This window comes from Mauremys reevesii, linkage group 26, assembly GCF_016161935.1.
Source record: "Mauremys reevesii isolate NIE-2019 linkage group 26, ASM1616193v1, whole genome shotgun sequence".
Lineage (NCBI taxonomy): Eukaryota > Metazoa > Chordata > Testudines > Geoemydidae > Mauremys > Mauremys reevesii.
The window spans coordinates 5295933-5355220 of NC_052648.1; the positions used below are offsets into that span (position 1 = coordinate 5295933).

At 51.1% G+C, this 59288-nt stretch overlaps 2 protein-coding genes and 1 non-coding gene across 11 annotated transcripts; 2 read left to right on the plus strand and 1 right to left on the minus strand.

Annotated features, from left to right (window-relative positions):
- The first annotated feature begins 694 nt into the window (after positions 1-694).
- Positions 695-29465, plus strand: R3HDM4 (R3H domain containing 4). 4 transcript variants are annotated; one of them, XM_039515762.1, is made up of 8 exons: positions 695-834; positions 11362-11516; positions 12612-12730; positions 20361-20484; positions 21066-21178; positions 24042-24127; positions 25189-25244; positions 27350-29465. In XM_039515762.1, exons 1-8 carry the CDS (start codon positions 776-778, stop codon positions 27451-27453), a joined length of 816 nt encoding a protein of 271 aa, XP_039371696.1. In that variant the 5' UTR covers positions 695-775; the 3' UTR covers positions 27454-29465. The 4 variants fall into 4 exon arrangements, with proteins under 4 accessions (XP_039371696.1, XP_039371697.1, XP_039371698.1 ...); XM_039515763.1 differs by having other exon boundaries at positions 21066-21151; positions 27350-27453; XM_039515764.1 differs by lacking the exon at positions 25189-25244.
- A 3939-nt stretch (positions 29466-33404) lies between these two features.
- Positions 33405-52329, plus strand: MED16 (mediator complex subunit 16). 6 transcript variants are annotated; one of them, XM_039516092.1, is made up of 15 exons: positions 33405-33514; positions 38087-38286; positions 38588-38695; positions 39357-39526; positions 40768-41199; positions 42524-42629; positions 42994-43149; positions 44445-44656; positions 45274-45480; positions 46112-46322; positions 47025-47158; positions 47858-48050; positions 48329-48545; positions 49496-49579; positions 51500-52329. In XM_039516092.1, the coding sequence occupies exons 2-15, from the start codon at positions 38151-38153 to the stop codon at positions 51624-51626; spliced, it is 2493 nt and encodes an 830-aa protein (XP_039372026.1). In that variant the 5' UTR covers positions 33405-33514; positions 38087-38150; the 3' UTR covers positions 51627-52329. The 6 variants fall into 6 exon arrangements, with proteins under 6 accessions (XP_039372026.1, XP_039372024.1, XP_039372025.1 ...); XM_039516090.1 differs by lacking the exon at positions 33405-33514 and adding an exon at positions 36460-36668; XM_039516091.1 differs by lacking the exon at positions 33405-33514 and adding an exon at positions 36460-36664.
- Positions 36045-36151, minus strand: LOC120391967. The gene has a single exon (XR_005591540.1). It is a non-coding gene; the product is annotated as a U6 spliceosomal RNA (small nuclear RNA).
- Positions 52330-59288: the final 6959 nt, after the last annotated feature.

Consider the following 59288-nt stretch of genomic DNA (forward strand, 5'->3'; position numbering starts at 1 on the left):
TCTGCCCACAAGCTGCGCCCCTCTTCCATGCTACCCTCCCTCCTGCCATCCTGCCCCCCATCCTCTGCTGCACCCCCAGGCCCTGCTGCTACCTGTCTCTATTGCCCCCTCCCCTGCTGCCCCCCCATCCCATCCTGCCCCTGTCTCTTTTGCCCAATGCCCTCCTGCCCCCATCCCCTGCTGCCCCCATCCCCTGCTGCCCCCATCCCCTGCTGCCTCCCAGGCCCTGCTGCCCCCATCCCTTCCTGCCCCCAGGCCCTGCTGCCTCCCAGGCCCTGCTGCCCCCATCCCTTCCTGCCCCCAGACCCTGCTGCCTCCCCATCCCATCCTGCCCCCAGGCCCTGCTGCCCCCATCCCATCCTGCCCCCAGGCCCTGCTGCCCCCAGGCCCTGCTGCTCCCCATCCCATCCTGCCCCCATCCCTTCCTGCCCCCAGGCCCTGCTGCCCCCATCCCATCCTGCCCCATCCCTTCCTGCCCCCAGGCCCTGCTGCCCCCATCCCATCCTGCCCCCCAGGCCCTGCTGCCCCCTCTCTATGGCCCAATCCCCTGCTGCCCCCCCATCCCATCCTGCCCCCCTGTCTCCAGTGCCCATCCCTTGCTCCCCCCCCCCCCCGAGCGGCGCCTCTCTCCCGGCCCGGCCCCGCAGGGGTTAACCCCCGGGCCCGCCCCGTGCCTGACGCTGCTTCCGGCGGAGCTGCGGGGAGCCGGGGCTGGCACCGCGGCCCCTTTATCCGGAGCGGAGCCGCCCGGCCGCCTCCCTCGGCCGGCCCCGCCATGGTGGTGCTGACGGGCCGGGAGGCCGGAGGCGGGCAGGCCCCGGAGGAGCCCTACCTGTGAGTGGGGCGGGGATCCCCGGGGTTCCCCCGCCCGCCCCTGGGGGGCCCCTGCCGGGGGGGGGTCAGCCTGGGGGTTCCCCCGCCCGCCCCTGGGGAGAGTGGGGGCAGCCCGCGGGTTCCCTGCCCTGGTCCACACCTGGGGATCCCCGTCCGTCCCAGGGTGTCCCTGTCTAGGCACAGGGGTTCCCCGTCCGCCCTTCCCTCAGGGTGGAGCTGGGGGTTCCGCCCTGGGGGCCCCTGCCAGGAGTCAGCCCTCTCCCCGCCCGCCCCTGGGGGGCCCCTGCCGGGGGGGGTCAGCCTGGGGGGATCCCCCGTCCGTCCCTGGGGGGGGCAGCCCGGGGGTTCCCCTGTCTGCCCCTGGGGGCCCTCTGCTGGGGGGGTCAGCCTGAGGGGATCCCCCATCCATACAGAGGGGATCCCCCTTCACCAGGGGTCCCTACACAGAAGGACTCTTCCATTTCTCGGGAGCAGCCAGAGTGGGGTTCTCCTTGTTTCTCCCTTCAGGTAGGAGATCCTGAGCCCCCTTCCCTGGGAGAGTGGGGGCAGCCCGGGGGGTTCCCTTTCCACACAGGGGAGATTTCCTTTTCCCAGGGTGTCCCTGTCTACACAGGGGAGATCCACCCTCCCTTTCAGGGTGGAGATTCTGGGGGTTGTTCTCTGCTTCATTTCCCCCTAGAATGAGACCTTGGTCCCATATGAGTCTAGGGCATCTGCTTCACCAGGCACAGGTGCTAAGGTCACTCCTCCCCCCCTCCCCTGCACACACACCCTTCTGCCTTGGTGACACATAAGGTCATCACTCTGCTTCCTCCTCCCTTCTGATCAGCCGCCCAGGGAATGCAAATACCTTTCACCTTACTCTGGGTTGGGCTCTTTGAACCTCCAAAGCCCTGAAAGTACAGTATAAGGCCTTGTTTAAATGTAGAAGTTGCTCCAGTTGAAGTTAATTTGAAGCAAATTCCTATGGAGAAGCTTTTGTTGTTCAGTTCAGTTCAATTGATATTAAGCTAAACTGAAACAAGCTGCCTGGCTTAAACTGGGATAAGTGTTCACACAGCCTTTTGCACGGGTTTAACTACATTGGTTTCAAGTAACACCTGGAATAAAACCAGTGCACCCATCTCATATAGGCAACCCTGAGGCCTTCTGCCTGTGGGATTCCCCAGCCCAGTTCTTCCCTGCTTTGCATCTAATGTAGCTGTCCTAGGTGGGTATTATGTCCCCAACCAGAATGGTTGCATAACATGCTCATTTGGAAAGGGTGTAAATGACACCACAGTCTGGCCAATTTAGGGCTGGTATGCACTATGGGGGTTATAGGACCACAGCTATGATCTGGTGAGGTCAGCATAGTTGTGGCACTCGGGTGTGGATACTTATTTCTGTGGCCCCCATTCCCATAGTATCGAAGACTTAATGTATTTACCCTGGCAACACCCCTGTGCAGTAAAGAAGGCGCCTCATCTCCATGTTAGAGGGGAAACTGAGGCTCATACCAACCAAGTGACTTGCCTGAGGTGTGTCAGAGCTGGGAATTGAACGCAGGTCTCCTGAGTTCCAGAGTTTAGTGCTCTAATCACTAAATGATCCTTCCTCTCCGGTGTCTAAGGCGAAGGAGAATCAGACCTCCAGCTGTCCACCAGAGCTGGTGTTAGATCCTGGGGTTTCAACCTGAGAGTCGGAAATGGACTTTGGGTGTTGTAACTACCCCGTGATTTGTCGGGGCTAGATTGCGGGGAAGGTTCCAGAAAGCTCCTGTTGTAAAGGGCGATCACAAGTATGGAAAAGGCTGAAACCAGCTGAGTTAGGTGAACTTCAGAAAATGGTAACACAATTTGTACCATGAAACCTTTTGTTTTCTATTCTTCATGAACCGCAGGCTGGAAGCATTGTGTGGATAAGGGGCAGGGTTATTACTCAGACAATTAACTAATTATTGTTTACACTCTGCAGTTATAGCACCTTTCATCCAAGGTCACCAAATACTTTATGGAGTTAAGTTAGCAGCGTCGTCTTACATGTGAGCAAAACTGGGCGTAGAGAGAGGGCGTGAGTTGGCCCTGGAGGGGGTCACACGGAGTCCCTGTGCTCTGCCCTAACAGCTGGGTAGCCATAGCACTTAACAACAAGGCAGAAGGGCTGATAGAAGTCTGTATAGAAATCATGGAAGAGGAAGATCTTGACAAGCACCTGGTTTTGGTTGATTACCTAAACTTTTTTGCTTTGTAAAGGTGGGTGCGAACAGAAACCCTCGAGGGGCATATTCTCCTTGTTCTGCCTGTTGGGTGTCTGGGGCTCAGACCTGCCTACAGGGGCATGGTGGGGAAACAGAGTCTGCCACTGTCATCTGCTGAAATGACCCATTTCATGTTGGATGCTTTTGTCAGAAATGGTCCCGAGACTGGACCGTCCCTATGGCCCTTGCCATGGTGGCTACGGGGATCGGCCACAGTTAGCAGGTGCTAGCTAAAATGGGTAAAACCCTGGTAGCCAGCAGGGCCCTAGAGTTCCTAACCAGGGTATCTGTCTGGAAGCCATGCTGTACTCGGGGGTTATAGTCTGTGCAGGACAGCTTTCTAGAAGGAGGATGCTGTCCATACTGGATAGGGAAACCCTGCTCCCATGCCTGTTGTCCTAGCATGATCAGTGATCTTCCTTGGGACTAATGCATGAGGCTCAATTCTGCAAAGCCAGTTTCTAACGTGCGGGACCATTCCCAGTGTATCCTATTCATAAAGTAGTAAAGGCCAGAAACTGTTTGTTTACAGCTCTCCTGTAATGAAATCTGCTGATTCCTTTGATTGCCTCTAAACCTGGGGGGGGAACCATTAAGGAACTGGTTTTGAGCAGCAATGCGGAAATCTGCCAGGTGTGTGTCATTGTGAGGTTTGCGGCTTGCTTTAGCACTGGCTCAAAAACTATTTTAAATGGCTGGAAGTTTGTGCTGTTTGCTGCTAGAGAACTAGCAGTGACTTCAGGGTTGCGCAAGTGTTCTGAGTGCTCTGCTCCCCACCCCCATTTTTAATCCAAACCCGGGCGGGGGGTTGGCGAAAGGGTGAGAAATGAGAACGCGTTCACTCGTAGAGTATCAAGCAGTGACGGGTGAAGATTTTACACTCTCTAGCAGCAGCGCTGTCCGTGCTGTGATGCTGAAGGAACAGCGGCATATAGCGTCTCTGGGGGAAGCTGATGTGTGGAGAAGGGCTCTTCAGGGTGGAGGAGAGTGGTAACAAGAGCTAGTCCCCTTTCTAAGCCACTGGTTGTGTAAGTGGAGAAAAGGATTGGAAGGAGCCGGCCAAGCAAGTGGTGGTGGTGGAACACTAGGAAAAAGCAGTTTGGCTTCACGCTGCTGCCAGAAAAATGTTGCCTTCTTCCTAAGAGATTGTGAACAGGCCTTGGCATGATGCTGAGCCTGGTCTGCCTGTAGGAGTATCTGGGCAACCTGCTATGACTGTCATGGGTTGAAAATTAAGCCGGTCTTGGACTGGCTATTCGCTCCTGGACCGGGGCCCGTTACCGAGGGGCCTGCGTGGGTTGTAAGGTCACCGTGCCTTGTGAGTCTCCAAGGCTGAAGATGAATGTGTTCCCATTTAAATCTGGCAGGGAGGACAAAGATCGGAGATTCCCGGGTAGTATTAAACCAGTTGTCTGTCGCTCTGACAGGACCTGCGAAAGGCGTGCCAGTCACCTGGTGTGGATTTTTTCCTGCTTGGACTGTTCGGTAGCTGCTGCTAACACGTAGTTCATGTATCGTGCTTTCCAGTCATCCCTGTCAAAAGTAGGTCATTGTCGCCATTGGACCGGAGGGTGGGGTGGGGGGGAACTAAGGCACAGGTGAAATGACTTGCCTAAGGTCAGCTGGCAAACCAGTGACAGACCTGTGCCTTGAACCTTTGTCTCCTGAGTCCTAGTCCAGTTACCTGTCTAGGTGACGCTGTCTTCATAGCGACTGTGAGCTTAAGAACAGCTGGAGCTAGCAAGTTGTGCATTGTCAGGCAGGAATAGCATCCTTCCAGTGGGATAAAGCATTCACCCCAGCTCTGCTGCTTCTTGAAATCTGCCACTAAAGTCATGTGGGAAAGACTTGGACGAGGGCTGAATTGGCAGACTGGAGCGAATGCTTTCAGGTACATTAAACCCTTCCAAGTGCCAGTCCGGAAGCAGAGGTCAGAAGAAAGTGTTGATTCCTGACAGACAAGGTGAACTGCAAAACCGTAACTTCCAGCAGAACAACCTCGGGGTAGATTTTCCACACGAATATTCTTCTAAGGAACGGGGTTAAGCAGTGACAGTGCAAAAGTGCTCTCCTTGCATGGAAGTAGTCTCAGAGGAGGATGAAAGGCCTTTTTGCCAAGATACCAGATAGGACGGCAAGAGCTAACCTGCTAGCACAAGGCAAATTAAACTTGGCACCAAAGTCTTGGAACACACCCTCTGTGGTGAAACTTGCTTGTTTATTTCTAAAAACTTTTTTCCAGCTGAGGCCAGAGGGAAACATCCTCTTTATTTTTTTTTTCTTTGCCCTGCTGTGGTGAGCTGGGACTGCCTTAAGGTGCCATTAAAATTGGGTATTTCAGAACGTGCATTGCCTTGGATTTTTCCTCTTCTGCAAAATCCTTTTAAAGTCAAACAAATCTTCTGTAGCTCCAGCACTGCGCAAGGTTCTCCATCTCCTTCTGTTCGTTGTCACCCCAGTGCCATGCCTCTGTTTTGCAAGATCATCTCTGACCCTCTGTCCCTGCCCCAGTGGGAAGGGGTGAGAGATTTTACAATAGAGATTCTCTCCCTGCTTTGGCCCCACTTAAGAAAAAATCAGGACATGGAGGCAAATTAAAAACCTTGCCTTCCTCCCATCCCTGTGTGCCGTTTGCAATTGGTAACCTGCCGGCACAGCCCTCCCATCTTCCAGGTGGTGAGAGGAGCTGTGCCAATGCCCCTGTTCATGTAATGCACGTTTCACTAGGGGGGACGTGTAATGGGGCTCCAGATTGGCAGAATTAGGGTATTCAGGCAATATTCTTGTAGCTATAGCTGAGGGGCATTTTCCTCTTTATGAATAAGTCCATGTGGAGCGTTAAACCATCCACCTGTGGTATTGACCTCACGCTGCCACTAAGCATGACTGATAGCTAAAGTACCAGACCTCCACAATAGAAGCGATTTCTGCGGAAGGTTCCCAGTGTTCCCCTTGCCTGGTCTTTCCCAGTGAATGATACGCTGGTCACTGGGAAGTGTGACTGATCAAACCCACCCGTTTGTGGCCGTCTTAGCCAGTCTTAGTTACAGTAGCTTGGTGCATCCAGACACAGTGAGAGACAGCCCATGTCCCAAGGAGTTTACAATCTAAACAGGAAACATGAAGGATTCTAATCCCTCTTTTACAGATGGGGAAATTGAGGCACAGAGAGACTAAGTGTCTTGTCCAGGACTACACAGGAAATCGGTGGCAGAGCCAGGCCTTTAGCCTAGATCTCCTGAATCCCAATCCGATGCCTTAAATGTGAGGCCACTCTTCCTTATGCACTATGGAATTAGCATGATTCACACAGCAGTTGCTTTGATTGAAAGACCCAGTGGTGTCTCTTCCTTCTGTGTAGTCAGACTTCAGGAGTCAGATAGGACGTTCTCAGTATGAAACCTGCATTACAATTTCTTGTGCTCTTTTTAAAGAATACCTGGGATTATTAGAAACTTAATTTGTTTGGGGGTTTTTTTGGTTGTCATTTATGCTGTTTACTCTTTACACCAAACTTAGTCTGCAGTGACAGTCGCAGGGAGTCTCTGGCGTGGTCTCATATACTAGCACAATGCTGCTTGTGTTTGGATTCTCAGGCTGGCTGGAGCAGGTTTAAATCTTAAATAAAATTGAGTCATGAATTGTAAATTGCTCTTTACAACCTGTGCACAGTTGGGCTGTGATTTACTCATCAAATCCCATCTCCAAGTACAATAAGACCTTGGAGTTACGAACACCTCAAGGATGGAGGTTGTTCGTAACTCAACAAAACGTTCTGGTGCTTTCAAAGGTTACAGCTCAACACTGACTGACTACGGCTTTGAAACTGTACTATGCAGAAGAAAAATGCTGCTTTTAACCAGCGGTTCTGCACTGCAAGTCTGTGGCCCCTGGGGTGCCAGGGGTTGTGGCTGCTCCTCAGCTCCCAGCCCCCTTTGACTGCTCACGCAGCCAGTCAGAGCTACCCAGGCAGGGACCTGGCTCCGGGGCTGGCAGAGCCCTCGGGGAGCAGCCACCAGCACACAGCCCCTGATAGGTGGATGCCACCTGCTGAGGTGAGTCACGGGGTGGGGGTGGCGCTCCCTCCCTGGACCCTGCGGTTCGGAGCTGGGCCCCCCCACCCCGGCAAAAAAAAAAATAGAAGTCAAACTACACCTATGCCCAAGGGTCCCTGGCCTGGAGCCCCAAATTTCTCCCCCCTCCAGCCCTGCTGGGCACTGGAGTTTTTAATAGCATGTTAAGAGAGGCCTCAGAATGAAAAGGGTTGAGAACCCCTGCTTTTAACCTTCTTAATTTAAATGAAAAACAGAAACAGTTTCCTTAACTTGTCATTTCTTTTTTTTTTAACTCCCCCCTCCCCCCCCTTTTTTTTTAGGAGTTTACGTTTAACACTGTGTTGTATTTGCTTTTTTTGGTCTCTGCTGCTGCGTGATTGCGTACGTCCGGTTCCAAATGAGGTGTGTGGTTGACCGGTCAGTTCCTAACACTGGGTGTTTGTAACTCTGAGGTTCTGCTGTACCTGGGAGGTTATAAATAATCCGAATAAAGTGAAACCATTTGCCAGAAGCCCCAGCGTACAGAAAAAATAGTCCCAGAAAGGGATCGTCAGGAAGAGATCTCAGTGGGTCAAAGCTGGGTTAGTTGGAGTACAGTAACACCCAAACAAGGTCAGGGCCCTATCGGCCGTGCTCGGCGCTGTACATAGTGAGAGACCGTCACTGCCCAAAGAGTTTAGGATGGAATCCTGGATCCACTGATGTCCATAGCAAAACTCCTGTTGACTTCAATGGGCGCGGCATTTTCACCGTCTAAATAGACAAGACAGGCGAAGGGTGGGAGGGGACGGGGACCAGGATGGTGGCTTGCCCAAGGTCACATAGTGAGTCAGTGGCAGAGCCAGGAATAGAATAATAATCCCCGTTTTTATGCATTGCTTTACATCAGTAGATCTCAAAGCGCCATACACAGGAAGGTCACCATCATTATCACCATTTTACAGGTGGAGGAACTGAGGCACATATCTGACGTGACTCCTGCAGCAGGCCAGTGGCAGAGCCCAGGTGTAAAACCCAGGTCTCCTGACTCCCAGTCCAGTGCTCTATCCACTGGTTCAGAGATGGGGTGAATAGGCTTCAAAGGCAGTTTCAGCGGGACTCCCCTGGCTCGACTGCAGGAAGGGAGCCCTAGAGCCAAGGGGGTTCCTGCCCGTGGCCTGACCCAGATGAGGATGGGTAAAAAGATGACCGCTGGCTGCCTGGAGGGACGTGGGGGAGAGACGGTCTCTGATCTGCAGTACTCCAGGCCTAGGAGATAGATGTAAAGTGAGCATAAGCTTTGGCCCCCAGCACCATAACATTGTGACTCACCTGGCTGATGCGGCGTGGCTCCCCTTGTGATCATCACCAGGTGTGCTTGCAAGGAAGGCCCCCATTGCTCTGAAGAGCAGGACCTCCGATGACACAAAGCTGGGTGTTGTCCCTGGAGGAAGCAGCATTGCGGGGTTGGGGTGGTACGGGCGGTCCTCTGTTCCCCTAAGCTTGCAAACTAGCCTCTGTTTAAAGAGACAACTGAAATGTCGTTAGTTTCAAACAGTTTAAAAAAAAAGTTTCAGATGCTAGATCTGCCCCCCCCCATCCTTCTGCCAATGTTTTTTTACAGCTGCAGGGTTGTTTTTTTTTTAATGTTTGTCTCCTGTTGCTATGTGGAAACCCACACAAACAAAAGGGGAAACAAACAGTGAAACTGATTGCACGCAGCGTGCTGCCGAATGCACACAGCGTGCTGCCGAATGCACAAAGATATTGGGGGGGGGAATAGGGAAACATGTTAAATTATGTTGATCTTGGGTGTTAATTGTAACAGTTGCAGGTTTAAAAAAAATCAGATGACTGTTTTTTCTTTACGAGCACAAAACTTTCCAACTTAGATCTTCAGTGAACTCCTCTGAAATTCATGCTTGGGTTTAATATTTACCAGGAGGTTTTGCTAGACCAGGGGTGGTCAATAGATGGACTGTGGGCCAAGTCTGGACTGCCAGATGCTTTAGAACGGACCCAGAAATCTTTTTATTTGCTTATTATGATCATTATTTTGTTGTTCTCTCTGGGGTCTGGACCTTGACAAAAAATAACGACCTCAGAGCTAGGCCGTCTCTGTGCATAATATAAAAACCCTGGTCTTGAAAATGGATTTATATGATCAATAAAAACAAAGCAGCTTGGGGTCTTTTTCTTTAGCTGATTGTTGGCAAACAGCCCAGGTAGATTTGGTGGAATAATTTTGCTCTGCATCACAGAGGGCAGTAGCAAGCGAGTATCTGATTCGTTTATCAGTTGTGTTCACTTCGAAGGTCAAGTAGTTCTGTCTCCCTGCTCAGCCTTTTTTACGCTAATTTCAGGTTGCTCTACAGGCAAGGTATTCAGCTTGTAGCTTTATTGCTAAATGGGTTTCCTGTACTTTCCAGCTGTGCATGCTTTCTCCCGTGACTTTTCTATAGGGATCAGGGTAATGTTACCACCAACAGAATCTCAGAGTTACGAACACCAGAGTTACAAATTGACCAGTCAACCACACACCTCATTTGGAACCAGAAGTATGCAATCAGGCAGCAGCAGAGACACACACACAAAGCAAATACAGTACAGTACAGTGTTAAATGGAAACTACTAAAAAAAGAGAAAGTTTAAAAAAATAGACAAGGTAAGGAAACTTTCTGTGCTTGTTTCATTTAAATTAAGATGGTTAAAAGCAGCATTTTTCTTCTACAGAGTAAAGTTTCGAAGCTGTATTAAGTCAGTGTTCAGTTGTAAGCTTTTGAAAGAACAACCATGATGTTTTGTTCAGCGTTATGAACATTTCAGAGTTACTAACCACCTCCATTCCCGGGGTGCTCCTAACGCTGAGGTTCTACTGTATCATTTTAGATCAGGGGAGAGAATCTGGGATCTTGGGTTCTGTTCCTAGCTCTGCCTCGTGACCTTGGACAAATCACTTACAACTTGTGTGTTGAGACAAGGACTACCGCTTTAATTACAGCGATACAGTTCAAACAGCACAGCCTTGGTGTGGATGCAGTTATACCAGTATAAAGGTGCCTTATCCCAGCATAGTTTATTCCCCTTCCCTGACAGGAATAACATATACTGGTACAAGGCGTCTTGATACACCAACTAGGGCTGTTGTCCAGGTATAACTATTTTGGTGAAAAATGACACCCCAACCAAAATAGTTATGCCAGTGCAAAACTTGGTAGAGCAGGCCTAAAGTGCCCTGTGTGGCTGTTTTTTTAATCTATCAAATGGAGACCATAGTACTTACCTTCTCTAAAGTGCTGTGAGATCCTTGCCCATGTGCAAAGGGTCAGCGACTATGGGTGATGCCCCCTGGGATGTTACAAGAAGAAGCCGGGTCAGTCAGGGTTTGACGTAGTGACCCCTTACTGGAGGGAGCCGTCTCAGTGCATCAGCACTCGTGCATCGCGCCAAGGAATATTGGGAAATCACCAAGCCCAAGTCTCCCTTTGCGCTTGCATAAGAAATCCCAGTTGAATTTCTCTAGATTTGCACTAGTGTAACAGCACAAAACACGTCCCTCTGGGGATCGCTCCACTGGCTGGTTGTGGAGCTCTGCCTGGCCAGGACTAGCCCCCATATGGGCATGTTCTCAAACCCGGTATCTGGGTGCGCTCATTGCATCGCTAGGTCCGGTTCTAATAACAGAGTCTGTGGGTGTCTGAGAATCTGGTTGCCAGATGGAATTTGTCTTCGGTCTGCTGAGAAGCAGGCTGTCTATTTACTTGCATGTTGGCAGAGTTAATTAAGCATCAAATCTTGCTGTTACTACGTGGCCACTGAAGCAATCTAATCAAGTTGGGCTTCGAAGCCTGAAGAATGGAGGTGGTGGTTATGGGAGTTTTTTGACTGTAACATTGAGTGAATTTGTCATTGGCTGGCACAAAGCCTGAGAGAATAGGTGTTATCCGGGCTTCCCTCTGCTGTGCCCGCTCCCTCTCCCCTGCTTAGCTCTGCTGATGCATCTCAGTCCTGACCTCTACCCCAGCCCTGGGTTCCCCATTCACAGCTCTCGGGCTGGCCCTGTCCTGACCTGCAGGCCCCCTACTATTCCGGCCCTGGGTTCCCCATACACAGCTGATCCGCTCCTCAAGGCTGCCCTGCAGTCCTCTCTTCTTACTATTCCTGGCCTGGGTCCCCAGAACCTCAGCGGCCAGTCCTGGGTGGCCTCAGGATCTGAACAGAGCCTCTCACGGTGTGTTCTCTCTGTCTCTGTAGGAGGATTGAAGACTGCCTGCCTCCTCTGGGGAGCTCCCCATCCAAGAGGGTCTCCCCCTCCAAACGGAAGCAGTACTACATCAACCAGGCCATCCGCAACTCCGACCTCATCCCCAAGGCCAAGGGGCGCAAGAGCCTTCAGAGGCTGGAGAACAGTAAGGATCAAGCCTTTTTGTGCTTCATGCAGCCTCTTCCCCATAAGCACTCAGCAGTCTCTTACCCCTGCGGTGGTCCGGTCTGTTCCCTTGGGAGCTGCTTGCAGCATGAGGGACAGTTCATGGTGCGTGAGGCTGGTGGAATCCAGCTCTGCCTGCACTTGCTCATTGCCAGGTACATAAGTGAGATAGCTTGAAGCTAGCCACTGCAGAGGTGACTGCGTGGAGCCCTCTGGACAAACAGGCCAAGGCTTGCAAAGGTGACTAGTGCCTTTTGGGGTGGAGGGGTAGGGTACGCAACTTGAGAACTTTTAAAGGGATCGGACGGAGCATCCACCCTCTGAAACCCAGGTCCCTTTAAGCTGTGTCAGATTGCATGGTCACCTGTGCAAACCTTGGCCAATGTGCTGCTACTGCTTATTTAAAATGCTCCTCATATATTTCCCTCTGATCTCCGCCCCCTGTCTTCAGACTCCCCCACCCGATGTATTTTCCTGTGGATTTTGCCCCTCTGTTTAATGACTTCCAAGGCTCTAGCTTGACTAGTCAGCTAGCGATGGGTTTGCACGATGCGGTGGCGTAAAGCTGATGCAGTTCTGCCCAGCTGTGGAGTGAGTGATCTTACCTGATGTGGGGTCTGGCGAGGAGTAATGGGATGAAACTGAGGACGACTCGGGCTGAATCTCCGGAGAGGAGAACTTCAGAGTGGCCTGAGCTGTTAGAGGGAGGATGTGGTGGAGGCTGCAAACTGGTTGGGACAGAGCTCCGGAAAACGTACTGTAGGGATCAATCCCATATGGGGATTTGATGACTGAGTCTCTGCCATGTTGAATGCTTGATCCCTGATTTGGGAGGATGGGGGCTAAGAACAATTCCTGCTTATGTTTCCAGTGCAGGGCATGGCTCCTGGGTAGCTCTCCTTCCCCATTCCCCTTTGTCCTGCCCAGGTGTCGGTGAGTCTCTTGCTTTGCGTTGGCCTTAGATCCCCAGGCTGGGACTCAAGCTGGAGTCACTCCCAATAATCAGAAACCCTCTTGCTGAGAGCCGCTCTGCCTGGAGCTCCCGCTCCTTGTTTCTAAAGGCTCTGTTTCCTAGCTCGGTACCTGATGACCCTGCTGGAGCGGGACGAATGTGGGAATGACGATGGGGAACTCACGCACTCTGCTGCCCCAAGCATCTTCACGGAGGCCTGCAACAACGAGACATACATGGAGGTAGGTGCCAGGGGTGAATGTACCTGCTTCAGGCTCAGGCTGGGAATCCTGGGCATAAAGTGTCCAGTACCGGTATCGCTTGGTCCTTAGATCCTTGCTGTTCCTGCCAAGGTGCTGCAGGAACACTCAGCCTCCCGGTGCTGTAAGGAGGTGACCTGGCCAGGACCGTGCAGTCAGTCTGTGTTGGAGCCAGGAATAACACTTAGGAGCTCCTGGTTTCCAGCCTTGACCTCAACCCACTAGTCCATGCTGCCAGGGGGTCTGACTGGTCTGAAAGTGATGGAGACTGGAGCCTCAAGGTTCTTTTAACCTCCCTCAAGCGCCTCCATCCTGCCTTTCCCAGGGCACCACATGTGCTCCTGAGTGGGGTGGGGCCTTCGCTTCATATACATCGTTAACAACTGCATCTGAGAGCCAAGTGCTGGCATCCAAATTAAGCGCAATTCCTCGTGCCCCGTCTTTCGCCTTGGGCTGTGTGACTTCTCCAGGCAAGGCCGGCACGTGCGGAAAGATCTGCGCTCCCTTGGCTTCCAGGGGTCTTCAGTTTACTTGGGCTTCCTGTGGCTGGGAGCTCCGTATCCTCCCTCAAAAGCAGCGGCAATACGTACCAGGAGACCTTTGGACCAGCCAATTGCAAACTCCCCTGTCTGGGGAAGAGCTGTGATGTGCCTTCTCAGGCTTCCCTTGGGCAGGGGCCTTGGAGATGATCTCTAAAGTGCAAATTCCTGGCTTTCCTACGATGGGTCTATCCTGGGGTGATCACTGGAGTATTTATAGATTGGGATGGGAGGCCATATCTTAATTCACACTGGAGTCCGTTTTCTGTCCAGCGGGAGTGGGTGGGTTGAGACCGCGACACCTTTTTTCTTTACGGCTAAGAAGCTAATTCCCTGGTCTATTTTGGGGGTCAGAGGTTGGGAGGAAAGTTCCCTGGGGTGATGTAGACAGTGTGGCACGTTGCCACGCTTCCGTGGGCCTGTCACAGGTGCGGACACGGTCTGTGCCACAAAACCCTCAAGAGCCTGCACGATGAGCTGAACGGAGGGGGGGCTCACCCCAGCGGAACCGTTAGCTAGCGGATGCAATGGCTTCCTCCGTTAAGAGAGCTGTGAAGAAACTCAACGTTTTAATGCTCGCCATTGACTCACCCAGTCAATGATGATTTCCATCTGCTTTCCTGTCCCCTGGGGCTGTATGACAAGCAAATGCCGCAGAGGCATCATTTTGAGACGCTCACTTAGAGGGCAGCTTTTGTTTGGGGAAGCTGGAATCGTTTCTCTGTGAGGAGATTAAATGGGTAATTAACTGGGAGAGGACTTCAATGGCCAGGGCTTGGAGTAGGAGGTCGTAATGAGCTGTTATGCCCACCGCATGCTTCACTGACTGAACCGCCCGGGATGTCTGTTCAGACCAGGTTGCCTTGGGAGGGAGCATGTCCTCCGAGCAAAATTCTTCAGCGTCTCAAGGCCTGGCATTTGAGACCTTCCCCAGGTGTGTGTGTCAGCCAATTGTGGGTGACGGCTGGACACAAAACCAGCTAGTAGAATGTTAATATCCACGCTCTGCCTGATGAGCAGTCGCACCAGATCAAGCCTTCGTGTGCCCAGCAAGTTGCTAGAGTTGGTACAGTGGAACTTACTGTGTTTTAGTGGCACCATATCCCAACATGCAACGCTCCATCTAGGTCTGCACAGACCATCTCTCCTGCATGGTGAAAACGGTGTGAAGGCTGCTCCCTTGTCGGTCTTTTTCTGGTCTGTAGTCGGACCAAGCTTTAAAGATCATGTGGCAGGCTAATGTCCCGACTTGGAGGTTCCCTATGGGTGGAGCAGAGATATTGAGGCGTTGTCTGTGCATAGGAGCAAAAATTCCAGCGCTGAAGTAGTTCCTGCTCAGGTTCTGGCTCCAAGGAGCTGTCAGTTTCAGGAAGTTCTCTATCAAAGCAAGCAGCACTTCCTGCTAAACAGGTGCTTGCTAAATCAAGGCTTGCCTTGTCTGGAGGGACACTTGCAGCATCAGACAACTTGGTTTGTGCCTGATGTTTAACCCTGTGTGACCTGCAGCGCTCTGACTCTCTCGTCAAAACAGGCGTCTTGCCAAACCTCGAGACGTAGCAATCTGCTTTGTAACAAGAAGTTTGGAAATGTTGTTTTCTCTCTCCTATCTTAGATGTTTAGGCTTTTAACGTTGCAGGGGAACAGAAGCAGCTACCAGGGGACTGTCGGAAGGTGTAGCTGCAGACTCTGTGGTTGGAGGTAGCAGGACTTGGTGAGTGGTGTTTGGTCTGTCTGAAGTCTGAGTGGTTAATTGCTGCCTGGTGCTGAGGGGCAGAGCTGAGCTAAGCAGGGAGACTTGGTGTTAAAGGTCACTTGAGAGCCATGAACGGAGGCACCTAACAGGACAGTCTCAGAGGGAGTTGAGAGAGGGAATGTGAGAGGCGCTCTCTCCGGGTGCAGCTCTACATGCGATTTTTAGCCAGCGGTAAACACATGGTGGTGACCTGCTACGGATGTGTCATGTTTTCTTTCCTGGCTGAAGCCAGAAGGGACTTCCTGGGCAAGTTGGTGGCTGTGCCGGAGGAGAAAATTCTTGGATTGGAGGGGCAAGTAGAGATGCTGCTGGGGGGAGGGGTTAGCTCAGTGGTTTGAGCATTGGCCTGCGAAACCCAGGGTTGTGAGTTCAATCCTTGAGGGGGCCACTTAGGGATCTGGGGCAAAAATCAGTACTTGGACCTGCTAGTGAAGGCAGGGGGCTGGACACGATGACTTTTCGAGGTCCCTTCCAGTTCTACGAGATAGGTATATCTCCAATTATTATCATCAGAAGCTGATTTGCTCCTAGACAGCCAGGTTCAGGAAATATCAGTACTCTAGGTTCAAGGAAGAAAGGAGTTGGCTACCGAGCTGTCACAGGAGACCTAGCAATATGTGACCACCAGAGACAAGAGGTCACGGCAGCATTCTACACAGCTGGGGATAGATGAGGATGGGCAAGCTCAGGAGCAGAAGACCAGGAGGAAGTCCACACAGTTAGAAGTTGCCAATCAATGTCAGGTCCTTAACATGGAAACTGAAGAAAATCTCTCAAGATCCAGCCGGTCCCAAGGAATGGAGAGATGTGGATGGCAGCTTGGACCAATCTGTCAGAAAAATCAAGCTTGTCCACAAAGTTCTCCAACCGGCGGAGGAAGACAGACTATCTTTGCTGGGGATTCGATGCTCAGAAGAATCGGAAGAACAGTCTGCAAGGGACGAGCAGAAAACAGGATGATGTGCTGCCTTCCTGGAGCCAAGCCCCGAGATGTTACTCTAAGGCTGGATCGGATTTGGAACTCTGTGGGAAAGGAACCATTGGTGGTGGTTCATAGAGGCACTCATCATACTGTCTTGTGAGAGATCTCGCCGATAGACGATGTCTTCAGGGAACTTGGAAGCGTGCTGAAGAAGAAGAATGTCCAAGTGATGATCTCAGAAATCCCAGAAACAAAGGAAAAGGCAAGGCGGAAGATGCTGGAAGTGAACTGCTGGCTAGGTAAGTGGTGTATGGTTTTGGTTTTGTGGAACATTGGACCACCTTCTATTGGGAGAGGGGGCTGTATAGTTTGCATGGCCTCCATCTCAGTAGAAGAGGAACTGATTTTGAGTGGTCAGGAAGGCATTAAACAACTAACAAACAGGGAGGGTGAAAAGGAGGGAAGATACAAGCATCATTTAGTACAGAATCAGGATGCTGAGGACAAAATTAATCAAGGGACCAAAGGACATGAAGAGAAGAAATTCTGTAATTGCCTGTACGCCAGTGCTAGGAGCCTGGGTAACAAACGAGGAATTGAAGTTGCTTATTCAGGAGCATAAATTTGATTTAGTTGGCGTGACTGAAACCTTGTGGGATGAGTCCCAGAATGTTAAAATCAGTGGTCCGAACCTATTTAGGAAGGCTCAAGTGGACAAAAAAGGGAGGGTGCACGCTGTCAAAAATGGCCCTACCTGTTTTCGAGTCACTGATAACGTGGAAGAAAATGATGTTGAACGCTTATGGATCAGTGTCGAACAGATAAAGAACCAGATGCGGTATTAGTTGGTGTTTGGTACGTATCACCAAATCACACTAGGGAGCAGGATGACCATCTCCTTACACGCCTCCCTATAACGTGTGTGTGGGGGGGGGAAGCTGCGTGATCGTGGGGGATTCAGTTTGAGTGACTGACACTGGATATCTCACGCTCTCAGTACTAAATCATCTGTGAAATTTCTAAATATTATTGATGACCATTTCCTAACTCATAAAGTGTTGCATCCAGCTGGGGGGAATTCTACATTAGACTCCATCTTGACAGATAAAGAGGAACTGATCACAGAACTAAAAATTAATGGTAGCTTAGATACAAGTGATCATTACCTGATCACATTTAAAAGATGCAGTTTCACAATGCAGAAGACAATTATGAGCCCAGTCATCTCCGAGGAAGAATGTAATTAAAAAAAAAAGTGACTGATAATTGGAAATTGCCTAGGAAAACTTTACTAGATGCCCCAAAAGCCGCAATCAAAGAAGAAGGCTGTATTGGTTAAAAAAACCCAGCTTGGTTTAAAGGGGAGGTGAAGGCAGCTATAAAAAATAAAATATCAAATGGAAGGGTTGATAGTATAGAAGCTCCCCGACTTACATAAGCGTTCTGTTGTGGAATGCCTTGCATAAATCGAATTTTGCATAAGTTGGGAATGTATCTCCAACAATTACACACACCCCCCCCCCAAAAAAAAAAAAAGCTTACGGAACTTTTTCCATAAGTCCGGATTTCCATAAGTCAGATTTGCGTAACCCGGGGAGCGTCTGTAATGAATATAAATCAGAAGCTAGGAATGGTAGAAAATTGATAAGGGAAGCAAAGGGACAAAAGGAGACATATCTGACCAGCGGAGTTAAGAACAATAAGAAGGAATTGTTTAAGTATATTTGGAACAAAAAGAATCCTAACAATGGTATTGGTTCATTACTAGATGAAGCTGGTAGAGTTGTCAATAATAATTTAGAGAAGGCAGAAGTGTTCAATAAATATTTCTGTTTTGTATTTCTGGGGATGGGGGAGATGTCATGTCATATATGATAACACTCTTTCCATTCCACTAGTATCTCAAGAAGATGTTAAATAACAGCTACTTAAGAGACATTTTAAAATCAGCAGGTCCAGATAACTTGCGTGCAAGAGTTTTAAAAGAGCTGTCTGAGGAACTCTCTGGACTGTAAATATTGATTTTTTTTCCCAATAAGTCTTGGAACACTGGGGAAGTTCCAGAAGTCTCGATGAAAGCTAATGTTGTGTTAATATTTAAAAAGGGTAAATAGGATGACCTAGGTAATGATAGACCTGTCAGTCGGATATTGATCCAGGGCAAGATAATGCAGCAACTAATACAGGACTTGATTCAATAAAGAATTAAAGGAGGGTAGTATAACTAATGCCATTCAACATGGGTTTATGGAAGATAGATCCTGTCAAATTAACTTTTTTTTTTTTTTTTTTTTAAATTTTGCGATTACAAGTTTGGATAATAAAGTGTTGATGTAATACACTTTGCCTTCTGTAAGGCATTTGACTTGGTACCGCACTACATTTTGATTAAAAAAAGAAAACTAGAAAGATATCAAATTTAACACAGCACACATGAAGTGGATTAAAAGCTGGCTAACTGATAGATCTTAAAATGTAACTGTAAACTTTGAATCATGATTGAACAGCTGTTTCTAGTAAGATTCTGCAGGGATCTGTTCTTGGTCCTGCGTGGTTTAACATTTGGATTAATGACCTGGAAGAAACTGTAAAATCATCTCTGAAAGTATGCAGGTGACACACAAATTGGGGGAGTGGTAAGTAATGAAGAGGACAGGTCATTGATACAGAGCAGTCTGAATAGCTTAGCAAGCTGGGCACAGGCAAACAATATACATTTTTAATATGGCTAAATGCAAAAGTATACATCTAGGAACTAAGAACGCAGGCCATACTCCCTGGATGGGGGCTTCTATCCTGGGAAGCAGAGACTCTGACAAAGATTGCTGGGGGATGTGGATAATCTGCTGAATGTGAGCTGCTGGAGCAAATCTGTATCCAAAAGGGCTAATACCATCCTGGGATGCATAAACAGGGGAGTCTTGAATAGGAGCAGAGAGGTGATTTTTACCTCTGTATTTGGCACTGGTGCGACCTCTTCTGGAATTCTGTGTCCAGCTGTGGTGTCCGTAATTTTAGAAGAACATTGACAAGTTGGAGGGGGTTCAGAGAAGAGCCATGAGATGGATTAAAGGATTAGAAAACATGCTGGATAGTGACAGACTCAAGGAGCGCGATCCATTTAGCTTAACAAAGAGAAGGTTAAAGGGTGACTCGATCCTCAGTCTATAAGTACCTACATGGGGAACAAATATTTAATAATAGGCTCTTCAAACTAGCAGAGAAAAGTGTAACACGATCCACTGGCTGGAAGTTGAAGCTAGACACATTCAGCCTGGAAAGGAGATGTACATTTTTAATGGTGAGAGTAATTAATCGTTGGAACAGTTTACCCAGGGTTTTGGCGGATTTTCTACAAATTTTAAATCAAGATGGGATGTTTTTCTAACAGCTCGGCCCTAGGAGTTATTTTGGGGAAGTTCTCTGGCCCGTGTTACACAGTAGGTCAGACTGAATGATGACAGTGGTCCCTTCTGGCCTCGGAATCTGGCCAAGAGAATACAGCATCACCTTGCTCATGTGCTTTTTAATGCTGAGAAAGCTGATCCCTCCCCAGCTTATCCAAGATCCAGGGGCAGGGCTGGTGCTGTAAATGCAGGACTGAAACCAGTAATAAACCCAGCATGCCTGTAGCCTTTTATGATCAAAGTGTGGCATGAGTTAGAAAGCCTAAATTAGCGTTTAGCGCTGAGATCAGTTGGATTTCATAAATGGCACCATCAGTTTAGCACTCGTCACATTCATTTAAAAAACCCATTAATAGGTTGGGTCTAAAAAGACGACAAAATCTGCATTTCCTGCCCCCGAAACAATCTGAATCGCGTGACCCAGACAGCTGCATCTTGCGGAGAGTCTTGGAATACTCCAGGGGCCAGAGGAGCAAAGTCCAAAGCCCGTTCTGAGAATATCCTGCCACAGGTTCCAGAGCTTTCAGTCCCAAGAGCTGACAGCAAAACTTCCTGGAGGGGGGATCACTGCCACGCCGAACTTCTTGGCTCAGAGCTAACACCTTGAGCTGCCCCCAGAATGAATAAGTAGCAAGTTCAGAGGCCTGGTGTTACGAGCTCCAAACTCTGATCCAGTATCTCTGGGTGCGAACTTGGGCATTGTTACACGGGCGGGGCTAGGCAGGCAAAGCTCTTCCTGTAAACTAGTCTGTTCCTTTCTGATCTGGATCTTCTAGGCTGCTCGAGGACTTCACAGAACAGATTGGCCCCATCTGACAAGCTTCAAGGACTGGGGGGTGGGTGGGCTACAGGGGCAGTAATTTATCCAAGTTTCAAATGGTGCCTGGAGACCACGGTGTTGCATGTACCTGAGGTGGCCGAGTTCTGGTGACTGAATCTGAGTCCACTGCACACGTCTACACTGAAATTGTGGTGTGACTTCCCTTCGCAGATCTGGAACGACTTCATGAACCGGTCTGGTGAGGAACAGGAGAGGGTCCTGCTCTACCTAGAGGAAGAGGCCAAGAAGAAGCACAAGAGGAAGCTCCCTGTTAAAGCGGAGGACAAGTGGAAAGGTACCGAGAGGGGAAGGGAAGGCTGGACGGGGTGACTTTGAATCTTGAAGTGGACGTTACATTCCCGGGTGTCACCTTGCTGCACCCTGCTCACATTTCCTCCTACATCACTCCATGCCGGAGAAGCACGACAACCTGGCCTCTCTGTTAAAAGAATCAGCAGGGAGCTAGTTAATATTGAGCCTCAGTTTTATCAGGTGTTTCTGCCCGCACCCATTGAGGTGAGAGGGGGTAGGTCATGCCATCCGGAGCTATGGAGGTAAATTCAGCTCTGTGCTGGTCCAGGACAGAGAGGAGGCAGCTCGTGTCTCCCTGATTCCAGGCATCCGGGGCTTGTAGCAGCAGGGAATCACTGGGGTGACTGTCACAGCCGTGCCTCTTCCTGTTCCAGATCCCTCTTGGCCGAGCTGTCCCCACTGGGGCAGAGTTAAGGTGACTTGTGCACCTTGTTTGAGGAGTGCGACCTTCACTCTGCATTTGCCTAGTTTCGCTCTTTTGAGGGCAGCATTCATTCAAGTCCCTGGCTTGCGGCTGCTGCTGGGAATGCCAGTTCTTTAAATCTGTTCCTTTGTTTCCTCCAGAGCATCCTGCTTACACGCCGAAAGAATGTTTCCAGCGCATCAGCCGCCGGCTTCGCACCACGCTGAGACGAGGCAGGATCCCTATGGTGAGACCCTGCCACGCCATTGGTCAGGTGACCATCCAGGTGCCCGAAGCTCCCACCTAGAGCTAGAAGTTTCCTGTAGACCCATGTGCTCCTTCCATCCAGTGGGCGGAGCCAGTGCTTGTCCTGACACTGCTGCAGCTTGCTGCATGAGGGTATCTCTGCGCTGCAGCTGGCCGTGTGATTTGCAGCTCGTGTTCATGTACTTGCACTAGCTTCCATCTGGCCAGCTCGCTACGAATAGCAGTGAGGATGTGGAGATGCCAGCCACGCAGGCGAGCACGTACCCAGGGGGGTGAGGTGGGCTTGCGCAACCCAAGCCACCCCGGCCGCGCGGCTATTTTTAGCAAGCTCGTTAGCTTAAGGCCGGCACGGGGACGTCTGCACGAGCTGCAGATCACGCCCCCGGCTGCAGCTGACACAGGAAGCCTGGGCTGAAGTTTTCACCCAGTACCATTGATGGGAAGCGGGTGTCGAAATCGCAATGCACAGTGGGTGACCAGAGAAGTCTGGTCAGTTCAAGAACAAAGTGGCTCAGAGATTTTGGGAGTGGGGCAGGGCGGAAATGGAGCCTGTCATCTCTAGGTTGTGGGGTTTCAGTGTGTTCCGGGTCAGTAAGGACTGAATTCTTGTCATCTGCTGGCTGTTCAGTCTCTGGGGGTGGGGGCTAGAGTGTCTCCGCTAGCTCCTAGTGTGTCCACATAGAATATCAGGGTTGGAAGGGACCTCAGGAGGTATCTAGTCCAACCCCTGCTCAAAGCAGGACCAATTCCCAGGCAGATTTTTTTTTTTTTGCCCCCGATCTCTAAATGGCCCCCTCAAGGATTGAACTCATAACCCTGGGTTTAGCAGGCCAATGCTCAAACCACTGAGCTATCCTTCCCCCCACATCACACAAATCACAGCTGCCCTCCCTTTATTAATAAACTTCATCGCGGGGAAGCCAAGGAACCAGTGGGGTGCTGAGACGGCACCCGCCTCCTCCATGGAGGCAGCATCTCCACATTGGGCTGCGGGGGCGCTGGCAGACCACTGCGGGGGGGCTTGCGCTGCCCCAGCTTGTGCTGTTCCTATTCCGGAGACGGAGGATCTGACGCCCTAGCCCTGGCTCGCTCCAGAGGATGAAGTTGTCTCTGCTAGAGTTCGATTAGCAAACATCCTTGCTGCTGGCCTCTGTGCTCGGATGAAGAGAGAGGGGCGCAGGCTCTGTAGGAAGGAGGTGGGGAAGAGAATGACAGGAAGGCTCCACAAGGGTGTCTAGATTTCACAGGCCGGGTACACGCTCCCATCATGCACCTCCGCTGCCGGGAGGAAGACATTACGCTTGCCCTGGTATGACCAGGCGTGTCAGTAGGCGTACGCTGACAATTATCCCTTGTTACCGAAGGGCTCTTGCTCTCCGCTCCCTTTGATTTCGCTTTTCAGCGCTATAATTGTCTTGGTCTGTTTTTCTGCTGCCTCCGTTCAGCATCTGCTTTTAAAAGCAGCCCCAGCTCGTGCCTGGCGTGGCTGCTGCAATTTGCGCTCCAATTGCACCGATCTTTGCTGCTAATTTCTTAGGTCACAGCGCTCCAAAGAGCCGCTTGCTTATTATCCTGGGGGGGGGGCAGGCAGGAGGCAGCAGCAGGAAGCTGGAGTAACCTCCTGGAAGCTTTTTAGCTGCTGCCGGCGTGTTAACGCGAATGTAAATATTTGCTGGGAGAGACTGTGTAGGGGAAACGCAGCAGCCCTGAGGTTTCTCTTCACAAGCTTTGCAGCTGGGGGCTGCTGCTCTTGGATTCTTGCTTGTCTCGGGCCGCGGAGAACAAGGTTCCCCCGTCCCATCCCCATCCAACGCCCGTCTGAATTATTTGCATTGCAGCAGAGACTAGACGCCCCACCGGAGATGGGAAGCCCATTACACTAGGCGCTGTGCAAATACAGAGATAGTCCCAGTCCCCTTGCAGATTAAAGAGACGGGGGCTGTGGGGAGAAGTGACCTAGCCAAGATCCTGCATGGATCAGTGGCAGAACTGAGAGCAGAACCCGGGAGTCCTGATCCAATGCCCTTGTTGGAATGATTGTCCCTCTCCATTGGTGATGGCTAAAGGCTGGTGCTTCACATCCTGCATCTCGATCAGTCGCTCTCAGTGGGGCTGGCAAGGCTTGCTGGAGGGCACCCTGACATGGCATGGCTTCTCCCCAGCTTTCAAGCCTATGCTGCCATGCCCAGCCTCCTTGCGATTGGGTTTACTGTCCTAAGTAAGCAAGCGAAACGATCCCTCAGCTCAGCCTTTGTCCCAGGGTTTCACAGCCTCCCTTCCTAGGGGTCTCCGGTGATCCTGCTTCATGCAGCTTCCCACTCCCGGCCAGCTCTGTTACTCTTCTGGAACAGCAGCTCCAGGGCAATCACGCCCCCTCTGACAGGCCTTTATCACCCCTGTCTCCCCCCTTGAATTCGCTCAGTTGGGCCCACCTGCCCTGATACAGGGGAGCTGGGCCTGGTCTGCTGGGACTCTCTGATCTGCCACCAGCTGAGGAGTCAGATCTGAAATGCTACATTCCCCCCTTCGCCCCCCCCCCTCCAAAAACCTGGCTCTGATGACAAAAGCAGAGAAATTCCTGGGGCCCGGTCCCTGTGACCAGCTGCAGGCGGCAGAACGTGACTTCACGTAGGGAACGCAAACCACGTAGGCACAGAAGCTTGCTATCCGGGGGTATGGAAGACACTATCTTGGCAGCCGTCCACTTCAGAGGGAGATGTCTGAGGATCTCGCGGCATTCTGTTCGCGGGTCGGCCTGTCGGCTGGCCCAGCTTTCTGGATGCGTGCAGCTGGTGACCTGATGCGGGTTTCAAGCTTCCAAATAGCTTCTCAGCCATACTGTCACCTCCACTTGATTCTCGTTTTTGCAGGGGACCCTGGAGTGTCTGGAGGAGGAGTTACTGGCCTTTTTCTCCGTCACCCCTCACTCTGTCTACACAGCAATGATGGACAATAGGTAATCCTTCTTCCTTGCTGCTGGGACGGCAGGGCACCTTGGCTCCTGTCCCAGAGGAAGCAGCGGGAGGGAGGGTTTTGCCTGGTGACTCCTGCTGGAGCGGGTTCTCACTTAGCAATGAGGCCACGCGGGATGCGTGATAGTCAATCTCTAGAGCTGCCTGTTGCAATGGACTTGTGGGGATTGGAGGCCTCTGTCTGCATCCCCTGGAACCCAGTCTGCCTTCCGGCCACCAAATGAGGGTGTGTCCTCACTGCAATGAAACGCCCGTGGCTGGCGCACGGCAGCTGACGCGTGTTCGGGGCAGGGGCTCAGGCTGCGGGGCTGTAGATGTCCAGGCTTGGGCGGGACCCTCCCCCCTCAGGGGTCCCAGAGCCCAGGTTCTGGCCCCAGCCTGGCTGTCTGCACTGATTTTTATAGCCCCGTGAGCCTGAGTCAGCTGATCCAGGCCAGCCCTAGGGTGACCAGATGTCCCAATTTTTAGAGGGACAGTCCCGATTTTGGGGTCTTTTTCTTATATAGGCTCCTATTACCTCCCACCCCCGGCCCGATTTTTCACACTTGCTGCCTGGTCACCCTAGCCAGCCCTGGGTGTTTGACTGCAGTGTAGACATACCCCAAGAGTCGGATCTGATCTAAGATTGCTGGCTGGAGAGGGACTCAACCGACCCGTCCTCTTCCGAGAGAGATGGCCGGCTTCGCTCCAGCCTCCGGTTAGCTGCAGGGCCGGCTCCAGGTTTTCTGCCGCCCCAAGTGGCGGGGTGGGGGGGTGGCGGGGGAAGCCGATCGGCGGCACTTTGGAAGAGGAAGCGAGGGACTGAGGGACCCGTCGCCGAATTGCTGCCGAAGACCCAGACGTGCCGCCCCAATAGCGGCCGGAGAGCCGGCCCTTTGTACTGGCCGCCCCAAGCACCTGCCTGGAGCCGGCCCTGTTACCTGGACCAACGGCTCGTTGGCCGCAGAGGGCCTCACGTGCTGTGGAGCCTCTGATCCGTGAGCTCTTACGATGGAGTGTCAGTGCTGTGTGTGACCAAAGCCCGGTGGGTTTGTTTTTGTTCCAGCTTTGAGCGGCTGCTGCTCCACGCTCTCTGCCAGTACATGGACCTCGTCTCTGCCAGTAAGAGCCTTGTTTTGGTTCTCTTCCCTCCATTGCTATCGGGCCTCTCCAGCTAAGCCCTCTTCCTCCCCTCACCCCCGCCCGCCTTCCACTGCAGCTCCCAGATAACTCTCCCCACACGCTGCCAGCGCTTCCCCCTGGCCCTGGGAGCTGGGCAGTCTGGTGGGTTACCCCAGGAGCCGCATGGGGCCGGGAGGCAGGAATTCCAGCACTGTAATCCCAGCTGGGCCAGTGAGTCACTGTGGAGCTGTCAGTGCTTCATTCCTGCCCCGCTAGGGTGCTGTGGGGTTTGCTTGGCTAATGTTTGTGCTGCCGTTGGAAACGCAAGCTGCTGTCTCAAATGCTAAGCACCGTTCTGTATGGCCAGTCCCCTTAGGGCCAGATCCTGGGAATCCAAACGCCTGGACACAACCCTTAATTACACAGCTCAATGAGCTTCTTGCAACCCACTCGACTTTGTCCTGGGCTCTGCGTCATTATTCCGTGCCCCCTCCGGCACAGCCCGGGGGTGGGGAAAGGAAGGAATCCGTTCCCAAGCTGCAGCCCTGCTTACAGCTAGCGGGCTGTGCATGAGGGGAGATGGAGTTGGAGTGTGTTGGGTGGCACGTCTGGGCCGGGAACCCCATTCGCTCTGGCGTGTTGGCAAGGCAGTGGGAGTTGCTGCTGCCATAGGTGCCAACTTTTCCCGGCACGGGTGGGTGCTCACGCCTCCCCCGGCTCCGCCCCCATTCTAACCCCTTCCCCAAAGTCCCCGCCCCCAACTCCACCCCCCCTCGCCCCTATTGGACTCCTTCCCCAAATCCCCACCCCAGTCCTGCCTCTTCCCTGAGCATGCTGCGTTCTCCCTCCTCCGCCCTTCCCCGCAGTGCTTGCCGCTGCGAAACAGCTGTTTCGTGGCGGCAAGCGCTGGAGCTAGGGGGAGAAGAGGCGTGCCCAGGGGAGGAGGTGGAGCGGAGGTGGAGGTGAGCTGGGGCGGGGCAGGGAGCTGCTGATGGGTTCAGAGCACCCACCAATTTTTCCCTGTGGGTGCTCCAGCCCCGGAGCACCCACGGAGTCAGCGCCTATGGCTGCTGCTTATACCGGGGCCGAGTTTGGCCCAGAGATTTGCCATCCCACTGCAAGGCTGAGCCCTTGGGAGACGTCCTGCGAGTCCTGGAATTGATCTCGCTATCGGCTGCAGCTCTGGGGGAGCCGTTCACTGGGGAGTGAGCATCCTGCCGTCCTTCCACATGTTCACCAGGAGGTTTGGCTCAGCCGGTTCGCTTGGCCCAATCAGTCTCTTGCCGCGTCAGCCTTTGTCTGCGGCTCCCTTCCGAGCAGCGGGCTGGCCTGGCCACCAGGAACCAGCAGGAGAGTGTCTGTCTGGAGGGTGTGATGGCTGGAAGGGCACACTGCGCGCTGTCTGTGTGCGAAGGGGGCTCGTGGGGCGAGGCATGTACAGATCCTAGTGGGAATACAGCACCTCGCAGCTGGGAGGCACAGATGTGCGCCGGGCCTGGTCTTGAATCCTGCCGGAGACTCTGACCTTGGGCAAGTCGTATTGTCATGTGGTGCCTCAGTTTCCCCATCTGTAAAACATGACTGACCCTACTTGCCTCTCTCTGGGCAGTGCTATAAGAGGTCATTGAGGGGGTCTGCAAGCAGCTGTGCTCCTGCCCTGTTCTTAACCCAGTGCATGCAAACATTCTGGATCTGGCCCAAACCTACCCCCTCTTTGGGGCTTACATTTATCAACTTGGCTGCCCAGCCCCCTCCGGCAACTTTGAAAACTTCAACCTTAAGTAACAAAATACAAACCTCAACCTAAGAGTTCTCCCGAGTATGGCTGCTGCTACAGTTTTCTCCAGGCAGGACACCACTGTCCATGCCTCTGGTGCCTTCTGCATTAGGTGCTCATGTAGCCTATTCCCCTGGGTTGGAACTAATGAGACCCACCTGGTCTGATCGCTGGGGTGAGTGAGTAGAAGAGCACTGTATCTTTCTATTTGGTCCTAGAATATACCCCAATTGCAGGCCCCAATCCTGTGGTCTTTGACTGTGTGAGAGATAGAGGCATGATCTGGTTCCAAAAAAAAGAACTCACACTCCTTCCTCTCTCTGTCCAGGTTCTGACTTTGAAGGGAAACGCCAAATGAAAGTGAGCAACAAACACAGAGACTTCCTGCCCCCGGAATTACTGCTGTCCGCCTACTTGGAGCAGATGAGCTGATAGGTCTGGAAGACGTCCCACTCAGTGCTCTGACGGCTTCTACGATCCCCATATCTGCTCTCCATCCACTCAGTCCTCGGCGCACAAACGGGGTGTGTCCCCACCCTCTGACGAGTCTCTGCACTTGTGCAATGTCCTAACTGGCGGGTGGGTTTGTGTGGAGCCAGTTAGATCGCTGTTCCCTGCTTCGAGAGAGGAAGTCTTCCCTTGCCCGTCACTGAAGCCCTGCAGGCATCTCCCGCAGCTGCCACTCTCTTCCTGTCTGGCAAAGCTGGTGTGACTTCCAGCTTCCTCCCCACCCCCGGGGTGCTCCTGGTTCCACCCAAGGCTTCTCCATACTGCTCCCGGGACCCAGTGGAGGGCACCATCTCTGCTCCTCGCAGGGGGGCCTGGCAGAGGCCTGCAAGCACCCCCCAGGCAGACCACTCTGTCGGGGGTGGAACCACCTGTTGGACAGCCCAAAACGTCAACCTTCATCATGCTCAGGTGTCCAACCCCCACTCAAGGACTGAGGACTCTGCCTCTCTTGAAGCTGGGAGGCTGAGGCCTTTGCTCTGGATGGGCAGCGTCCTACTGGTTGGAGCAGGTGAGGGGGGTAGGAGCTGACTCCAGGGGTCTCCCCTGCTGCCTGTAGGCTGCTGGGAGGTTAGGAAGTGTCCATCGACACTGTCAAATGCATATCAGCTGTTGCTGCGACACTGGTCCCTCTTGTCGCGTAGATGGGATCTTGATTGTCTCTCTCCTGCCCCCCAAGCCATGTTCCGGATTCAGAATCCAGCCAGGTTCGGGGCGATGCTGAAAGTCCTGTTCGCATAAAATGGAATCGTGCTTTTAACCGTGCTGGGGGAACAAGGTCGCTCTTGAATAGTGAAGATGGGGCCCTTCATCTCAGCTCCTTCAGGCCACATCCTCCCCTCATTTCTCTGACTCACTGGCCTCTTAGCTTGGCAGGGGGGTTCCAGGACCTGCTGCTGCTGCCAGATATGACCAGCCTGCCTAGCCCTGCCTTGGGCGTGGCGCTATCTCCTGGCAGTAGCTGCGCTCCCTGGAAGCGTGGTTGTCTACACGCCAGCTCATTTAAACACAACCAACCAACCTGTCCCTGGGGGACTCTGGCTTCCCCCGGGGGGGAGTTTGGAGCAGTATTTTTGTGACAAAACAGTTCCCTTTCGGCCTTAGCATTTCAGCTGCTCTGACCTGGCCATTGAGCATCTGAATTGGTCTCATTCCCCAGCTCAGCAAACACTTCAGCAGGTGCCTAAAGCTTAAGCATGGGCCGAAGTGCTTTGCTGAATGTCCAGCAGCTGCCTGGAGCAGATCACTTGTAAGTTGCATTTCACAAACCAGGGAGGCAGGGGACTTCCCACAGACTGCAACAGCCTTGCAGGGTCGGGGGTGGGCACTGCTTTGGCTGGTGTCTAACCCTGTTTCCACTCGCTACCCACCACAGAGTTAGCGCTTTAAACCATCGCAGGCTCAGCCCCGCAGACAATCCAGTGGCGTACAGGGGGCGGAGATCCCCCCCGCAATGCACACATTAGCACTTGCCTAGCTTCCTCTCTGGAAGGCAGAGGAGTGAAATAGCCGTGTGAAAAGCTCGACGTGTCCAGGCAGGACTCAGTGCCCCCCTCCCCTCCCCTGCTGGCTGCTTGGTTTTGGACTAGGGAGAGCGACCTCTTTGCTCCGACAGAAGCTCAGAGGAGAAGCTGTCCAGGGAGCCAGCCCCGAGTGGGAGTAACCAGCCCGTAATTTAGTGGCTCTGTGTAGATTGGCATTGAGCAAGCGGCCCCCTGAAGCCGGATCGCTATTGTTTAAGCTCTGGGACAGTTACCAGTGAGACCTTTAACACAAAGCTCTGGCTGTCTCTGCAGGGCGGGGGCCTTTTCTAAGGATAGTGGGTCATTTATCCAGGTTTGGGTTTGTGATTGTGGAATCGAAGCCAGGCCCCCGGCAGTCCTGCTGCTCGCAAGCGGGGCTGGGTGGTCAGAGCTGAACGTCAGGGCTTGGGCCACCTGGGTCTGCCGGGGGTTTCTGGCAGGGGGGGAGGGCTGGGGGGGTTTTATATCATGGCGCAATGTAAATAGCTCCGTTTCCAGCTCTCCGGTGCTGTGAAGAGCCCGCTCGGATGTGTGTGGTTTTTAATATGTATCCTACGTGTTGCGGTGTTTAATTTGGTGCATATCAAGAGCTGCTCTCACCTGGACATAGCAGCTGGTTTAAAGGGACAGGCCGGGTTTGCGCTGCCTGTGTCGCTGCTCAGCTCCTGGACTGGAATTCTCTGCAGGTGAGTAGTAAAGAATCCCAGCGAGGTTCAGGGCTTGACTCTCCTCTCCGCTATAGTGCAGCTCCGTTGGTTGCACTGGAGTTACTCCTGACTTACACGAGTTCGTGATCAGAACTAGGCCCCCGGAGGGCAGGATCAGGCCCAGTTCCCCTCTTCTCGCTGAGCACCAGTGTAGCTCGGGAGTGAGGCCTTACACCGGGCGGGTGGACAATCGGGCTCCATTGACATCTCTTCCCATGTAAACCAGCTGGATGTAAAAAACTTTCAGCAAAAAAACCTCTCACGCAGCCGCAGAGATTTGCTTTGGACAGCCTGGGCGAGGGTCTGGTCTAGCTGGACAATGCAGACCGCAGCGCTTGGCTTCCCCTGGGTGCCCTTTTGTGCGCGTCAGACCCACGCACCATTCTGGGAGCTGCTCTGGGCAGAAAAGGCCGACTCCTGCCAGAGCCCCTGCTTTGCTCTGCCGCGGGGCCTGGCTTCCCCTCCTGCCATCTCTGCACACTGCCTCTCCAGCCCGAGCTCCTGAGAGCCCTGGTCTGGTGAGACGACGCAAACCAAAGCGATCTTGGCACGGACGGTGCCTCCGTGCAGCCCAGCACCCGATCAGGACCGTACTGCAGTTTGTAACATGGCTATGGATGTTGTGTGTCGTGCTTCCGGGAACGTTCATCGATTTTTCTTTTTAATTGTGTCAATTGTATCTGTCAGCCCCAGCTCTTGCCTCGGTTGAAAGGGCCGTCGCCTGTTCTTACGGCAGCCTTCACCTGCTGTGCCTGAGCAAATCCATGCGTGGGATGGCGACTGTGTGGAGTTTGTAATGCTTCAATCTGCTGTCAACCAGAGGCCAAAACGGGGGCTTCTGCTGAAAGGGGGGGGGGGAAGTTTCTTCTGAGCTGACTCAGCTGTTGAAGGTGTGTGCCCAAGAACAATAAATCATGGTGCTCCGGAGTCGTCTGTCTGCTTGTGTGTCATGTAATAGCGATCACCCTCTGTCCAAGCCAGGGTTTGAGGGTGGTCTTGTTAGCAAGAACTGTAGGACACTGAGGCTTTGTCTACACAAGCACTTTTGTCGGTGAAGGGTGTGAAAAAACCACCTGGTGTGGACAGCGCTATGTCGGCGGGAGACACTCATTGGGGGGTGATAAATTCATGGAGGTTAAGTCCATTAATGGCTATTAGCCAGGATGGGTAAGGAATGCTGTCCCTAGACTCTGCGTGTCAGAGGATGGAGCTGGATGGCAGGAGAGAGATCACTTGATCATTACCTGCTAGATTCACTCCCTCTGGGGCACCTGGCACTGGCCACTGTCGGTAGACAGGACACTGGGCTGGATGGACCTTTTGGTCTGACCCAGTACGGCCGATCTTATGATTCTTTCTCCCATCAGCATATATCGGCTACACAGGAGGTCTTGCAGCGGTACGGCTGTGCCACTGTGTGGTCCATCGTGAAGACATGGCCTGATGGAATATCCTGTCGCAATTAACTTGTGAGTCATCAGAACTGGGAGAAACTCCAGGGCTTCTGCTGTAGCCCTGTCCAGTCTTCCATTTGAGAGAAACGGGCCAGCTGCCACCGCACGCTGCGTTTAAATCCACTTAGCGCCCTGGGTGTTGTGAAACTGACATAGGCGTAAATTATATTTTCAATCAATCTACTATACAAAAGCTTTGCGCTTCATAACAGCAGATTTCTCAAACTATCAAACACAGTCGACCTGTTTTTCTTAAAGGTACTTGTGTACCGTTTTTAAAGTGCAACCTTTTTCTTTTTCTCTTTTCTGTTAGTCATAAGAGGCCTTGTCTGTTCACAAGTTCTACTGGTTGAACTATATAGCTGTGAAACTAAGTTGTAGTTAAGCCAGTGGAAGCCTTCTGGGGACCCACGTCTAAACCAGTGGTTCAACAGCTTCCTCTCCGTAATTTGTGCCCTTTGAGGTCTGAGCGAATGACACCGGTTGTAAATAGATTTCTTGCTCATATTAAACCCTGGTTGTGCTAGGCGCTGGATGGAGGACGAATGACTTCCCCCGTCCCAAAGACCTTGCAGCTTAGAAGATGAGCTTACAGGTGCATGAGACACACCAAGCAGGTTGAGGTGAAGGAGCCGGGGTAGCAAAGATAACAGGATGTGTGGGATTCTGAGCCAGTAGAGGACACCCTTGCCCCTTCCCTGGCTTGCCCCGTAATGCAGTCAGTGGGTGCACTCTGGGAGAGAGGTAATTGCGCCACATAAGTTGGCTCTGATTTTAGTTAAACTGGGGCAACCTCTGTGTGGCCAAGGCCTAATGGGCAGGTTTGCATACGTGATTTGTACAGCGCTGGCACCTACCAGTTCCAGACCAGCGCCCCCTGGTGCTAGGCCCTGCCCTAAATTGCTCACAAACGAAATATAAGACGATAGGTGGATACAGATGGGAATACGAGGAAACATTGGGATCGCACTGGGCCGTGCTCACAGCACATGGGCAGCTCCGATTGGAGCCGATTTACAGTCACGTAAGTGGGATCAGCCTTAGGGCTGAGTCCTGGCCACAGGTGATGGTTAGCGCTTCCGTGGGGCTGCTTGATCTTCCGTAGAACCCAGGAGTCCGAGTGAAATCGATCCAGCAGTTTGCATTGCTGCCTGTTTCTCTCAGTAAGCATCATCCTACCATGAACGTGCACACACGTGTCTGTCTGTCCGTCCCACTGGGGTCATCTCCAGGTGGCTGCAGTACAGTATCTCTCTTCCTCCAGACCGTTACTTCCAGCTTCCATGCTTGGCGATATTTCCAGACCAACCAGCGTTTTTCCCTTGTCGGGGGGGAGGAGGGGAAAGGCTGTGCTGATGGCTGATCCCAAGACCTATACACTGGACCCTTTGAAGCTTTATCCGTTATGGTGGGAACGGATTCTCCAGTGCCCCCGGGGGAGCTGCAGTTGTGGGCTAATAGTAAGATGCTGCCTTGGGAATGGGTTCGCTCCCCTGGGGTCAGGGGCGGCATAGCAGCTCTCGGGAGGTCCCAGAGCACAGGCTCCTGCCCGAGCGTCTCCACTGCAGTTAAACAGCCCCCCAGCCTGAGGCCGCTGCCAGCCGCGGGTGGCTAAGTGCAGTGTAGACAGGTGTGGAGCGGCCTGCCTTGTGGCCGGTGGGAGAACCCAGCCCCACTCTGGGTTCTGGCCCAGGGCCCTGGCTCGGCGAGCTAGGTCTGCTCGTCTACCTGTGCTGTAGTTTTCCCTGTGTCACTTCCTATCCATCCTCCAAGTTCCTCTCGGGGTCCCTTGTCCTCCCCCTGCTTAATCAGGGCCCCCCGCCAGCCTTGCTGCTTGGAGACCTTTTCCTCACTCTGGCTGGGTTTTATTGCCGCTTAAGCCTGGCTCTCGTTCCCATTGCTGCACCATGGGGTGTTGCCTGACCCCTCAGCTGGGGTTTGTGCTGCGATCAGGTTGGCTTGTTCCCAGGGGCTCCACCCCACAGGCCTGTTGTTCTGGGGCTGATGAACTGGAGTTTTTTCTTATCGGGCCAGGATTGATTCCCCGCCCCCCAGCTTTATAGGGCCACATTGTGCAGTATCTCGGCTCCCCACCCATCTCTCCAATCGGCACCAGGCACGGGTCTGTGGAAGGTGCCTGCGTGGCCCAGTGGGACTGTATCGTGGGACCAGATCTCACTGTGGAGGGGAGTGTAACGCCTCCCCCCACATGTGGGCCAGCAGCTCCACTAGCTGGAAGCAGCAGAAGGCTGTTCTCCTCCTGTGGCTCCGCAGCTGGATTACAGGGCCTTGGTTCGGTGCGGTAAGTAGCCATGAGCCTCGTGTCATGGCTGCAGGTCTCACGGGGTGACTTAGCCACCACTAAAAGTCCCCTTCTCGTGCCGCTGGGGATTCCTTCTGAGCCGGCTGCACCTTGCTCTTCACTCCTAGAGGCAGAGCAGGCTTGGGGCTCAGTCTCCCCCATGTGGGCTGGGCTCAGAGGTCCAGGTCCTTGATGCTGGGCCCGGAACGCGGGGGGAAATGCAGGCTGGGTTAGGGCAGGGGGCAGTGAATGCGGGTGGGGGTTCTTCTTTACCTCACCCGTATTCCTCTGCTTTTGGGCGGCCCAGGGCTAGAACAGGAGGCTGCAGGTCAGGCCTGAGATGCATCAGAAGAACGGGGTGGGGAGCCGGGGCTGGGACAGCAAATGGACACAGGTTGAGATTGAGGGGCCTTGGAAGAGGAAAAAGTGGGTGGAATCAGAAGCCTGAGGACGCTGGGAGTACAGATCCAAAATCTGAACAACTTGGTCCAGATCCTCCGCTGTCCTGTCAATCTCCCTTTCTCGTGGGGGGATGTTCTCATGATCTGCAGCCGGCCGCCAGGGAACCAGGGGAGATGCCCTTTCGCGCCCCCCACCCAGCCTAAGCAGAAAGTGGGACGGGGTCACTCACGGGGCCTGGGCTCTGTGCCTTGTCCCTCCTGCTTGTGGCCCGCCGGTGCTGCCTCAGCCCCTTGCAAACTGCAGTGGAACATGGAAATGCAGGGCAGCCAGGCCCTAATGAGCAGCTTTATTCACAGGCACACTAAAGGCACCCGCCTGATGGAGCCCTGTGGAGCGCTCGCTCTGGCGCCTGCCGCTTCCCGGCTCCCCACGCAGCCCTAGGAGGTCTCTAATTGCCACCCGTTGCGGAGAAGCGTTACCCCCTGCCAGGCTGGATGGGAAGGCAGGAGCCAGGGAGCGAAGCAAGTTTGCAAGGAGCAAGAGCTGTAGGGGGATCATAGGGAGCGAGAGGCCTCCTGGGCCTCTGGCCAACCCAACTGGCTGGTTCGTTCTGGCAGAGCGGAGGCTGTTTGGAGCAGCCATCGCTCCGCAGCCCCCTGGGGTTCTGACTGGAGCCATCAGGGCTTCCCAGCACCACCTGCTCTCGGTTGGGTTTTCTCATCTTGCACGTTTTCATTTGGGAAGGGGGGGTTGCAAGTGCATTAGATTGGCCTCCATCGGCCTTTGCTGGATGGGGTGGAGGAGCAGGGGTGATCATGTGGTGGGGACAAGGGACTCAATGCTTTGTTCCACCTGCCAGCCAGGCTAAGCGGGGAGCATGAAACCAGCCAGCTGCATGCCCCTGGGGGGATCAACCCAGCGCCTCAGGTGTATCCACAGAGCCCCAGGCCAGAGGAGTGAATTTAAGCCCCCGAGTGGGGAGAGAACTGTCCCAGAGGCCCTGCTTGGTCACACTGCATCATGCAAATCACACTGTTCTGTTTGTACAGCCCCTAGCACCCTGCCCATGGTCCATGATGCAGCCTGACAGGTACCACAGCAGTGTAGCTAACAATAATTAAAAGAGGGCTGCCCAGCTGTCAGGAAGCTGAATGCGTCCCCAGTTCTCAGGTTGTTTCATGTTCCTGGAACAGGGCAGCGTGGAAAGGGAATGGGAACAGACCAAGGAGCTGGGTGAGTCAGGGTGGTCACCAGGGGCTGTAACTCTCTGCACCCACACCATGACTCCCCTGCTCATGGGAGCCAGGAGGACCTGAAACAGGCAGTGCCCATGCGAATGGGGTTTGGCACTGTTTTCCTCCCCAGCACCAGCACCGCAGGCAGTTGTGCTCAGGAGTTTTCTAGTTTGAATGAAGCTGCTGACAGCATGTTCTGCAGTTCCACAAAGTTTCATGTTGAAACCACAACTCCCACCCCGGCACCTGATGGTGGGTGGGTGTTTGCTCAAACCTCAGAGCCCCTGATTCACTCCAAAACTCACTCCCAGCTTGCTTGGACCTCAGCACTGGCTTGTGCTGCCCTCAAGCCCCCACGTGGCTGACTCCAGACTTGGTCTGGCTGTGGCTTCAAACTTGATCTGGGTTCATGGAACTTCAGGCAAACCCGGGCCAAGTTATGGGGTGTAACAAAATCCCAAGCCAGGCAGGAACTCATGCCACTAAGATTATGGCCCGTCACTTTCCCTAAATAGAGAGAACCTGGGGAATTCTGCAAATTTACTTGCGATAGTGAAGTTTTGTTGGATACTGAGATATTGGAGTTTATTTGGGTCGACGCAAGTAGCAAGTTGCTGGGTTTTATTTACACTGATGCAAATACCAAGATATAGAGTTATTTGTATGTAACCAAATAGAAAAAATAGTGGGGTGTATCTGGGTCTATGTAAATATCAAGATATTGGTGTTTACTTGAGATCTGGGGAATTAAGAGTGAGATTGGGGTAAATTTGGGTTATGGGGGAACCTCAATCATGGGTTGCTTTGGGTACCTCTGCTGTGGAGGGAGTTAACAGAAATACCCCTAGGGGTTGTTTCCTTTCACTCCTTACAGTGGGAGAATGGCAGGCAAGAAAAATATGGAACGCTTCACGAATTTGCGTGTCATCCTTGCGCAGGGGCCATGCTAATCTTCTCTGTATCGTTCCAATTTTAGTATATGTGCTGCCGAAGCGAGCACAAACTTTAGAGGGACCAGCTTAGTATTTATATCTCCATAGATTTATATTATTTTTAGTAAGGGTGAATTTAGTATTTTTTAAATTATATTTATCAAATTCATGTTGTTATTTTAATTAATACCCATACCTATTTGATTTTGTAATAATATTGTATTTTCATTTATTTCCACTGAAATCTGGCCCTCGTCTCAGCTTCTCAGGCATGTGGAATCGTGGGTAAGCGTTTATGCAAATTAACGGAGCAGCGCCCTCGGCTGTCGAAGGCCCTCACACTGGGGCTGCCCGCTGCAATGCCTGAGCGAATTGTCCACTAGCGGCTCCGAGGCCGCCTCCCGCTCTGACAGAGACCGGCCAGCGGGGCGAGTCGCCTCCTCCCTTCCTTCGGGCTCCGGAGCCGAGCCCCGGCCCTTGGCCGCTCCCTGAGAGCGGCGGTTTGGTCCGGCCCGTAGGGGGCAGCCCGGGCAGGGGGCCTTTCTCGCCAGACAGGAGGCGGCGCGGAGCGATGGGGGGAGGTAGGTGAGTTTCTCAGGCGACGGGGGGGGCAGTTACCTCCTCTCTCTGGGGTGGGGTAATTACCCTCCCCCTTCCCGTGTGGGGGAGGGGATAGTTATTGTCCCTGCCTCGGGGGGGGGGTTCCCCCCACTCCCCCACCCCCCATCCTGGAGGAGGGGGACACTTCCCCATCGCCATGAAGGGCTGGTTGTGCCGGGGGGCGGGGGGAGTGATCTCCCAACCCCTGTCTCTTGGTGGCATTGGGGGTGCCCCGCGTGGAAGACCCTGCCCACCCCGCTGGTAGGGGTGGGGGGATCCCAGCTGCCCCAGGCGGGTGCTGTCGATAGCAGGGGTTCATGGGTGGAGGGGAAACACTGGCAGGCCCATGGCAGCCCTGAGAGTGACACCTCTGGGGGACCCTGTGGTACCTCGGTGACCGTCACAGCGCCACGGTCGCTGATCGCTTAAAGAAAACATACTGTTTTCTAACAGCATCTAAGCCTCACCAGCCTTGATCCAAGGCTAGTAACGAGGGGGTAATGTGTCCACTGTAGACAGATAGCATATGAGGCTAATGGAGCTGTATTTCCAGGTTAAGAACAGGGACTGTTATACAGAAGCTCAGAGGAAGTTAATGATCATCTAGTGTGCTCACTGGACCAACGCGTCAAGAAAGCTTAAGCCATTTAGGAAGAGACCATCCAGCCCACGCCGTGGGCTCTTGTTTTATCTTTTAATCTCACTGTACTCTTCCTTCAAACCGAAGAACTGTTCTGTCAGTGGGCTATGGAGATAGGCCCACAAGCAAAATGAGCGATATGGGATTTGGATTGGAGACTTGGTATTCTTTTACCTGGGAAGAAGTGGATAAACTGTATGATCACATTCTCTCCACCTTAGTAGAAAACTTAACCTTTAAAGCAGGTGATTGTGGCTGTAAAGATTATGAGCTCCATTGGCTTTTCTTTGCTCTCAGATGCCCAAGTATGGGCTACCCTGTACTAAGGGAAACCCTAATTAACGGTGTTCAGGGTCTGTAATGGTGTTCAGGATCACCATGTCTGGCTTAGGGACAAAGGAATGAGCTGTAGAGGTTGGGAGGATCTTAAGTGGGAGATCTCGAGAGGAATGAGGACATGGGAGAAAGGAAAGAGTGGTGGGGAAAGGAATTAATGCAAATGGGAGCGGAGGGGTCCAGCTATGTCACAGGAGGTAAAAGTAATCTTTAGATGATGAAAGGTTAAAAACTAACCATGATGGGAATTCTCCACTCTGGCTGCTTTGACGGATAATGTAAGTCAGTGCATCCTCACTTTCAGTGGGGGTTGCACAAAGCAACACATTTCCTTTGGAAAGTGAAAATGGTGGCTGTTTTTAACAGGGGATCTTTGACAATGTACTTAGCGTCCTTTGCTCGTCCTAGTCATTTTTCTCTTTCTTAGGCACAGCGATCTATGAATAGCCTTGCAACAGGCAAGTGGTGCCTTGGTGGTCTTCCAGGGCACAATGGATTTGGCATATGTCTGTGAATGGGAAAAAAGGCCCAAGAGCAACCACTGTCCGTCCATCCCGCTGGTGTGTGCTTGGTCCTGCAGGAACCTGATTGCCTTCACAACAGACCTCAAAAATGAGGAGGAAAAAGGTACAGTTCGTCCCTGTGTTTGTGATTTTTATCTGCTCCCTCTCTTGACACCTATTCATGACCCCCAGCTGGAAAAAACCCTGCTCCAGACTAGTCTTGCTGCGGAAAAACACTCTAATTAGATCTTCAGGTCTTCAGAGCAGAGACTTTATTTTTTGGTCTTGTAAAGCAACATATGTTTATGGCCCTATAAAAATAATTGAAGCTCAGTGATGTCCTGCAATAAAAAATTGAATGTTTTAAAAATAAATTAAATCCCACTGCAAATTTTTGAAAGGACTTGATGTCTCTCCCTGCCTAGATCTTACCCACATGATCCATATTCTGGACACTGAGCATCCATGGGATGTTTATTCCATTAACTCTGGGCACATTGAAATCATCACCTGTTTGGAATGGGATCAGTCAGGTAAGCTTTGCTCTTATAGTTGGTGGGGGGGGGGGGGGTTGGCTTCATAAAATTGCTCACAGTATGATGGGGCATAGAGAGGGAGTTTATGGAGGTCTTTCTCTTTTAGATTCCTGTTATCTGGAATCTTTGTATAGTGCCAGTCATGTAACATCTGCACTGTTCGCTTCAGTCCGACCTGCATTGTGAGGTCCATAGTGGATTTCATAGAGGACTGTGCTTCTCATCCTTCTTGGGTTAGTTATTAGCAATAGATTGGTCTCCTGGGGTAGTACCAAATGTCCTGTTGGTTGCCAGGAGTCACCTCTTGAAAGCCAACCTGTAATAGCTGCAAGGTGCTGAAGGAAGTACTTTTAAAATCCAGCAACAGGTGAGAGCCCTGGATCTGCTGAATCCTTGAGGAATTAACCCAACCCGGATAAGATTTCACAGTATCACCAGTACACAGTGAGAACTGGTGCTCAAGATTAAATTGCTGCTTGAATTATGAATTTTCTGCTTATGTTGGTGTGAGTGTAATGTTCCCTAATCCTTTTGCTTGCATTGTGTGCTTCCCCCTCCCACTGCATTGCTCTGAAGATGCCTGTGGCTGGGTTCTTGGTAATCTCTGTGAGATGTGTGCTCTGACCTGTCTGTCCTTCTTTTGATGGCATTGCATCAGGTTCCAGGCTTCTGTCAGCAGATGCAGATGGACACATCCAGTGCTGGAGCATGACAGATCACCTGGCCAACAGCTGGGAGAACACCGTGGGTAGCATGGTGGAGGGAGATCCAATCGTGGCTCTTTCCTGGTTGCACAATGGCGTGAAGCTAGCCCTGCACGTGGAAAAGGTTTGTTCTAGCTCTTGCACAGGGAAGGATTGTCCAATGGTTAGGGCACTAGTCTAAGACCAGGGAGATGTGGGTTCAAATCCCTGCTCTGCCATAGACTTCCTGTATGACCTTGGGCAAGTCACTTAGCCTCTCTGCCACCTGTACAATGGGGAGACTAGCACTGGCCTATCTCACAGGGTGTTGGTAGGATAAATGCCTTCAGAATTATAAGATGTACTTAATAATGGGGACCATACATATACCATATAGCCTGCCTGATCTGGAATATCTCCCTGATTCCAGAGACGATCTGGGGGCTTTGGCAAACTTTCCATTCCACAGGACGTCTCATAATACACAACCCTCCCGATACGCCAATGAGATAAATATTTGTCCCATTTTACAGCGAAATGCCTTGCCCAAGGTTGCATAGCAAGTTGGTGTAGGAGCAGGAATGAGAGGAATGTGGTTCCCAGTCTCTGCTCAAGCCAACAGCCTGAACTTAACTCATTTTCTACTCTAGTCTGATACATTCTATCCAGCACTGTGCCGTTGCTAAGACAGAAGCAACTTAGCTTCGCTCTTCCGAGGGACAAAAAAGGAGGCAAATAGACTTTTATTGGCTCACAGCACATGTACCTAATATGGACCCTCTGCATTTCCATTACACCTTTCACCAGAGGAGCTCAGCTTTAAAAAGCTGTTGATATTTCCCCCTGCTATGTGTCAATGAGGACAGCTCGGTCACAGAGAGGCGAAAGTACTTATCTAGGGTCACAGAGTGAGAAAATGGCAAGGTCAGGAATAAGAATTCAATGTCCTGATTCCTAATCCCCTGCTTAACTCTCTAGGCCAGTGATACTCAGACCTAGGCTCGTGAGCTGCAAGTGCTTCTTTAATGTGTCTCCTGTGGCTCTCTGCAGCACATTATATTAAAACACTGTGATTTAATTATTAACCAATCAGGGTGATTTTACTGTGTTATTAAATAATTTTAGTAGATAAAATACTACTACTTGCTCAGGCATTTTGCTGTGAGAATAATTATAGATAGATAGATATAGTAAATGAAACAATGAATTAACACTACTGTGGCTCTTTTGGCTAATGTTGATCACTGATTTGTCTCTTGTACCACTGAAGTCTGAGAATCGCTGCTGTAGACCATGTCGCAGTGATATTAGGAGACTCAGGTAATGGCAGAGTCCTTCAGCCCTAGGATTAAACCTCTGTGTGTGTGTGTTAATCTCCATTCGCAGTCTGGAGCATCGAACTTCGGCGAGAAGTTTTCCCGGGTCAAGTTTTCTCCCTCCCTGACTCTGTTTGGTGGGAAGCCCATGGAAGGCTGGATCGCTGTGACCATCAGCGGCCTGGTGACAGTCTCTCTCCTCAAGCCCAATGGGCAAGTGCTGACATCCACGGAGAGCTTGTGCCGTCTGCGCTGCCGTGTCGCCCTGGCAGACATTGCCTTCACGGGTGGGGGAAACATCGTGGTAGCCACCTCGGATGGCAGCAGCACTTCTCCCGTCCAGTTTTACAAGGTCTGCGTCAGCGTAGTGAACGAGAAATGCAAAATTGACACAGAGATTCTGCCCTCCCTTTTCATGCGGTGCACCACAGACCCAGCCCGCAAGGACAAGTATCCAGCCATCACTCACCTGAAATTCCTCGCCAGGGACATGTCCGAGCAGGTGAGCTCCCTCCTCCTATGTTATACTAGCATTCCAAGAGTTAATACTGAGGACGGGGGAGGACCCACTGGATCTATAAACTCCTCCCTACAGTTTTGCTGTTGCACTAACCAGTAGCCCATCTGCTGTGCCAATCTAGGGCTCCCCACCAGCTCTACCAATGCACACGGGTCTTTTCTTGCAATGCTCCACTGCATTCCCAGTTCACTGCCTCGGAGCTAGACTCTGGTGGTTGGACCTAATTGTGAGAGGTTTGTGTGACGTGTTACACTCTGGTGTTTTAGAGCGTAATAGCTGGGCTCTCTGAGTCATGGAAAGGCAATTTGAAAAACCATACTCTTACTGATCCTGGTTATTGTTAAAGCAGCAGAGAGTCCTGTGGCACCTTATAGACTAACAGATGAATTGGAGCATGAGCTTTCGTGAGTGAATACCCGCTTCGTCGGATGCCACAGGACTCTTGGCTGCTTTTACAGATCCAGACTAACATGGCTACCCCTCTGATACTGGTTATTGTTGTCTCTGTTGGGAGACTGGTCAAACAAATAGCTGATCTTGAGGGGCACTAGACTGTTCACGGGATTCTGGGATATGGAGTCTTTCAGTTGGGTGAGTTTCACTGCTTCAGAGCCAGCCCAGGTCAATAGCACTTAAAGCTCTTGGACACTTTTGGTCTGTCTGAAATGATTTGGTGGCATAAGTCTGCTTGGCAGTGGATGGATGTCTTTCACAGACGTCGTCATAATTGGTAGTAGTTTGGCAATCTCAGCAGAGGGGCCAAGAACTTACTGGTGATAAAGACCAAACTCCCCACTTCTAGCTGTTTTCTCCAGGTGAGGGTGGAGCACATTATCTCGGAGCATCTGAGTAAATGTCCTGTGATTAAGGAGATGACTACAGTTTATAGTAATGTTCAGTTCAATTCCTGTTGTCTGGTTTTATGATTTTGTTTTCTCCTTGCATTGAGAAGAGCTGAATTTACAGACTTGTGGGAGAAGAAACAGGGCAGTAGATATGAGAGTGTTCATAATTTGAAGGGGTAAAGGGTGTGACAGTTGCTAGATATGCATATCAAAGTTCTGCCTGTGATGTCTGTCTCATAAGGGTGTGGAGGGTTAAACGTTCAACGAAGAACTTGGAACTTCATGTGTTGCAAAACCTCTGTTTTTCACTTTTTCACCCTGTACTCTGCATTTTCCTGTTCTGAATTTCATGCAGACAGTTACAGTAGCAAATCTCCCCCTTCCTTTTGGCCTAGAGGATGGACACGAAAGACACAGCTTTGTAGCTGTGCCTGATTTGACAATTCCTTTCTGCTTTGAAGGTGCTGCTCTGTGCCTCCAACCAGAACAGCAGCATCGTGGAGTGCTGGTCTCTCCGGAAAGAGGGCTTGCCAGTCAATAACATCTTCCAACAGATCTCTCCTGTGGGTGAGTTTCAGCAGCTGATGCTCCTCAGAAACAGGAGCAGAGCCCAAGGAAAATCAAAACTTAGTGTAAACTCTTGACTCAGTTAGAATGCGAAATCTCATCCTTTATTCTTCTGTGCATTCGATAATCACCACTAGAAGAGCCCTCCGTCGTGATGGATTTAGGGAACAAAACCCACAACTTTTTTGTAAAACTAATGAGTCTATAAAAATGCATCAGTCTGAGTGAATAAACTTATTATTAATGTTTAATTCCAAGCATTTTTTTCGGGGGGTGGGGGGGATTCAAGACTGGGACATCTATGGCACTTTCTCTGACTTTTTTAAGTGAAATTCTGTCATTTGTTTTGTTTTTTTCTTTCAAGTTGGAGACAAGCAGCCGATGATACTGAAATGGCGGATTCTCTCCGCCACCAATGATTTGGATCGTGTTTCAGCTGTGGCTTTGCCGAAACTGCCAATCTCCCTCACCAATACTGATCTGAAAGTGGCTAATGACACCAAATTCTTCCCTGGACTGGGTGAGGAGGCTTCTTTTCTGAGCATCTGGCTGCAGATAGAAGTTTTTGCTGCCTCTGTTCATCTCACCTATGAACAGAGAGAGCCCCAGCTACTTTGGAGTGTGTGTGTTTCTTGATAGAAGATGCCCTGCAGGAATGAAGAAGTCCTTTAAAACTGGACTGAGTCTGTTCCCAGTGGGGCTGAGTTCATCCCCCTAGCGATGAGGAAGAGCTTCCTCAGGAGGAACTGTTGTAGCTGTGTTGGGATGCCTGAGGCTTCTGTCACCGTATCCCAACTTGAAAGGACTTTCTGCATGTCTACTAGTGAGGACTGACAAAACCTAGAAAGGTCTGGGCTCCTGTTCTCGGCTGTCCAGGCAGTGCTATTAACGAGGCTGACGTTGAGGAGGGATACTATATAGCGGTTAGAGTGGAGGATGAGAGTCAGGATTTCTGGGTTCTTCTCTTGGTTCTGCTACTGTCTTGCTGGGTGAACTTGGGCAAATCACTTTGGGTGTTCAGGTACCACAGTGATAGGTCAGTACAAGGACCTGATTAGAATAACGTTTGCTTTTCCAATGTGCTGAGCACCCATAACTCCCCTGGTGGAGTCAGTGGGAGCAGCAGGTGCTCTGCAGATCAGGCCTTTAACCCCCTTCCTGTCTCAGTTTATCCAGTGCCGGTCACTGCAGTTGGGTGTGTAATTTCTAGTTCGGGTAGACGTACGCGCACTAACTTTGATTCAGGTAGCTTGCTAAACACAGCAGTACAAGTGAGAGGGCCCCAAGCATGATCCTATCTGAGACGCTAGGTACGTACTCCGGTGGTTAGCCTGCCTTGCTGCCGCGGCTTCACTGCTATTTTTAGCATGCTAGGTAGATCAAAGCTAGCGTGTGTACGTCCATCCGAGCTGGAAATCACACCTCTGTTCCAGTGCAGATGTACTCTTAGACTGTAGAACTTGGGAGGCAGGGTCCACCTTTGCTTTTCCCCCTGTATGGGGCTGAGCACATCAGTGTTTAACACACACCGGCATGGCTGTACTGTGTACCTACCTCCCAGCGAGATGGAGTCTTAATGTTTGCAAGGTGCTTCGGGATCCTCCAGTAGCAGATCCTATTGAAGAGCCAAGGATTCTTATTACTGTAAAAATGTGGGGCAGAATGGGGAAGAAAGGCTTCTGGTAGGCTGGAGACCATTGGGCTGTCTGCAGAGATGCTGTCTGGCTTTGTGACGACTGTCTGTGTCTTATGGGGGTGGGATGGGTTGCGCTAATAGGAGTCACTTGCTAAACCCCAGATATTTCTTGCCCTCAGGTCTTGCTTTGGCCTTCCACGACGGTAGCGTCCACATAGTTCATCGCCTGTCCTTGCAGACCATGGCAGTGTTCTATGGTTCTTCCTCTCAGCGCCCAGTGGATGAGCAGGCAATCAAAAGGCAGCGGGCAGCCGGTCCTTTGGTTCACTTCAAAGCCATGCAGCTCTCCTGGACTTCGCTGGCCCTGGTCGGGATTGATAACCATGGCAAGGTACTTTGCCGCCTTATATTAGATGTGGGAAAAGACCTATTAGCTTTTCTAGGCCGGGACAAACTCCCTTCCGTTCGCCGGGACTCTGCTCTGCTTGCTCTTACATGGCTCAAGCAATGGGTCCTCCAGGAGTTCCCAGGGGACATTATTACATGTCCATTTGATCTTGCCAGTAGGGAGTCTCTTCCAAGATAGAGCCTGCATTGTCCCTTTGTTTAACAGAACTGTATCTCCAGCTCAGTAGTAACTAAAAAATGCTGCTGTCAGATACACAGTCCGTTAACTTGTGTGGAATGAGTTTAATAGGTCTCAGTCCCGTTTTCACACCTCTCTCCAGAACTGGCCTCTTGTTGTGAATTTTAACAGAGAAGCTAAGTCTGAGACTGCTATGGAGACTGAAGTGCCCGTACCCTGGGAGATTGTCTCCACTGATCGTAGCGGAGGTACGTTTGCAGGGTGTAGTGTAGACAAAACTTGCTGGAACGTTGCTGACACTGTTCACTGTTGGAGGCTTTGTAGATCAATGATAACTTTGTCTGATCTCCTGCCACTTGGATTCTGTTAGTCCCTTAGAATGGATGGATCCTCTTGATGTGTGTTCCCTTTCCTTTCTTCAGCTGAGCATGCTCCGGATCTCTCCCTCCATGGGCCATGTGCTGGACATGAACATGTCTCTCCGCCATCTGCTCTTTCTACTGGAATACTGCATGGTGACAGGGTACGACTGGTGGGATATCCTGCTCCATGTTCAGCCCAACATGGTGCAGAACCTGGTGGAGAAGCTGCATGAGGAATATATGCGCCAGAATGCAGCCCTGCAGCAGGTGAGGGAACAGCAGAGGCACGCTAGGCCCAGTGCAGAGTGTGGACTGGTAGGAGAGGAGTCAAGGATCAGGAGTAGATGGGAGGGATGTTAATTTCCAGGGTTCACTGGTTTCCAGTAACTTCCACGGGTTAGTTTAACTACTAGGCTACACTGCCTCTCCGAATCTGGTACTTATGTACTGTTGGGGGCTTGGAGTGATTGGGAAGGGCATATGATTTCAGCCAGGGTGATTACTGTGTAGAGAATTATTATGCATGAACTCAGCATACTGTCTAGTGTCTAATGGGTTTGCCCCAATGATGGAGCATTGCTGGTTTAGTCTTACTTAGCATTTTAAGCATATGGTTGGTGCCCCTGTCTTGGCTACTCTGCTTTAAGAGTATTAGATTTCAGCAGCTCCTGCCCCGTAGCAGCTCTTGGGAAGCTCCTGGTAGGCTGATAAAGCCTGTTGCTGATGTAAATGGTACTGTGGCCAGTGGTAGTACAGACGAAGACCAGCATTCATTCCTCAGGGTGATGTCTAAAGAGAGGAAATGGGCATTGGAGAGTAGCAGGGTTTTGTTTTAAGTAGGTTCATTCTAAATCTGATCTTGTTTCTGTGCCCATCCTTGCGTGTCCCTGTCAAACAGGTTCTCTCCACCCGCATCGTTGCCATGAAGGCCTCTCTCTGCAAGCTTTCCTCCAACACGGTGGCACGCGTGTGTGACTACCATGCCAAGCTCTTTCTGATCGCCATCAGCTGCACCTTGAAATCGCTGCTCCGCCCACACTTCCTGAACACTCCAGACAAGAGCCCTGGTGACCGGCTCACCGAGATCTGCTCCAAGATTACGGACATAGGTAGCGGTTCGCATCCCTTGCTGCAGCACGGCTATTTGCATGGCTGATGATCGGCTCCCTCCCTTTCTGAATCAGGCTTTTGTTGGGGGGACATAGATTAGGGTGGACACTCCATGGGGGGAGTGAGTTCCACACCTTAGTGACGACCAGTCGCAGCAAAGGTTCACTCACTTGTGAACCTGAGGCGTGTTGGTGGAACCCCAAAAGATGATGGTGTCAGAGACCAGCTGCCCACCAATGAAACAGGAGAATGTGGACAACTCCCTGTAGGCTGTTACAGGCGCTGGACATGCAGGATCCCCAGGGGTGTGTATCTATACTGCAATAGCACCTAGAGGCTCCAACCAGAGTCAGGCTTGCAGGTTCACAGTTAGGCAGAGACTTGCCTCTGAAGAGCTTACAGTCTATTAGACAAGACAAAGGGTGGGAGGAGAAACAGAGGCATAGTCAGGGAAGGGACATACAGCAGGGCCGTTGGCAGAGCTGGGACCAGAATCCAGGTCTCCTGCAGCCTAGCCCAGTGCCTTACCCATTGGGCCGCACTGCCTTCTGTGGGCTGTATTGTTGGGGTAGGTGTAAAGTTACATGCCTTTGTAGTCGGTAGCTGGGTTTAAAAGCGAGCAGAGCAGTCTGTTCACAGTGGTGGAAACTCCCAGGGCCTCTTTTCTCCCGGTGCTAGGAGCTCTCTTGCTTCCATTTCAGACATTGACAAAGTGATGATTAACCTGAAGACAGAGGAGTTTGTCCTGGAGATGACTACCCTGCAGTCCCTGCAGCAGCTCATCCAGTGGGTGGGAGACTTTGTGCTCTATCTACTTGCCAGCCTCCCTAACCAGGTGAGAACTTGTCCTCCACCTTTGGCAGTGTTGTGTGTGGCGGGTAATGAAAGCCACTTTTCATTCAGCAGCCATGTGCTGTTGGGTTAATCGGTGTGCCCAACGTGTGCTGTTGTCCTAGAAATGGATTGCTCTGAAGCCAGTGTTAATGCCAAGTACGTCTGTTTCAGCGTAACTTTTCATCTTGCCGTGTGCAGATCTATGCAGAGGACATAATAACCCTTCTTAGCCCTTCTCCTAGGGCCTTTCATCTAAGTCTCTGAGTGCTTTCCAAGCATTAATTAAGACTGTCAATAGCATTATTTTCTTCTTACAGAGGGAAAGTGATTTACTCGTGATCACTCAGCAAATTAGTGGCAGAGCTAGGAATAGAAACCACAAGCCCTGGTTTTGATCGTGCTCATGCCAGCATAAATCCAGAGTAACTCTGAATGGAGACACCTCCTGTGTAAGTGAAATCAGAGTTGGACTCCAGAACTTCTGATCTTCTGCTCTGTGGGCGCCTACAGTGAGCACAAACACACATGGCGCTATATTAACCTTTTGCCATGCTGCAAAATTTAGCAGATGATGACAATAATGGGGGCCATATAAGTACCTTAGCTAGATCACCTGTATGGGAACTGGTTCGGGTGGTGATGTCTGTGAGCCCAGATCATAAAAGTTTCTCTTCCCTGCCCTTCCTCCTTTTCCCTGCAGGGATCCCCTGTGCGGCCGGGGCACAGCTTCCTGCGAGACGGGGCATCACTGGGGATGCTTAGAGAGCTCATGGTGGTGATCCGGATCTGGGGCCTGTTGAAGCCAAGCTGCCTCCCTGTTTACACGGCAACCTCAGATACTCAGGACAGCATGTCCCTACTCTTCAAGCTGTTGACTAAACTCTGGCTGTGCTGTAAGGGTTCAAAACTTCCCAGAATTAGAGAGATCCAGCCTATATTGTGCGCAGTGGATGTTGCATATTGCACACAGGAAAAACACTTAGGGATAATGAGGCTCTGGGTAGGTCTGTAGCAATTAGAAGGAGAAAGAGAGGCTACAGAATTAATTGTTTGTTTCCTGAACTGCTATACTGGGTCGGGGAGGGGGAAACTTGCAGGCAACAGCATTTATTCTCCTTTAAGCAAGTAGCATGCTAGAGAAAGTTCTCTCCGTGCTTCGTCTCCCATGCAGGTCGCGATGAAGCTCACCCGAGCGAGCCAGACGATACCCTGATTGACGAGTGTTGTCTTCTCCCCAGCCAGTTGCTTATTCCCAATGTAGACTGGTTACCCATCAATAACGGCATTATCAGCAAGCTGCAGAACAAGCAGCTCGTCAGGCTGCAGTTCGGGAAGGCCCCTGGACTCATTGGTCACACTGTTTCATCGCAGTTTGATGTCTTTGTCAGGTATGGAAATCTGAAACAAGCAGGTAATGTGGTTAGAGCAGAGCGAGGACTGGGAATCAGGACTCTTGGATCCTGTTCTCAGTTCTGGGAAGGCGTGTAATCTAGAGATTACAGTAAAATAGACCAGAAGTCAGAATTGCTATTCCTTTCTTAAGGAGGGGAGTGTGGTACGTTGGTTAGTGTAGGGAACTAAGTTAGTACCCCTGACTCTGACAAAAATTCACTCTGTGACCACAGATGAGTTGCTTGCTCTCTCTGCACCTCGATTTTTCAGTCTCTAAAATGGGTATAGTGTTTTATTGACACATAGACTCTAAGGAATCTGAAATGGGAATTCAAAGAATAAAATGTGATGGGAATTTAAAATGCAACACTACCTTACATTATATCTTTCCTCTTGTTAAATCTCACTGCTTTGCAGACTGCATGGTCAGGGATCAAGTCAGCCCTCACTGAAATGCAGCCACTTCTGGGGTGGAGCATAGTAGCCATTCTCTGTCAAACTTTGTATGTTAGGTTTTAGCGGGGAACTTGGAGGGAAAGATGCAGTATTTGGTTGAAACTATGGGGGAATTTAGGTAAGCAGAATGTAATTTCGTAGGATGGGGTTTGGCCAGGATATGAGGGTTAAATGCTTCCTATTTATATAATAGAAATTCACTCGCAGGAAGAAGGCAGCGGTTTGTGAGGCTGTGGAATAGTTAATCATTATGGGTAGAAGTAGAACTTTAATCCCTTGAGTGCAGCCCCTTACACTTGGAGAAGAGTTATCACAGTGCCCCATTAGGAGATACACGACACACCTGCCAGAGGGAATCAGTTGTCCATAGTTCCATGTGAACCTTGGTTGTCTGGATCTCAGGCCTTCTGTGTAACGAGCCTGTGATCATGGAAACAGCTTTTACAATTTTTCAGCAGTGTGGTTTTCTCACATTTTTCTTCCTATGCAGGGCACCTGGGCAGCCCAAAATTGACCACTTGAGACGGCTTCACTTAGGGGCGTATCCAACAGAGGAGTGCAAGTCATGTACCCGGTAAGCTCTGCCTGTGTCACTCCGTTAATTCACAGCTGTATTTATTCAGGGCTTGACCGCCCTGAAGAGTGTTAGCCTATACACTAATAGAGCTGTATGGTTAGCAATTCCACTTTAACTACTGTGCACATGACAAAATGTTGCCTTTAGTACATGGCTCTTTCTCAGCTTATGTTCATGCCCCCTGATATTGGAAGGAAGCCGAGACCATCATGGTTATGCTCTTCTCTGACCCTTTTCCCCTGGGCTCACTAAGATCCCTAAAGTGCTGATCTAGTCTGAAAACGGTGTAAAATGGCACCATTCTTACTCCACACAACGCTCCCCAGGGGTACTAAATGTTTTACTGTTCTGTGTGTTTACTGCTTGGTATGCCCTGCAAAGCCAGCCCAGCTGTGGAAGAATGAGCTGGAGTCTGTCCCGCTTTGTACATTCTCAGCAGAATTATTAACTACATTCCAATTGCAAGGCCAAGTTTTGCGCTCAGTTACATCTGAAGATCATATCGATTTAGGTGCAGGATATAAGGACAGCAATTGCACTGGCAGAACTGAGGGCAGAACTCGGCCTGCGGATTATAACTGGCGACTGTTCATGAATAGGGAAGATCCCCATGCTATGTGTGCATGCTTGGAAGCTAGAGATACTATTCCGTGTACCGGGTTTGGAGTGGATGAAAGGGAATGAATACAGAACCGCACAATGCCATTTTTAGAATCACTTTTCAGAATGGGTCTGCATTTGAAGTCCTTCCAAGCGACACCTTGTGACAGGTTCCCCCCAGAGTGCCACTTGGAACTGGGGTACCACTGAGCCTGCCTGACCCATCAGCCTGGGTTCCCTTAACACTGTACTGCTGTACAGCCTGCCAAGCCTTCCCTCAAGCTTCAGACTGCACTTTACCGGGACACACACAGTGGCAGCTTCACTCAGGTGCTGAGATTAGCTCTTTGTGGGAAGGCTCAGCTAAGGAACTGCCCAGTACTCAAGTGCACACCCGCCTCTAGAGGGTAAACCCAAAATTATACCATCTTGCGCTGCACAGAAATCTGTACAGCAGAAGCTCATGAAATTCACCCTCTCTCTGTGTGGAGAGGAATATCCTCCGCTTTCTGCCCCACAGTTATGATTTCCACACACTGGTTTAGACAAAACAAAAAATAAATGTGTTAGTCTCTAAGGTGCCACCAGGACTCCTCATTGTTTTTGCTGATACAGACTAACACGGCTACCCCTGTGAAACCAAAAGGAAGTTTAACTACAAAATATCATTTTAAGTGATTTATAAGGGATAGTAAACAGATTAAAGCAGATTATCTAGCAAATAAAGCAAACACGTAATCTAAGTTTAATACACTAAAGAAATTGGATGTGTGTAGTACAGATAGGATAATCATATTCAGTCAATCATAACCTTTCCAATGATATGTCACATGACTTATCTTGTCTAAAATGCATCATAGTTATGCCATAATCCTATCTTAACAGTATTGCTATGAAGAATATGTGGCGTAGAGTCACACTCCTTTCTCTCACTTCTCTCCTAATAATGAGCCTGGATTATGCAATGATAGTGCAGTGAACGAATGATTAAATTGGTCTTAAATGTTGGCTTTAATAGAAAGTCACCAGACCAGATTGTTTTCACAAGGCCGGTGTGTTTGCTACATTTCGTATAAATAGCAACCGGGAGCCATTATCTTGAAGACAGCCTGGTGGTCCTTTGATCTCCCCTCTTCATTGGGGATCATTTCCAACACCTGTTCCATTTTGCTTTGATTCTCCCAAACATCACCTGGAAAGGACAAAAAGCTAATTCCCCACCTATGATTTCTCCATCCCAACCTGATCCATAAAGTCCCTTGGTAGTGCCAGCTTGCATTTCAGGTGACCTGTTTTCTGTGTTCGTGTCTCTCTCAGATGTGGCTGCGTAACCATGTTGAAATCGCCCAACAAAACCACAGCAGTGAAACAGTGGGAGCAGCGTTGGATCAAAAACTGCCTCTGTGGCGGGCTTTGGAGAAGAATGCCACTCAGCTACTCCTGAAATCTCCTCTTGCAGGGGGAAAAAGGAACAACGTGCACTAGGTGGGGGGAGAAAAGCTCAGAGCATCCTTCCCATTTTAGAAACCTCTGGCAATTTGGACCAGAGTCAGCCCTCTGAAACCTTAAGAGAGTACACAATGCTCTTCCTTACCCGCCTATCACAAAGGAACCACTCAGCGCTGCCCGAGATGCAATGTAGAGCAGTTAGATTCTCATCCTCCTTGGTTTTGCCTGTATTGATTTTGTTTCCTTTGTGCTCTAAGATGAAAGGAAGAGAAGATTATTAAGAGGGGAATCTTTCCAGATTGTTTTCTCTACCATTCTCTAAGGGGCAGCATGGTCTAATGGTCAAATCAGTTGAATGAGACTTCTCCCACCAACAGCCTGTGAAACATGGAACAAGTTGGTTAACTTCGGTTTCCCCATCTATAAATGCAGAGGGATAATGCTGATTTTTCCCCCTGCCCCCCCCACACACACACGTACCCTTTATAAATCACTTTGATCCTCCAGTGAAAGGCTTTTTATCAGTGTAAAGTATCACTATTTTAATGATTGAGAGCATTTCTCCCTGTTTCAGAGGAACAGAGAAAGACAGAAGGACATTACTGCCCTGGGACGATACAAGCAGTAGGGCTGTCCTTGAACTAGCAGCTGTCTTGTAAATAATGATTCTCTTAATTTTGTACAAAAAGTTTTGGTAAAATCTCTTTAAATCACTAGAAAGTTTTTTCCTCTTTTATTACATGACTAGATTGCTGTGTATGAGAAACTTCAAAGGGAGAAAATACCAGATACTGCAGGGCTCTTTAATCCAGCAGAGAAAGGCCCAAGGAGAAGCCAGTGGCTGGCTGTTAAAAGCCAGATACATTCAGTCAAGAAACAAGGCATGCATTTTTACAGTAAGGGTGACTAAGCACTGAAACAAACTCTCAAGGAAAGTGGTGAAGCCTCCATCTGTTAATGGCTTCAAAGACTGGGTGCTTTGTGGAACATGCTTTAGTCAAACACAAGTTACTGGGCTCAATACAGAAGGTTAGTGGACAAAATTCTCTAGCCTACATATATTATAGAGGAGGTCAGACTAGATCTAATCATAGAAGATTAGGGTTGGAAGAGACCTCAGGAGGTATCTAGTCCAACCCCCTGCTCAAAGCAGGACCAACCCCAACTAAATCATCCCAGCCAGGGCTTTGTCAAGCCAGGTCTTAAAAACCTCTAAGGAAGGAGATTCCACCACCTCCCTAGGGAACCCATTCCAGTGCTTCACCGACCTTCCTAGTGAAATAGTTTTCCCTAATATCTAACCTAGACCTCCCCCTCTGCAACTTGAGACCATTGCTTCTTGTTCTGTCATCTGCCACCCCCTGAGAACAGGCAAGCTCCATCCTCTTTGGAACCCCCCTTCAGGTAGTTGAAGGCTGCTATCAAATCCCCCCACACTCTTCTCTTCTGCAAACCAAATAAGCCCAGTTTCCTCAGCCTCTCCTCATAAGTCAAGTGTCCCAGCCCCCTGATCATTTTCTTTGCCCTCCGCTGGACTCTTTCCAATTTGTCCACATCCTTTCTGTAGTGGGGGGCCCAAAACTGGACGCAATACTCCAGTTGTGGCCTCACCAGTGCCGAATAGAGGGGAATAATCACTTCTCTCAGTCTGCTGGCAATGCTCCTACTAATGCAGCCCAATATGCCGTTAGCCTTCTTGGCAACGAGGGCACACTGCTGACTCATATCCAGCATCTTGTCCACTGTAACCCTCAGGTCCTTTTCCCCAGAACTGCTGCTTAGCCAGTCGGTCCCCAGCCTGTAGCAGTTCATGGGATTCTTCCGTCCTAAGTGCAGGACTCTGCACTTGTCCTTGTTGAACCTCATCAGATTTCTTTTGGCCCAATCCTCTAATTTGTCTAGGTCACTCTGGACCCTATCCCTACCCTCCCGCATATCTACCTCACCCCCCAGCTTAGTGTCATCTGCGAACTTGCTGAGGGTGCAATCCATCCCATCATCCAGATCATTAATAAAGATGTTGAACAAAACCAGCCCCAGGACTGACCCCTGGGGCACTCCACTTGATACCGGCTGCCAACTAGACATTCAGTTGTTGATCACTACCCGTTGAGCCTGACAATCTAGCCAGCTTTCTATCCACCTTATAGTCCATTCGTCCAATCCATACTTCTTTAACTTGCTGGCAAGAATACTGTGGGAGACTGTATCAGAAACTTTGCTAAAGTCAAGATACATCACGTCCACTGCTTTCCCCATATCCACAGAGCCAGTTATCATAGAAGGCAATCAGGTTGGTCAGGCATGACTTGCCCTTAGTGTATCCATGTTGACTGTTCCCGATCACCTTCCTCTTCTCCAAGTGCTTCAGAATTGATTCCTTGAGGACCTGCTCCATGATTTTTCCAGGGACTGAGGTGAGGCTGACCGGTCTGTAGTTCCCTGGGTTCTCTTTCCCTTTTTTAAAGATGGGCAATCGCCCGGGACCTCCCCCGCTTGCCACGTGTTTTCAGAGATAATGGCTAATGGCTCTGCAATCTCATCCGCCAACTCCCTCAGCACCCTTGGATGCATTAGGTCTGGCCCTATGGATCTCTTCTAATGTTAAAATCTATGAATTATTTGTATTACAGTAGCCACAAAGAGCCCCAATAGTCTAGAAATAGGGACTGTGCAAACCCTTAGTAGAGTGGTCCCCAAACTTTTGAGGATCACGCCCCCCCCCCCCGAGCCAGGGCTGGGAGCAGGGATGCAGATGGGGGAAGGGGGGGTGAGGCTGAGGCCACAGCTGCGAGTGGGTCAGGCCAGGAGCGGGGCTGCAGACAGGCAGAAGCTGGGGATGGGAGGAGAGTGGCAACTGGCCTGTGGTGGGGGCTAGCAGCTGGGCCCGTGACCAGGTGCGGTTCTGCTCCCGGGCCCGCCCCTAGCCTTGGACCCAGGCCAGGAATGGAGCCCCAGCCTTGGCTGGGGGCAGGGACGGAAGCTGGGGAGGCGGCTGGGATGGGACCAGAGCAGAGCTGGGGGAGGGGCTGGGTGGCACTCCTTCCCTGCCCCCCCGTAGGTGCTGGCCTGGGCCCTGCTGCACCCCCCTGGATGTTTATCCACACCCCCCTAGGAGGGGCACCCCACAGTTTGGGGACCTTTGCCTTAGGAGAAAGACAGGCCCTGCCTTAAAAGAGCTTAAAGCCTGGGGGACCACAAGCGATGCCATGTGGATGAAACAAACAAACGTTAATTTCATTAAATCTCTCAGCAGCAGCTACCTGGAACTACACTGCTGTGATGTTTTAAAAATTCTATTGCTGTGGGAACAATTTAGACAACAGCATAATAAGCTGACGTCGTTTCTGCAGCACTAAGTATCTAATGCACATGCTGTTCTCCTGGTGCATAAACAAGGAGAGGAACTGGAAAACCATGTTAATTTTAACTCCATTAGGAAAGGGGTTAAATCACTAGCCAAATTAGGAAGAAAATAACCTGGCAGCCGCTTGAAAACAACATTTATTAGCCATTGAAAAGGAAAAAACTGAATAACTGACTATATTTGATCTCCCATCCCACCCTCCGCCTTTCAACATTAGCTGCCCCCAATCACCCTTGTACTTGAAGTACATGTACGGTGTTACCTTAATGTGGGGGGCAGGGGCATGCTAGCGTAACAAGCGCAAGTACTGTACTCGATTGTGTTCCCCTACCGTTGCCTTGTGGAGACTCAATCAGCAACACCCGCACATTGATTACAGCTGTTTTGTGGCATCAACTACGCACAGTTGCCCTGGGGTTTTCAGCATTTAGATGCATGGCAGATAAGAGTTCATCCATGTGTTCCCTGGGCTATGGGGGGGCTTGTTTATAGTTTTAGTTTTCAGGGATGGGGTAGTAGAAGTCTGAAAAGAGCATTTAACCACAGAGAGGTCTGAGGGGTTTTTTGGCTACTGTAGTAGGAAATGTGCGTCTGCTTTCAGCTCCAGACGTCGTCTGTGGCCCCGTTCGTGCAGTTGGCTGAGCTCCCGTTGCATGCCCAGCAGGCTCTGCTTAGGTGTATCCCTTTGCAGGATCCTGGGGGGCTGCGTGACAAATCAGGGTCTGTGTTCGAATTAAGTGAAGTGGTTAACTTTCAAGTTAGAGCGTACGTAAGATCTCGTACAAACTGTAGAGCAGCAGGCCTGTCCGGATATAGGGCCAGATTCTCAGTCACCCTCAGGTGCTTTTACACCACTTTGGCAGCATAAAGGGGACTTAAAGGGCGGGGAAACGGCCTAGTGAGAATCTGCTCTGCACCGGGGCCCTGCCCAACTACTGAAGAGCAGTCACAACGGAGCAAGACTGATCTAGAGCCCAGCCCCCAGTGGGTGTGATGAGTGTATGGTCAAAGAGCACTGGGCTATTCTCTACTTCTGGGGGGGCCACAGGAAGCAGAATTTAAGTCTCATTGGCTTGAATCGGGTCTTGAGTCTCCATAGAAGCCAGTTTCCTCCCCTCTGAAATGCTAAGAGCTATCAAAACAAAACGGCCCCGCCATCTCCTGTTGATTTAAGAATGAGATTGGAGAGCAGGGGGCAACGGTCAGTTTCCCAGCTCCCCATTGGCAGAGTCTCCAGCGGTCTGATGCCAAAAAGCCTGTGTGGTGTCCATGTGAATTCACCTGCCGATTGTTGGTGGAGAGAGAGCATGTCTCCTCCATGCGGCAGAGTCTGATGAGAACCAACAGCCAACCTTAGTGGATAGACACTGGTGTGGATCCAGTCCCTTGTTCATGACAATTGCTGAAGGTGATGATCATGCAGGAGGAAAACGTGCTGAAGGCCTGAATTTCAGAGCTGCTGAGCACCCACAGCTCAGGCAGTTGCTCAGTACCTCTAAAAATTCGGTCCCTGTGCCTTTAAATTGGTGGTTACTGGTCTCATTCCATGTCCAGGTGTACAAATGGCAACATCACCATCACAGCTGGCCCTGCTTGTTTGAACAATCTATAGTAGGGGCCTTGGCATTCCCAGTAGAGAGATCAGGGCATCAATGGGTCATGAGGCCAGATCAGGCCTCTGCACTCGAGAGAGGGTTTCTCCCCAGCAAGGGGTGAGGTGGCAGACTGGCTGGGGTAGTGGGAGGGGAAGTTCGTACTGTGATACCACTGCTCTATGGAGATCTGCAAGGCGTGGCAGTGGTGCAGGAATACTTTTTACAGTGGGGGTGCTGAAAACCAGTGGTCCCCAAACTTTTTACTTCACACTCCCACTTACCCCTGTCCGCACCCCCCTCTCCTCAGAGCTGGGGCCAGGACCGGGCTGTGGCTCCGGGAGGGTGGGGGGACACAGGAGGCTGTGGGGGGGCGGCACAGCTGGGGCTGGGAGCACTGGAATCCTGGGCATGGGGTCAGTGGCCAGGACCCCACACAAAACCTGGCAGTGCTGCACCCCTAGTTCCCATGCCTATGAAACTCAGGTCCCCAGGGCTCTCCATCAGGTACAAAAAGAAAATTTTAACATGATTACAGTGTGTGCTGCTCCATCAACCAAACTCTTGGGGCAGCTGTGTCAGCACTGAGCTGAGAGTGCCCATCCAGCCCAGTTACAGAGAGAAGGGATGAAAACTGGCTCCCAGCAGAAATAAAAATGAGGCGGAGACCCACTTAACAAGGAAAAGGGCGGCTGGGGTGGTAGATTCCACTAACGAACTGACTTCTAGAGCAAGGATGTGGCTTATCAGGACTCAAAATGAGGAGGTGATCCCAACCCCATGCTCGGTCCCTGAGCGGTCTCAGCTGTGACATGTGGCCCTTGCTGAGTGTGACACTTTCAGGGGTTCTGGAGGTGTCCTGGGTGAATCGCTCCCACCTGCTCGCAGCAGAAGGGAGACACCTGTTTGTACCCACCAGGGAAAACTCTTCCCTTGGAAACAAGCACCAGTCAAAACATCTTTATAATCTTTTATTAAAGGCACTGAGAAAGAAGGGAAAAGAGGTAAAATGTTGGAAATATACAGTATTAAGTAAGGCTTTTGTTTTACACTATTGCTTATTCCCTTTCCCTGTAGCTGGAGAGAGCTTTTATAAGGAAACCCTGCCCCATGTGACAGTCTTTAAGATAGTATTAACTATTCCATGTTTGGGAGAAGAGAAAAAGTTAGTTGGGAATGGCTGGAGCTGTGTTTAAAGTCCTATCCTGCTTCCTTTAAGACACACACCCACAACAGGGAAGAGAAAAGAAAATGCGACTTCTGGGTGATGCTGATGCTCAGTTGTAACCTCGCTGCTGGCGGAATTTGAGCACAGCCCGTGGTCTGATCTGTCACCCCGAGAGCTGGCAAACTCGTACCGGTGCTGGGCTGTTTAGGGTATTGCTTTTAGCTGCCTCCCTGGTCGGAAGGCAAAAGGAGAGCGAAAAAGAAGAAATAAGGTGGGAGAAGGGGGGGTGTTGGCAGGCGCCCCCATCTCACATGAGAGGTGCTGTCCAGGACTTAGCCAAAGTCAGAGGAGGTGGTGAGGTCGTTGGTTCCCTCTCGCCGGCCCAGTCCGGTCAGGACATCTCAACAGTCCCACGGTGGATCCTGGGGTCCCAGGAGATGGTGGGGGTGGCAGGCATGATAACAGAGCTCCCTCCTTTCAATCCATCTGGTGTCATGATTTCCCCCCAAGTCTCTTTTTTTTAAGCACCCCCATAAAGAGCCATGGCTCATTCTTTTGTCCACCAGTTAGCCTTGTAATTACTGGGGTTACTCTGTACCCCAGGCCCCTAGGGCGCCAGTAACAGACCTACTGTGCCGCAGCTCAGACGCAAGCGCTGTAGGTGCTTCAGCTGCAAGGCCTGGTAGGCGCTAGCCCTGGTGGGTCCCAATAACCACTCAGACATCCAGCTAAGGGGAAGGTTTTTACTAGGCTTGGTGGGAAAGGTCGTAAGCACCCTAAGCACAGAGGTTAAACTGTGAGACGTTTGTCTCTGTCACGGCCCTCGCCCGGGCGAAACGGGGATGGCAGGAGTAATAGCATAGTTACCGTCATGTCTTCATCTCGGCAGCACCGAGGCTGGCTGTTCTCACTTCTCTTTGAAGCAACTGCCTGCAACGCATTTGATTGGATGCAGATCTCCGGACAGGCAATGAGCTGCTGGGGCCAATATCCTCAGGTGAGTCAGTCGCTGTAAACATACGTCAGTGGAGCAATGCCGAGAGACACCCGCTGGGAATCGAGCCCATTGATTTCAGCGGTGCTCGGGCAGAGTGACACCAGCTGGAGAGCTGGTTCATTGATTTCAGTGGAGCAGTTTACACCAGCTGGGGATCTAGGCTGAGATGTTTGTTATTCAGGCTTCTCACTTCTTAGTCACACCCCTGTCGTTCTCCGAGATGTCATGTTCTGTTTGCCAGCGACCTACGTTGCTGGGTCTAGATGAGCTCCTGAGACCCAAAGATTAGTGGGTCACATTCAGTGTGGGGTGTAAGTGGCTGCTGTCATGGAAATGGCCTTATTCAAGACAGAAGGTCGGGGTGGGGGGTGCAGGGGCAAATCATTGGGGTACGTCTACACTGCAACCTCCCAGCACGTGTAGACGACCGTGTGGCCATGGCAGCCGAAGTCCAAGCCCACTGGACCCCGCTGGTTCTGAGCTTGGGTGGCCGCTGGCGCCACAGTATCCACACAGCAAGTTTTAGTGAGCTG

Excerpts from the sequence above, each read along its gene's own strand:
- R3HDM4 (XM_039515762.1), top strand. The coding sequence starts at position 776 with ATGGTGGTGCTGACGGGCCGGGAGGCCGGAGGCGGGCAGGCCCCGGAG. Across the intron at positions 11,517-12,611 it reads CCTTCAGAGGCTGGAGAACA|CTCGGTACCTGATGACCCTG; the intron begins GTAAGGATCAAG and ends TCTGTTTCCTAG. Across the intron at positions 21,179-24,041 it reads CCTGCCACGCCATTGGTCAG|GGGACCCTGGAGTGTCTGGA; the intron begins GTGACCATCCAG and ends TCGTTTTTGCAG.
- MED16 (XM_039516092.1), top strand. The coding sequence starts at position 38,151 with ATGGATTTGGCATATGTCTGTGAATGGGAAAAAAGGCCCAAGAGCAAC. Across the intron at positions 42,630-42,993 it reads CCAACAGATCTCTCCTGTGG|TTGGAGACAAGCAGCCGATG; the intron begins GTGAGTTTCAGC and ends TTTTCTTTCAAG. Across the intron at positions 46,323-47,024 it reads CTCCAAGATTACGGACATAG|ACATTGACAAAGTGATGATT; the intron begins GTAGCGGTTCGC and ends CTTCCATTTCAG.